Consider the following 72,089-nt stretch of genomic DNA (forward strand, 5'->3'; position numbering starts at 1 on the left):
GTGGTGGCGAACGGACCCGGGACCTGGGAGATCGTGGTCGGGACGGGGAATACCCTGCTGTTTGTGACACGTTGTCAGAGGAGAATTTTCTGTCTTCCAAACCCTGGAATTCATTCTACCCGAATGGGTTCCATGCTTTTAATCATCTGCTCTTGTGAGTTTTAAATTGTTTGTTTTACTTTTAAAAACGTTATTTGCGCCATGTTTGGCTCTTTTGAGTTTCCTTAGGAATCTGCTCAGAAGAATAAAGAATAAAGGATAGATTTTATTGTGATATGCGCTTTTATTACAATCCCATGTGAGTGCAATATCTAAAATAAAATCATGCCAAATATATGATACAGGATTGCACTATGTCTTCTTTCTCTTGAGTTTTTTCAGACTCCTGCGATTTTATATACTAAAAGACTGTTGTATGGACATTATCATATTTGGTGTAAGTGAATTATAGGTTTCGCCAGTGGGTGTTATAACACTTTTCTTGTCAAATGTTCTAAAACTTTTGTTTGGAGAAGGTCTTCCCTATATCACCCTGGGCAGAAATCTCTTGCCGTGTGGGTATCAGTTATAATTGTCTTTAGGAAAGAGAGTCTCTAGACATCCCACCATAACCTAAATTTGACTCCGCCCAACAACTATCTCATCCAATCAAAACATACGCTAAAGAAAGCATTTCTCTTCTTAAAAGCTTAACCCCTCACTGCCAATTGTGCCGAATGACATGCTCTTATGCCCAGACTGGTAAGTTTATGCCGTCCGGGCACAATATAGTGTAAATTCCTTATTGAGTGCATAACAGGGACGTGCAGTCAGGGAAGGCAGGGGAGGCAGTGCCTCCCCTGTCATTAATGATTAACATAATAAAATAATATAATAATATGTGTCATAAGAATATGCTTTATATCATCCTATTCATTTTTACACCATCCTTTATTTTTTTTAATTGATTTTTTAGGCACTGGGAGCAGTGACGCCGGCTATCAATGTTCAGGTCCCAGAAAGAGGAGGCGGGCAGGGGGCGGGGCCAAGCAGCAGTCTGAAAAAGCCCATTAAAAAAACCTGTATAGGCGGCACCTATAGCAGTGCCTCAGTGACAGGGAGTGCTTTCTGCCTATATTATAGTACGCCCCTATCACTGGGGCAGGTATGATTGGTGTCAGCGCAGCAGAAGCAATCCAGCTGCACATTTCACTTCCTCCCCGCCTTCTCCACACTGCAGGTGCAAGAACCTCCGCACCGAACCCCCCTTTCCCTCCCCGGCGGCTGCACAGACCGACACACAGGCTGCCCCCTCCCCTGCGGGTGCATGATGGAACTTCGCAAGAACCTCCTTCACCACCCAGATCTCCGCACCCCAGCCCCCCTCCACGCATGTTGGGCGTAGACGGCTCACAACCCCGTGGGCGCCATGCCCGGAGTCTGAAGGTAAGTGGTAGCCCCAGCGCAGAGACTGGGCACACGGGAGAAAGCCAGAGGCGGGAGGGCAGTAGCCGGGGGGAATGCAGGATGCCGGGCGCCACCTGTCTGGAAGTTTGATCCCGGCTGCTGCTGAGTGAGAGCTGGGGAGCAGTGGGGATATGTGTAAGGTACATTATCTGTATATGGGCGTTAATCATGTGGGGCATATGTGCAAGGGGCATTATGTGTATATGGAGGTTGAGCTCAGTGGCATAACTACCACAGGTACAGGATATGCAGCTGCTATGGCACCCTTGATGTTTGTAGGATCTGCCGCTCCCCCGCACCAAGTCTATTATTGATATTGATATCGTCTTTGGAAAGATCACTAAATCTTATCTCCAGATCACTTACGAGTAGAAGATAGAGTATATATAAAGCACACATTGCAAAAGAACATCCCCAGGGGAAAATACTAGATATTGTAATGTACCAGGTTTGCTGTTGCCTCTGAAGCTCAGTGACTGCTGCTGGTAGGGAATGCTTGTCACTGATACCAGGGAAATTCCATATAATGCAGTGAGAAAACAGCTTTCTCTGAATAAAATTAGCAATACAGTACATGCTGCTACACCTTGCTAAATAAATATAAGCAGACGTGACAACTAGCATGCCACATCCACTATAGCCCTTTATGTTATTAATATAAGCTGAGGGCTATGAATACCTAATAACAGCCATAGATGAACCGACGTGAGTGATACAGTAATCATTTGCGAGCCTCCACCTTGTGTAATGTGTATAACTACTGCCATCTAGTGTTCAGTACTAGGCTAGTGCAGGATATTAATTGTTTTTGCAATAAGTTACAGTATAACATGTGCAGAACAAAAAAAAAACACACAAAATAGGGTAACATGAAAGCAAAAGTGGGCCGCAATAAAACACCAACCAATCAGCTCCTGTCATTTTCTAAACACAGTTTGCAACATGCCTACCCTCTCATTTCAGTCATAAATCTCCTTCTGTCCGGCATTGACATCCTAATGGCCAGAATTCTTCAGATTCTGCCAAGGGTGCCACAAAGGAGTTTCTTTGCAATGACAGTGATTTGCTGCAGCTGCTGAGGGGTCTCTGCTGATAAGCCTCATTATACTCCCTTGTGGGAACCCCCCTCCAGGAGAATGGGCAGCAGAACATGATCACACAGGGTCTTTCTTATCTGTACTGGTGGGCACTGACACATAGCGTGCGGTGAAGGCATGACATTACATACGCCATACCAGAAAAGGAAGCCGCTGGGACAGGCTTTTCTGTTGGAATTACTGTGCAGAGATGTTGTGGAGGTGGAACTTGTTCCCCCTACCATTACAGGTGGTGGAACTTATTCCCCCCCCCCCCCCACACACACACACACACTTTTACTACTTTGTAATAAGTTTCAAGGAATGTGTTGTAATTGTACGTTTCTCTTTCAGCACCATCTCCAACGTGCGGTAGTGATCTTCTTGAGGAGGAGGAGGCGGAGGAGACAGTGCCACTTGCCACCAGTGGCAGCCATGTGCAGCAGCAGCCAACGGCCACATAGGATGCGGACAGGTGGTTGCAGCTGCTTAACAGCATTCACCAGGAGGGAGAGTTAGCATCAGAGTGGCTGATTAGGACCGAGGAGGTCATGCAAGGCATTGTCGGCACCCAGCAGGAAATAGCTGGCAGCCAGCAGGTCATGGCTGATCAAGCCCTTCGCCAAAATGACCTGCTGGCAGGTATCAAAGACCTCCTCCTCCGCCATAATGGCCTTGTGGCGGAGCTAATTTCCACCAATAGGGCCCTATTATCAGCCGTTTCTGGTGCTTTCCCAACACCAGCACTCCCTGCTGGCAGAAGGGGAACACCATCCCCCCCTTCCACAGCAGCTGCTCCACCCGACCCACCATCACAACGTGGCCGTACACGAAGAGCTGCCCTTATGTCATCCCAAATCTTTTATTTTGCTGTGTGTGTCAGCTTCATGTGTGCAATCCAATCCTGTGCAGAGGGTACCCACATTTGTGGTGCCTTGGGTTGGAATGTTTTGGTTGGTTCCCCTGTTGCCCTCTTTCTGCTACCATTACTGGCTGCTGTTCTCGAAGTGTTGGTCCTTTACTTTTCTTGTGAAGCCACCTGATGTGTTCCTAATGATTCTGCTGTGGCTATGTATGAAATGTCTTCAATTGTGTACATTCTTTATATCATTTTAATTTATTATTATGTTCCCTTTATTTTTTGGCATTTGCCAAATAACATGCTAAAAAGGTCTTATGTTTGTTTAAAATGTAATAAAACATTTTTTGGTACTTGTGAGTTATCCGGACGCCCGATTTCAAAATCGGGTCGGATCGGGCACATCGCATCGCATGCGACCATCGGATGCGATGCGATGCGATGCGATGACCCGATTTTTCCATAGGAATCAATGTTAAAATGGACTGAGTCCATTTTAACATGGAATTCAATGGGAAAAAGGGGTCCTTTTCATACCCCTACTATCCAAGTGGGCATGGAGTTGGATATAAACCTGTGGCGAGCGTAGCGAGCCACCGAGCCCGAAGCGTGGCGAGCGTAGCGAGCCCCGCGAGGGGACACGGAATACCGTCCCCTCGCGGGGCTCGCTTCGCTCGCCACGCTTCGGGCTCGGTGGCTCGCTACGCTCGCCACAGGTTTATATCCAACTCCATGCCCACTTGGATAGTAGGGGTATGAAAAGGACCCCTTTTTCCATAGGAATCATTTTAACATTGATTCCTATGGAAAAATCGGGTCATCGCATCCGATGGTCGCATGCGATGCGATGCGATATCGCATCGCATCGTATCTGATTGTATGCCTTAACTTAAGGCATACAATCAAAAAATCGGGCGTCCAGATAACTCACAAGTACCCATTTTTTACCCCCAAATGTGTGCTGTTATCGCTGAATGTAAAAGTGACATGTACATTTATATTAGTGTTACACATTTCTGTTCATTGCTTGCAGTGTAAATGTGTGTAAAATAGCAACAATGCAGTCGTGTATGCAGCATATATTTATTTGGGCCATTTAGGCTGCAATGCTTCCAATTGAACCTATGAAAAGAGTGTAATTAATCACTAATGAGTAGAGGAGTGGATTGTATTGCATTCAGCTGAGAGTGGTTCAGGTGCGGGCATACTAATTGGGCGAACCGAATGCCTAGCGCATGAACAAGTGGTCTCCGCAAAGTGAAACTTGCTTATGAAGACCGCATATTTCATGCGTGTTGGTTCGTTTGCAGTCGGTATCCTGTCCAAATGCACGCCTACCAGAGTTCGTGCACTCCCTCTAGTACGCCCACATTTACACCCAGTTTTGCCCACTTTGAAACCATGCCCTTGTGTAGGGCCGAATGACGCCCATATTACGCCCATATTTCCCGAGTAAATTCGGTCCACATTTCTGGACGGTATTAGTGAGAACGAGTACGGAGAGCATGCGTGACACATGTGCATTGCGTTGCCTACGCATGCGCAGATGGCTAAAAAGTGCCCTCCGAAAGAATTCGAAACGGACCGCACCAACCAGAATAAGGCCCAAAGTTCTGCCAAAGGGTCCCCAATGTCCACAGCATCCACAGTGGCCATCGGATTCCTCTTCAGCAGCATCCCCGGGTGGTAAATGGCATTTACCTGTTCACTAGACATACTTCCTAGCGAACATGTCTGAATAAGGCGAAATGTCACAGCCAGTGTGATGGGTCACCTGCACCGGGCTGGTTACCATGGCCTCCTGCCTGCGCACCACCTCCTGACTGCACACCACCCGCTGCCTGCATACCACCTCCTGTCTGCATACCACCTCCTGTCTGCATACTACCTCCAGTCTGCATACCACCTCCAGTCTGCATACCACCTCCAGTCTGCATACCACCTCCTGTCTGCATACCACCTCCTGTCTGCATACCACCTCCTGTCTGCATACCACCTCCTGTCTGCATACCACCTCCTGTCTGCATACCACCTCCAGTCTGCATACCACCTCCAGTCTGCATACCACCTCCTGTCTGCATACCACCTCCTGTCTGCGTACCACCTCCTGCCTGCATACCACCCCCTGCCTGCATACCACCCCCTGCCTGCATACCGCCTCCTGCCTGCATACCACCTCCTGTCTCCATACCGCCTCCAGTCTGCATACCACCTCCTGCCTACATACCTCCTCCTGCCTGCATACCACCTCCTGCCTGCATACCACCTCCTGCCTGCATACCACCTCCTGTCTACACACCACCTCCTGCCTGCATACCACCTCCTTCCTGCATACCGCCTCCTGCCTGCATACCACCCCCTGCCTGCATACCACCCCCTGCCTGCATACCGCCTCCTGCCTGCATACCGCCTTCTGCCTGCATACCACCCCCTGCCTGCATACCACCTCCTGCCTGCATACCGCCTTCTGCCTGCATACCACCTCCTGCCTGCATACCGCCTCCTGTCTGCATACCACCTCCTGCCTGCATACCACCTCCTGTCTACACACCACCTCCTGCCTGCATACCACCTCCTTCCTGCATACCGCCTCCTGCCTGCATACCACCTCCTGCCTGCATACCACCTCCTGCCTGCACACCACCCCCTGCCTGCATACCACCTCCTGCCTGCATACCGCCTTCTGCCTGCATACCACCTCCTGCCTGCATACCGCCTCCTGCCTGCATACCACCTCCTGTCTACACACCACCTCCTGCCTGCACACCACCTCCTGCCTGCATACCACCTCCTGTCTACACACCACCTCCTGCCTGCATACCACCTCCTGCCTGCACACCGCCCCCTGCCTGCATACCACTGTAAGGACTTACTGATTTGTATAGGGTGAAGTAGGGTTGTGCAGACGGTTACTTTCTTCTGAACCAGTTCACAGTTTTTAAACAATTTATTGAAGTTAGAACAAGTATATCAATTCACAAATACAATGGCATTGGCATACATACATAAACAACTACAAAGCAGATTTTATTAGACTGGAACTGCAGCCGATGTCTCCTATTCCAACTCTCCTTTCCTAAGAGATTCTGAGGTATAACACAATTATGCAACCCTACCTTTTGACGCTAAAACCAATAAGTATGTTATTAACTTTTATAAAACAACTGCATGCAATTACACAGTGAATACCTTTTATAATGACAATTATGCTATTATTGTTATTATTGCGCAATAATATGAACACCCAGGTACAGTAAGTGCACTAGTCTCTGTCTATATGCCAAGGGAAATTAAGCGCTTTCTATACTTTCTGCTAGTTGTTGCAGAGTTAATCAGTACTTGAGCTAGCCGAATCCTTTACAAGATCAATGTCTCCACTGAATAACAAATGTAAAGGCCCCCATACATTAGGCCGACTTGTCCTAGGGACAAGTCGGACCCAATTTACCTGCGAGCCGCCCGGCAGCTCCCCGGGAGGCTCACATACAATTTGGCACTTGATGTGCCATTTTTTACATGGGATAAATCGCATGCGATTTATCCCATGTAAAAAAATAACCCGGGGAGCTGCAGGGCGGTGAGGAGTAGTGGGGGCGGGCAGCGGCGGCCAGCGGTGGTGGGGGCGGGCGGCGGGTGCGGTGAGCGCTGCTGACCTGGCCGGGCAGTGTACTTACACATAGCAGCAGCGGGGACGGGACGCGTAGTGGCGGCTATTAGATTTTTAAAATATTTGTCAAATGACCGGCCGCTCTCTCTGATTGGCCGGAGAGCTCTCAGCCAATCAGAGAGAGGCCGGTCATTTGACAAGTATTTTAAAAATATAATAGCCGCCACTGCGCTGCCCGTCCCCGCTGCTGCTATGTATGAATGGGCAGCCTGTGATTGGCCGCCCATTCATTGTATGGGCTTTTTTTTTTAATTCCGTACTGACAGCTCCCGCCGGCTCCCCCTGCCCGGCTCTATGCCGCCTGTGTCCCCCGCAGTGCCCCCAGCCCCCCCTGCTCCCTCTACCGCCGCGCCGCGCCGCCCCACTAGGTCCCAAGTCGGGTGGTCGGACGTGCAGCAGGTCCGACCACCCGACGCAGATCCGATGCGCACGGGACCGCGCATCGGATCTGAGGGGACATCAAAACTAGCCGATTTTGGTCCGATTTCGGCCAGATCCGACTGATCTGGCTGAAATCTGACCAAAATCGGCTAGTGTATGGGGGCCTTAAGTCTGGCTCCTCTGAAGTAAAGTTTAGAAACAATGAATTTGTAATCCAAGGGATAGTTGGTAATGACAAATTAACTTGTTTAGCTGTAATTATTGTATCCAATGAGGTAATTCTTTCTTTCTAAGATCTGTTCTTATGCTGGATACTCTCTAGCTGCTATGAACTGGTTGCACAAACTGACACTTCACAACCTGTTTTGCTGCACTGTACTGGCAGAATGTGTAACAATTAATCTCTTCTATACTGTAAACTATTTCTATGCTGGAATCACTGCATTCCTGAGGTGTCTTTTACTGAAAGCAAAGTCTAAAGGTGACCATTCCTTACTTCATATACTGTAAGGCGTCTACTGCATTATTGAGATGAACCTTTTCTTTCAACTTAAACCTTGATTACCCCTAGCAGTAAATCACACGGACACATGACCTGAAATAACTCACACGGACATGTGACCTGAAATAACGACATGGACAACCACTGCATAAGTTTAAAAGGTAAAGGGTATTTATTGTGGTATGACCCTATTGAAAGGGATGGCCTAGAGAGCGCTTGGAGACCAGCCAGTCATAAAACGTTAGCAATGGCGACGACTACAACGCCCCAACTTGTAACCAGGGCGAGGAACCGCCCCCATTGAATTCAAAGCCAGCCTGCGCTGTGACTGTCTTGCCGCCCCTCCTAGGGCATGATGAGGACAGTTCTAAAAGTGTCCTGCGTCCCCCCCTCGGGGGCAGAACTCACCAGCCTTCCTGGCAGAGGGTGGCAATACCTCACAGTGACCACCTGTACTTCAAACTGGACTGCTGATCGAGAGCGCCCTCCCGCCACAGCTGGGTTCAAAAATTGCCACTTAAAGACAATTACTGTAGAACCCAAGCCCGCCAAACCAATCAATACTAAGTCAACCAGAGTAACACAAACCTAATCCCCTATCTGCAACAACTGAACAAGTCCTGAAGTAGAACGGCCATGCCTGATTCTGACAAATGGACACCATCACTTCTGTAGAAGGATGGGGTCTCCAGTGCTAAAGAGGGGTGTCTAACCGCTGTGCCTCCCATGGACGTGTCCACCTTGGAGACCGCAAAGTTAACCTTGCGTCAGATCCTTTCTAAGGACTTAGGGTTCCAGCAGCCTCTCCAGTTGAAACGAGGCACTATGTCGGACCAAATTATCAGCAATCCAGGCCAAAGGCCAACCAGAGTCTTAAAATCAGCCTCGATCCTCAAAATAAGGCCTATGCTGGTTCCCTGCCTAAGTCGTTACCCCCTGGGTGGACCACCAAAAACATCCGGGCGACCCCAACGACGCTCTTTGTCTGACAACAATGGTAAAAGACCATTCCACCGGAGACCCCTGACATCGAACCAATGTACTGCCTTCGCCCCTAGCTCTGCCCGGGCCCTGACAGCTAAATGATGATTGGATGCCCAACAAATGAATGAATGCCCGACGAACCAGACAGTGGCATGAGTCGTTGAAGGGGAGGGGGGGGGAGGGCTGAAAAAGAAAACCCTAACCAGTTAGCATTCAAACTTAAACTGTACAATGCACAATGTAGGGTTAGACATATAATGCACAACATAAATTAGTACACTAGAATCCAAGTGAAGGGGAAAACCTTAAAAAACCTCCGGTGGACTTGAGGGGGGGAAGCCAATTGTAATCAGCCCACTATCGGAGGAAAAAGTAAAATATTCCCTTCACACCCTCGATTCCGTAACGCTGCCGTTACAGAACCGAGTGTAAACATCGTTTTTGGATCCAGCGCCAAAGGCGCGTTCTAAACCTTATCTAAACGAATATAAGATTTATAAGCGGAGGACTTCCAGCGGCCGAGTTCTTGTATGGCATTCACTGGAAGACCCTCCGCTGCTGCGTTGGTGGCCGCACCAATACAGAACGAATGCGTCCCGCAATCAGCGACCTCCAAACCCAACGCAGCCACACAACGCTTAAACACAGCAGTGCACGGTAAGCGCGTCACGGCCATGTATCAGCATGTGCGAGGAACTGGGCCGGAGCGGCAGGCCTCAAAGGCAGATATGCCGTGGTCAGCCGCACGGTGCAGCTCCCCTTTCCAGCTGGGACTTAAGGGAGACCCAGCGACCTCTGCCCAACTGGCCGCAACCAGCTCGCTGACCCTAAAGTCCCTAAAGAACGCAAAAGAGAACGCCATCCAAAAGAGTGACGTCTCTTCCGCGCTCTCCGCTACACTCTGAACACAGGCTACAATTTCCACCGCGTCTACAGCTCGATGGACTTGCGGGAATCCGCTGTCATGGTCTGCACTCTCGCCCACCAATCACAGCCCCTGCTAGCGCAAAGGCTTTGGTGGTGTCCCGTTCTCCGCGTAACTTAGCATGGAATATATCTCGGCTAATGCCGCAGCCGTGGCAGATGGACAGGCCCGCGCCATAATGCCCACGCCCGAAAACAGCAACGGTCATCGACCGACTTCCGCTGTTCCCCGAGGACTCCTAAAAAGGCCGCCCAGTCCTGCAGCGTGGCTGCATATGCCCTACTGGTGGAGGGGGCCAGGGATGGCAAGGTAATCCACCCATGTCTGCTCTACGATCTGCCCTACCGGACATGGATAAGTGAGCCCAAGGGGCGCAGCGATCGGCACCAACTCGCGAAACTTCGCAAAGTAGAACCGCGACAGGGCATCGGCGATGCCATGGTCGACCCCTGTAACGTGCTGCTCCATGAAATGTATGTTGCCCTGCAAGAAGCGTAATACCAAATGTCTGAGCAGTGTCAGGGGTGAAAAAAGGTGCCCTGGTTGTTAGTTGTGTGCACCCCTCCTAGGTTATATCACCATAACCTCCCGTCTGGCTTGCCCACATTCGAGCCCGCCATCCCACCGCTACAGCGATGGGAAAAACTCTAATAGCAGCAAAATGGCCGTGAAACCCCTCCCAATCCATGATTGAGGCCATGGGGGTGTGCGCCATACGCCCTGAAAAAATGCCCCGAAACCCGAGGACCCCGGGGCCTGCTTAAATAACTGAAACCTGGCCATAGGCGAAGGCTCTGTGGTCTAAAGAAGCTCCCCATTAAAGTCCACCAGAAATGGAGACCAGGCGACCAGGTCGTAGCGTATCACCCGGGACAGCCCAACCATGTAAGGGGAGCCTTAGTCCCCGCTGTAGCCCCTACCCGCTTGTGGCAAAACACCGCCCCTGGGGGCGGCCCAGCACTCAAAGTTAAGGGACCCCCAGTAATGACTGGACCTGCCTTAGATTGTCCTTCTTTTTGGCCCGGCAGCCCCGGATAAGGACCTGAAACTTGCAGGCTCGGTCAGCCAGCAGGCTACAGCCGCCGGCCGCAATACCAATCTCTATGCATGGCCAGATATGCCGCATGTTGGGCCCTCGGTCCTGGCGTAGGCCACCGATCCCCTAAGTTAGGGTGTCGCGGAAGGAGGCAGAAAGCGGACTCCATGCCCAACTTGGCCCTGAGTGCACAGTGCCCAACTTATGGACTAGCCAGTGTATTATATCAAACAGCTGATAACGCACTTGCCCGCCTACTCAGTAATAGCATCTTTAATGGATGCCCAGCGAGGGCAAGCGGGTGCTGGATTAACCGGTATTTAACAAGAGCCTTCTTGGGTACTACTCCCAAGGGCGAAAAACACATGTTGAGCAATGGTTCGGCAGTGGTAACTGGCCCCCCAATTCCAGGATCCGCGGCGAAAACGGCATTTGACGCCTCTATCGCCCTTTGAATCCTTGAAGGCAAAGTCACTGGCCTTGTACCCTACTTGACAGGGGAAAAATGGCTTCTTGGGATGGTACTCAGAAGTAGCGTGGCCTTTACCCATGGCCTGCAATCATATCCTGACGCGCTTAAGGCCCACGGGCGTAACCCGTGTGTCGGCGTGGATCAGACGAAATTTCTCATCCTAATCCCTCAGAGCCGTACCCTTGTAAGCGAGAAAAACCCGTGCCCAAGGAAAATGCAGAGATCATTACTGCCTGCTTATGCGGCCCCTCCCCCGGGACCGGATGGCTGCCGTCCCGGCCGGAGAGGAGGGGACCTTGCGGCATTTAAGCCGACGTGATCCCTGGCCGCGTCGCGGCCTGCCCGCCTCCCACCGCCACGAGTCACGGAGCCAGCTCCGGACCAGGCGGGGGGTGTGGGGACAATGAATGATGAGCAGGCTGCCCTCCCCCGCTGCCGCGCGCTGCGGCGATGGACAGGGGGCGAGCAGCATAGCGGCCTGCCCGCCTCCACGAGTCACGGAGCCGCAGGGAGGGAGCCGGCTCCGTACCGGCGACGGAGCAGGCGGGGGGGGGGGGGGGTGGGGAAGATGCTCGCTGAGCCGGCAGCCCTCCCCCCACCGCCGCGTGCTGCGGCGATGGCAGGGGGTGAGAAGCATAGCGGCCCGCCCGCCTCCCGCCACCACGAGTCACGGAGCAGGCGGGAGGTGTGGGGAAATGTTAGCTGAGGCGGCGGCCCTCCCCCGCTGCGGCGATGACGCCATGGACAGGGCTCTGGCGTGAAGGGAAAAAACAGTAGGCAAGTGGCTTTGGGGAGTGGGGAAACTATGGGAAGGAGTAAGGGTAATGAGCGAAATGGAGGCAAGTAATTAGCCACTTAGCTGCTGTAGATCCCTGACCGGAGAAAATCCAGACTCAAGAGGAAGATGGATCACCTGACTACCTCCACCTAAGCTACCACCCCTTCTGCACCTGATTGGCTACCCCATCTACACTGCACCTCTATGGGTAAGTGACACTCTGATTTCTATCTTTGTCATACCATCCCAAACTGCACCGACTCTTATATTCCCTCATGCCTAGGCAGTCCTCGCTCTCTCTACTGTCTGCAATACCGTGCTGAATACTAAGTCCTTGTTCCAGCTGTCTGTATTAGGAAGGATATTTTAATTGCAGGATGCTAATGATTGACTGAAGAATGCACTGCTCCCTCACTCTCCTCTCTCCCAGTCAACTGGCTGAGTGTTAACACGGGCTACACAGACTTAATTAGCAATTTCCTCCACAGACTGCAGATTTAGGGCGGTATTCAATGAGAATACCTGCGAGGTGCAGCGAATCCTTTTTAGGATTCGCTGCACATTCGCCACGTTCCGGAGCCGGCGGGCTCCGGTATTCAACGTGTCAGGGGCTCGCTGCCCCTGACTGGCGAATATGAGCTCCTGCGGCGTATGCCGCAGGGAGCCTGAGGACGGTGGCAGGCAGAGAGATGGAAGTCTCTCTGCCTAGCCCAGAACGTTTGTGGGGGTTAGGTGGGCTCCCCGGGTGCCAGGCAGCACAGGCTGCCCCCCGGGGGTGCCAGCAGGGGACCTATATTCACTATACCCGATCGTAACGATCGGGTGCAGTGAATATATGAATATGTAATGAGCGGCTCGGCTCCGGCGCCCCCTGCTGGCTGCTGTGTAAAAAAAAAAAAAATTTTAATTAAATATATATTCATGTGCTTACAGCACATGAATAAGAGTAGCATGCCCTCCTCAGAATAAAATTCCTGATTTTTTTACACCAAATGTAAAAAATAAAACACTTTATTTTAAAAGTTCACATTCCACTTCTCCATAAAAAGATAGCGATTGCTACTCGGTGAATCATGGCGAAAAAAACCTTCAAATGTATTCGCCATGTGGTCATTGAATAGGGTGATTCACCGTTTTAGTCAAAAATTCGCCAAACAGCACAAATTCGCCATAAAAACATGGCGAATCAGGCTCATTGAATACCGCCCTTAGTATGCACTGTATCAGGCTCAGAGGGATACAAGGAGTTAACTTGGCTGCACCAGCTTGGATACGTTGACCTCTGGCTGCCCTGGGCTACACTGAGAATGTGTTTCTCTATCTATATATTGAGGTGGGGAAGACAGGCTGTCACTTAGTTAACCTAGCTGCCGTGGGGCTGGTTGTCACTCACCACTCCCCCTTGCCGTCACTAGGATGCAGCTCTCTGCCCGACCTCCATCTAGTTGCCGCCCTCCGGATAACTCAGCCTCCTCCGGGTGTCAGTCTGCCGCAGATGCCGCCCAGGACTGTCTCTCAGGTCCTGCGTCACCACCCAGCCTGCGTCTTCACTGTTCGCCGCTGGTAAGCCTCAACCTGCGATGTGGTGCTGCGCTGTCAGTTACCTCAGCGCGCATCCGACAGCTCCCGTCCTCCGTCACCTCAGCCTTCCCTCAGCACTCTCGCTCTGCCTCCTGTGCCCCCTTATATCTCCTCTCTTTGAGCGGGCTCACAACGGGGCTCGCGCTGAGCGCAAGCACCCCCAGCTTTATTATTCCATGACACCCCAGTGTCAGCAATTCGGGAAAAGAGGGTCCCCCTCCAGAGCAGGGAAAATAGTACAATCCATCAGTCTCTGCCATAGAGCAGACTGTCCAGCACAGTCCACTTCTCCTGCTTTGAGGGGTGTTCTTGAGGGGAAATTTCTTCACTGGAGAAATTATTACTTATAGATCCCTTTTCTATGAAAAGTGTCCTGAACATACATTTATTGTAGGTTATATTAACCCATTGCTGTATTCCCTCTGTGAGGGAAGCTAATATATGCAGTCTCTTCCAAGGGAATAAATATACAGCAACCAATATTTGGTGATGAAGTCCAACATATTACATTAATACATTTATAAGGTCAGAGGATGTCACACCACCTCCTGCCAGCATACCACCCCCTGCCTGCATACCACCTCCTGCCTGCACACCACCCCCTGCCTGCATACCACCTCCTGCCTGCACACCACCCCCTGCCTGCATACCACCTCCTGCCTGCACACCACCCCCTGCCTGCATACCACCTCCTGCCTGCACACCACCCCCTGCCTGCATACCACCTCCTGCCTGCACACCACCCCCTGCTTGCATACCACCTCCTGCCTGCACACCACCCCCTGCCTGCATACCACCTCCTGCCTGCACACCACCCCCTGCCTGCATACCACCTCCTGCCTGCACACCACCCCCTGCCTGCATACCACCTCCTGCCTGCATACCACCCCCTGCCTGCATGCCACATCCTTCATGCATTTGCTATCACAATAACTGCAATAAGATCCCGGTTCTAGATGAACATCGTGACATCTGCACATACCCGTGACTGGTTTTGCCTGTTAATAATGTGATCGCAGGACCAATTCTGCACATGCACAAAGCGGTTCCTGGGCATGCGCAATTCCCAACTGTCGGGAAGCTGTGGGTTGGATCGCTTATGTGGTCCAACCTGAATTATCCCCAGAATCCTTTAAATAGCAACGATGAAACATTTCTATTTAGAATAGTTTTAATTATTCTACCAAAAAACTTTAATAACTCCAGCAGCTAATTAGATGGCAGATCCCTGGAAAGAGCACCGTGGGTTCATATCTAACAAAACTTTGTGTGTTGCTTCTAAGGCTGCTGATTGAAACATATAATTAATGCTGTTGTTTAAATAACTGATGCGAAAAGAAAAGAGATAAGCGCTCGGGATATAACAAAGACCCACAGTCCTAGGCTTAGCCTCACAGAGAAACATGATGATATATTTCTTCTAAAGAAGCATCTCAGAGTGTAGCATTCAGGAAAGAAATTACATACTGACCCCAGTGGTGGCTGCAGAGGAGGGGCTGCAGCACAATTCAAAATTCGAATGGGGGAGCGGCTCCAACTGCCAGTGAGTCAGTTTGTAATGTCAGTGGGTAGCAGTGGGTGTGGCTCCCCTATTTGAATTTTGAATTGTGCTGCAGCCCCTCCCGTTCATAAACTCAGTTAAACCTATTTATGGGCTAAATGGTTAAGTAATGGTGACAGTTTCTCCCCTGATTTATTTTATTTTAGAGTACGTAGGTGTGGCCCCCCCAACCATTTTTAAAGAAACTGTTTTTATTGCAGGATCCAATGTCAGGATCCGTAGAGGCCCCGTAACGTCGGTACACCAGTCCTCAGACTCCCGCAGTATTTTTACAGTTGCGACATATATCCATATATATATATATATATATATATATATAGATATGTATATATATCCTTCCAATACTGTCGGCACTTAAGAGGTAAACTTCAACTGGCTCCGGTGCCACCATCCAAGTCCCTTATGCAAGAGACAACAAACAGCACTCGGGGACGTACAACTTTGCAAAAAGTAACTTTAGTTGCAGATATGGGTAACGTTTCGGGGCACAAACCCCGTCCTCAGACCCTTCCTACAGCAATGTGATCCCAAACACAAAAAAAAAAAAAAAAAACTGTGAGGAAAAGAATCACACAATATTTCAAATACTGTATAGAGAATATCTGAAAACATCAAAATACAAATATCGGTACTTGTGTACAATCACGGCTCCCACGATATCCATCGCATAAGAAAAAATCGCATCGCATGCGATTTGATCGCATGCGATTTGATCGCATGTGATCGCATGCGATTTTTAACAGAAATGCATCCAAATGCATTGAAATTAGTATCAAACATGTTCAATGGCCCCCAAATGTCATTTTTCAGGCTGTACCACCCCCACTATCAACGCGAAGCCGAAGCGTGGCGAGCACAGCGAGCCCGCGAGAGGCGGCGGTACGCGTCCTACGACCTTTTCATACCCCCACTATCCACGTCGGCGTGGAGTTGAGAATAGAAAGTGTGGCAAGCGCAGCAAGCCACCGAGCCTGAAGCGTGGCGAGTGCAGCGAGCCCCGCGAGGGGACACGGATACCTTCACAGGTATACGCATCCCCTCGCGGGCTTCACAGGTGTCCGCGTCCGCTCGCCACGCGTCGGGCTCGGTGGCTCGCTGCGCTAGCCACACTTTCTATTCTCAACTCCACGCCGACGTGGATAGGACTCCACGCCGCCGTGGATAGGGGGGGTATGAAAAGGTTGTAGGACGCGTACCGCCGCCTCTCGCGGGCTCGCTGCGCTCGCCACGCTTCGGGTTCGCGTTGACAGTGGGGGTGGTACAGACTGAAAATTGACATTTGGGGGCCATTGAACATGTTTGATACTAATTTCAATGCATTTGGGTGCATTTCTGTTAAAAATCGCATGCGATCACATGCGATTTCTAAAAAATGCTAAAAACTGCAAAAATCGCATCCCATCGCATGCAATCGCATGCCACTACATATGGCATGCGATGGCATGCAAAGGGAGCCGTGAAAGTACACAAGTACCCAAATATCATATCAGACTAAGCTGTTCCAAGTGAACTTTTCGTTCAAACCTCTGGGATGAATGGTCCCTAGAATGACCGCATCCCTAAATGGGTTGGGATCATTTGGTCTATTGCATTATGGTAGAAAGTCATTAGGTCGAATCCATTAGGTCGACATGCTAAAAGGTCGACATGATTCTAGGTCGACATGGGAAAAGGTCGACATGATTCTAGGTCGAAAGGTCATTAGTTCGACAGGTCATTAGTTCGACAAGGTCATTAGTTCGACATTGTCTATGTCGACATTCACAAGGTCGACATGGGGTTTTTCACTGTTTTTTTAACTGAATGTCAACACAGTCGACATGGACACAGTTTAAAGTGCACTGCATCCCCTCGCATCGCTCGCTGCGCTCGCTATGCGTCGGGCACGGTGCCTCGCTACGCTCGGCACACTATTTTATTCTCCCACCACGCCCTAGTGGATGGTAGGGCATGAAATACCGCCTGTCGGCACATGTTGGCTCAAAAAACAGTGAAAAACTCCATGTCGACCTTGTGAATGTCTACATAGACAATGTCGAACTAATGACCTGTCGAACTAATGACCTGTCGAACTAATGACCTTTCGAACTAAAATCATGTCAACCTTTTCCCATGTCGACCTAGAGTCATGTCGACCTTTTAGCATGTCGACCTAATGGATTCGACCTAATGACTTTCTACCATAATGCAGTAGACCAAATGACCGCATCCCTAAATATCCACTTAGACTCCAACAGCAATATTTGTTTAGCCCTTTTGCCTCCCCGCGTGGACTCTGCAATATGGTCAATCATAAAGTAATTAAGGGAACTGATGGGATGGCGCGCCTCCGGCTGATCTACTTCCCCGCCCCCAATGGACTGATTGATAGCAGACAGGTGGAGCTGCATTCTTTCTTAATATGACCTTGTGGTCTGCCCAACGTAATAAAGATTACACGGAAAGACAATCACATAGATGACATGTGTCAATTTACAACTTAAGACATGTCGAATATCAAAGATCTGTCCGGAATGTGGATGTTTGACGGAACGACAAGTAACAATGTGTTTGCAAGTGGCACATGTTACACAACTATATCATCCGGGAGGTCTAGCGATACCCATACCGGTAATGTTGGTTCTCATAAACCGATCCTTCAGGTTATACCCCTTTCACAGCAGCCACCAAGCAATTACCCGGCATTTTTAAGTGCCAGGTAATTTTGCCGTGTACAGCCGACACATATGAACCCCGCCCTCAGGAACTGATTGGCCCACTGGCCAGTCAGTCAAAGAAAAGGGATGCGCATTGGTCAGTGAAACATCAATGGTCATCTATTGCATAGCTGACTACCATCAGCTACCCCATTCACACCACTTGCAAATTACCGGGTTAAAGCTTTTCAACCCGGTAATTTGCCGCAAAACCCGGGTTTTTTGGTGGTGTGAAAGGGTCAACACGGGTCTTAAATCCCGGCACTCCAACCTTGGTCAGGAGCAGGGTCGGAGTGCCGGGATTTCAGACCCGTGTTGACTCTTTCACACCACCAAAAAACCTGGGTTTCCCGGCAAATTTACTGGGTTGAAAAGCTTTAACCCGGTAATTTGCGGGTGGTGTGAATGGGGTATAAGACCCTCTTTCGAAGGCCACTAATGGACTAAGATTTCTTAACCCAGGTAAGTCAGTGTCAGTTTTAATGATAGGCCAAAGGGCATTGGTTGCATGCCTAATCACAGGACTAGTGGTAGGAAAAGTTCTAGTCCATGCTAAAACCATCTTAGAATCTCTCGTTTTAGGGACAAATAGTTGAGACCTGGAAAGACCTAATACTTGCTGTTTTTGTTCTTGCAAGATCCGCATCATCTGTGATGGCTGGTTGCCATGAGAAAAGTGTTGCAGTCTACATCTTTAAAATACACATCGGTATTAATCCTGCCCGCATCGATAGTAATGGCAACATCTAGAAAATGTGTGGCACTGGCGCTCCAGGTGGCTGTGTATCTAATCGTGGATTCAACAGAATTAATACGATTGATCAGCCTTTCAAACGATTGATCAGCCTCTCCAAGGGCGAGATGTATCAAAATGAAAATGCAGTAAACCCCCGTTTTATCGCATTTTCATATGTACTATTACTCGGCCGCACCGATTTCGTCCTTTGGGTGGCGATACCCTGTAAAAGCCTATGGGCTTCTTTTCGCCACCCACCGCAACCCCGCCACCTTGCCGACCCCCCTTTCCCCCTCCCTTGGGCTTACCTTCTTGCAGGTCCTCCTGGACCCCGGAAGGTAAGCCCTTCCTCCCCCTAGCAACGCAGCCGGACGTCCTTCCGGCTGCAGGGGGGAGGAGGAGGCGCTGGGGACAGCCTGCTTAGCTGTCCACTGAGTGAAGGCAGCAGGAGGCGGCAACGAGGAGACGGAGACCCCCCACACACCACAGTACCAGCAGCGTAACTATAGCACCGCAGCCACCGCGGGGGGGGGGGGGGGGGGGCGATTTGCATGTGGGGGCGCTGGAGGCTGCGGTGCTATAGTTAAACCCCCCCCAATCCCCCGCAGACTTACCTATCGCGCTGGTCCCGGCACAAACACAGAGTAAAGGCAGTATAAACTTGGTCAATGGGTAACTTCAGGGGATATATATATATATATATATATATATATATATATATACACACACATACATACATACATACATACATACATACATACCACATGAAAAGCCTGTGTTTGTCCCTCTGCACCTTACTATGTAGGAGACCTCACAGTCCCAGTGCTGCCTCTGATTAAAAACCCTCCCATGACTAGGCTGCTGCTGCTGTTATCCATGGGCCTGAGAAGCATGTAATGAGCTCCACCAATCAGAGCTCAGCACAAACGTCTCAGCCTCTGCCCTCTGGTGCAAAGTACCATGGGACTTAGTCAACTCCCAGTAATGCACTGCACACTTGGCTCTCGTGCTCAGCACCATTAATCATTGTCACATTGGCAGATCGGTGAAGCTGCAGCACTACCCCACTCCCATGCACAGAACATTTAGCTAAAAAAATACATGCCAACCACAGGGGGCCCCTAGCTAGAGGGGGGCCCAGGGGCACTGACCCCTTGTGCCCCCATTATAATCCGGCCCTGGTGCATCAGCGATATGTCTGTGACCGGCATTATATCGCATTGGTTGTGCAGCACAGATGATGGCTGATATATCTTAAGATATATCTATGCATTGGGCAATACGCCAGACGACCGTATACATGCACCAGTGCCGGCAGTGATTGACAGCTCACTGGGCGGGCGCATGCGAATGCCTCCACCCAGTTGTAACGTCAGTCCCGACAGATTGGGCAGCGTGAACTCACTGCCTGATCCATTCGTAGATATATCTTTTAGTGTGTACCCAGCCTTAGAGCCGAAATGCAGATTACAGACCTTGTGACAGGTCGTGCTGATATTTTACAATCACACTCCTGTAACTGGCAGATCCTATTTTCCCAGCAACAATTTATCGCATCTCCCATAAATACGGGGATCATTTCTGTCACAATGGAGTCTCCACAAATTTTTAGAAAGTTTTATTTTATTCATCTTGTCCAATCACATCAGTGTTTTCCTGGGTGACTCTCCCTCCATTTACTTGCATCATTTTCCCTGAGTACTTTTTCCATGTTCACTGAGGTAAAAACAATAGTCCTAAGACCCCGGCATCCGTGGTTATACCAGGGCAGATTTCATTGGCTGCTTCCCAGTTACCTGTACAAGGTGTTCTCCCACTGCTGCTGTGTGTATGGTCCGGTCATCACTCACACACACACACACACACACACACACACACTCACAGTGCTCTGTAGGCTCCAGGAGACGGCAGCACGGATCATGCTGGATTCTATCTGTCCTGCAACTCTTGCCTGACAGACTCACCGACTCCACTACCAGCATGCAGGGACAAGAGAAAGCGTACCTGGTGGGCGACAGGGCGACCCGAATGTACTCACTGACCAGCGGCAGGTAATGTGGGCTTATGTTTCTTCTATTACAGATAATTAAAGGAATCTGATATATAGAGGAAAATTTACTAACCACAATACGCCACTATTTGGAATACGAATGAGTCGTTTTCATATTCTTAAGGTGCCCATCCACGGTCCGTTTATCGGATCCGTTTTGTACTTAAATAGCACGCATCGCATGCGTTGTGCATACAATGCAACGCGATTAAAAGCACACACTTTTTGTACTGTACGATGAGATGTTGCGGGAGCGCGTATCTCAAAGTACAAAACGGACCCGCCGCATCGGAACGTGTATGGGCACCTTTAGGAAATTTTGGCCATAGTAACAAGGACAACTGGCTTTTGGTTAGACCAAGTTCTGATTGCCAAATTTAGTAAATATATTAGTATAATTATTCTTTATTTATATGGTGCCACAAGGGATCCGCAGCGCCCAGTTACAGAGTAAATAAACCAATAAGCAAAACAGTGACTAACAATAGAGGACAAGTACAGATGTGTGTATATATTATAATATTGTGCTTATATGTACATAAGCTGACTACAGTGCATTATATGCATAGTACATAAACATTGGCAGTGCACACAAAAGAAGGGACTACTACAGAAGACCCAGGGGCAGGGGTGTATGTACTAAGGCTTGGGGAGGGAGATAAAGTGGACAGAGATAATTGGGGGAAATTCGTAGTCGTATTGATGTGCTATCAATATGAATACGAATTGTCGTATTTTCAGGATAGTAAGGGGGAAATTTACTAAAGGAAATTTGTAAAAAAATAGGTGTATTTGTATTTAGAAATACACTTATTTTTGACATTAACTATCCCGAAAATACGGCAATTGGTATTCGTATTGGTGTCACTGGATGTCAGCTTTCCCCCTCTTTCCGTACCAAGGTGCCACCTATCTATGTCACCAGAGAGTGACTTAGATTTGCAAACACCTTAGAAAATGGAATGATTTCGTGCACACATGCAAGCTGCAAATGGATGTTAATACAAAATAATCCATTTGCATACGTGCAGGTGAAATTGGCGCGCGGCTAGCGTGCGGGTGTATGGGCGGCTTTTATTTGACTCGCAAAGCTGCGAATTTGGGTTATGAGGGCATCTCTGGGTTACCCGGGTTACCTGTTTCCGCTGTCCCTGGACCCGGGAACATCTCAGGTCCAACCTACTGTAGGTAATTATCCTGGTTAGATTGGCAGCACGGCGCACGCTGTTTTGCTGAATCTCAACAGAAGCGCTTCCGCATAGCCCGGCGGATAGCGCTCGTTATTTCTTATTGACTGCAGGGACCCCCGCTGCCACCGCCGCCAGCTTTTACGCACATATACGCCGCAGGACAGGTACCCGGGCGGCAAGGGGGGGCGAAATACCGCCCTCCAGTGGTCCAGGGGCAAAAATCCCGGGTTATTTTTGTTAGTGGAAAAGGGGTGTTATACTGTATGTACTTGTTGTAAAGGGTATTGGATTGTTCTACAAAGTAAAATACTTGTTACAAGATTGGTGTAAAATGTGGCAATTTGCTGTTCTTTAAATGCACACAGTCATCTTTATAGGGATTCATGATGAATTAGGACGATGCAATATTAGGTTGGCAAAGAGAGTACAGGTGTAATATGTAGGTATAATGGGGCGTGGGGACAGGGCAGCCGAGAGGGGGGGGCAGCGGGTACTAATTACCCGGGCCCGGCATTCCTTTCGGCTGCCCTGCGAGGGGAAGCTGGTCTGTGATATTGTGATTCTAGGACAGAGACAGATCCTGACGTATTGAGCCACGCTAATCGGAATTGGATAGACAGAAACAGACAAGCATTAGGTCGACTGAAGGTCGACATGGGTTAGGTCGACACAAGCATTAGGTTGACAGTCAAAAGGTCGACATGGGGTTTTTCCTTTTTTTTTGTCCCGAATTTCGATACAGTCGACATGGACACTGAAACATAGCACCGCGTCCCCTCGCTGCACTCGCCATGCTTCAGGCAGGTGCCTCGCTACACTTGGCTCACTATTTTATACTCCCACCACACCCTGTTGGCACATGTCGGCTCCAAACAAAAAGGGCGAAAAACCCCATGTCGACCTTTTGACTGTTTGACCTTCCCCCTGTCAACCTAATGCTTGTGTAGTCCTAATGACCCGTTGACCTAACCCATGTCGACCTTCAGTCATGTCGCCCCATCATGCATGTCGACCTAATGCTTGTTGACCTAGTTACTGGAGACCTAGTGACCGTATCCCATGCTAATCCCCCACCTTGTTATTTACACCATCTGAGCCATAGTTACCTACCCTCCTGCTTTCTGCAGGAGACTCCCTGAAATAGCAGCAATCTCCCTCTCTCCCTCATTAGTCTAGCAATCTCCCTCATGTCACCTAGCACACATTACACTGTTACATCATAGTTACCTCCCCTCCTGCATTCTGCAGGAGACTCCCTGAAATAGCAGCAATCTCCCTCTCTCCCTCATTAGTCTAGCAATCTCCCTCATGTCACCTAGCCCACATTACACTGTTGGGGAAAAAAGGAAAGAGAGACAGATACATTTAATCATCAGCACCATTTCCCAGCACTTTACCAAGTATAGTAGCTCTTACTAACCACTTTGGGGCTCATCTACATTTGGATATAAGTCATTTTAAAAGATTCCTCTCAGATGCAGCAGTACCCACCCACGCTTCTAGGTGCCACGTTCACAATCTCTTTTCACAGTCTCTCCATATATGGAACTAGACACGCCCTATGGGTGGAGCATGACATGCCCCCTCAATGGGACACAATGCAAAATTCTACTACCAACTATAATCTCCCTGAAACTAGTTTTCAAAAGTAGGCAAGTATGCTCTGAGCTGTTTATCCAAAGAACTGTGAGAGCCAAAGTAGAGGCAGCTCATAGACCTTGTGACTGGTGATATGTGTGTGTTGTTCAGTGATGTACACAGGTGATAAAGGGGAGACACCAGAACAAAGACGTATGTGAGCGCACACAGGCAGATAGACAAACAGGAGCTTACTGCGGGGCAGAGACTGTACAGCTGTACTCACAGTAATGCTAGTAGGTGGCGGAGGCTGAGAGACCGGACAGTCATGTACGCAGGGTCACCGAGAGGCAGGGGGGGTAGGTACATTTTACCTGGGCCCAGGCCTGCCAGGGGGGCCCGGGTCCGGCGGACACACACTTAAAAAAAAATATTTATTGGGCTGTGGGTGCGCCGGGATGACAAGGACCCGAACGCCCATGTGTCCGGCCACCCGCCCACCCATGTGTCCGGCCACCCGCCTGTCAGCTGCGGCTGCCCCTGCCTTCCCCTGTCTGTCCTTCCCCTGCACACAGAGAGACAGACGCTAGAAGTCATAGTTCACCTCTAGCATCTGACAGGAGGCACAGCTCTGCACTTCCTGGTAACGCTGCCAGGCTGTGCTCCCTGTCAGAGACGCTGGAAGTGAAAAATGACTTCTAGCGTCTGTCTCTCTGTGCGCAGGGGAAGGCAGGGTAAGGCAGGGGCAGCAGCAGCTGATGGGCGGGTGGCCGGACACATGGGCACATATTAACCCCTTGGCAACGAGCTAGAACCCCTGGCAATGGAAATCCCCCTTGGCAACAAGCATTAACCCCTGGCAAAAAATATTAACCCCTTGGCAACATCCAATAACCCCTTGCAGCGGATATTAACCCCTTGGCAATGAGCAAGAACCCCTGGCAATGGACATTAACCCCCCTTGGCAATGAGCATTAACCCCTGGGAACAAATATAAACCCGTTGGCAACGAGCAAGAACCCCTGGCAACGCACATTAACCCCCCCTTGACAACGAGCAAGAACCCCTGGCAACGGACATTAACCCCCCTTGGCAACGGACATTAACCACCTTGGCAATGGACATTAACCCCCTTGGCAACGGACATTAACCCCCTTGGCAACAAGCAGGTAATTTATAATTAATTAGAAGCCTTACTGTGGGGGGCAATGTGGTGTGGCATAGTCAGTGTGTATCGACTTTTGTGTGACATCCCATTTTTTTTGGACGGTCCTGCGGGAATTAGACACTGCATGCGTCTAATGAGGCAGGCAGGCAGGGAGGCTGAGGGCATGGCCAGCAGTTCACACAGCACTGGCCATGCCCTCACAGCGACAAACGGCGCCCAAAAATTTTGCCTCTGACACGCAAATATATTCCTTTCTCCGCTGCCAAAGTTGGGAGGTATGCATTAGGTGTGAGGGGCATTGCAATGTGTGGCATAATGTGTCAGGGGCATTACAGTGTGCAGCATAGTATCATAGGCATTGTGGGGAGCTGCCTGCATCATGTTTCAGAGAAATGGCGGTGTGTGGCATAATGTATCGCTCGCTCAGACACTGCCCAGCTGTTACCGACCCGGCGTGCGGCCTGCGCTGCGTGTCTCGATCATAGGTCACGCTGCGCAGGCCACAGCACTGACCACCAGCGCCATAACCTGCTTGCCGCTGGGCCTCCCACATCCTCCCACATCATACCCAACGCCGGAACCTGCTCGCCGCCGGGCCTCCCACATACTCCCACATCATACCCTAAGCCGGAACCTGCTCGCCGCCGGGCCTCCCACATCATACCCTACGCCGGAACCTGCTCGCCGCCGGGCCTCCCACGTCGCACATGTCTACCCGACGCCTGCCTCTGCACTGCGGCCGCCTGCCCCCCTCCGCAGCTCAGAAAAACTAAGTCAGTGTGGGGGCACATGGGGCAATTTTCTTTTAGTGATGCCAATCCCGGGATTGAGCATTTTTCAATCCCAGTGATATTGGTGTACCGGCCCCAAGATTTCTGTTGCCATCCCTTACATAGAAATGACCTTCTAGACCTAATTTGTCTCTGTCCCTGCGTCCCCACCATCTCTGTCCCCACCCTCTGGCCCTTCGTCACCACCGTCTCTGTCCCCACCATCTGGCCCTTCGTCACCACCGTCTCTGTCCCTGCATCCCGCCATCCTGCTCTATGCACCTTTGTCTCCGCCATCTCTCTCCCTGCATCTCCACCATTCATCTCACTCTCCCTGAATTTTGCCACAATCTGTGTGGCATAATGTGAATTTTGGCACAATCCATGTTAAATAATTTGAATTTTGTGTCATTCCATGTGGCATAATGTGAATTTTACGACATTCCATGTGAATTTTGGCTCATTCTGTGTAGCATAATGTGTAAGGGGCAAGTATAAGGAGTCTACTATGGTGTTGCATAAAGGGTATATGGTGTGGTACACACCCCTATATCCTTTTAATGGCCACACCTCTTTTCTGTAGCTCGCCACTCCAGGGGGGCCCCGTGACACTGTTGTACCGGGGCCCAGGATTTCTCTTGGCAGCCCTGCATGTACGTACAGCGGTAATGCGGCATAACCAAGCTAATGGAGTATTTAAACTATGATGATAGATCAGACAATCTAGGAATGTTTAATCTGGAAAGGAGAGGATTAAGAGAAGACATGCTTAACCCTTTTAGTGCCAGCGTTGCTGTGGGAGATATCTGCTAAAATTGCCAGGGTCAGAGTCGAGGAATAAGAATAGCTTTAGTTATTGCCGGCAAATCACACCTCCCAACTTTTTAACCCATTTCTGCCGCTGTGGGGGCATTGCCCAGCAGCTGCGGAGCTGCTGGCTATGCCCCAGCCCCTCTGGCTACAGGAATAGATGCTGTGCGCATAGACGCTGTGTGCGGGACACTGCAGGCTGTGGGAGGGACGCGGGAACGTCCCAAAAAACTGTTGCGCTCCTGCAATAAGCAGTACAGTTGGGAGGTATGGGCAAATGATCTGAAGTCAATTAACTGAGGCTGTGGAGGACTCTAGGACATGTGGGCATGTGTTCGGACAAGGGACAGATGCTCTAAGCTTCAAAATTGATAAAATGGAGATAAACAACCAACCAATCAGCTCCTGCCTGACATTTTTCAAACACAGTCTGTGACATGACAGGTAGGAGCTGATTGGTTGGTTGTTTATCACTCTCCATTTTATCACTTTTAAAGATTAGTGCATCTGACCCTAAAGGTGCCCATACACTAGTAAGATTTATCGGTACTGGTTTCCTAGCACGGCGCCCCCAATGTCCATCGTACACCAGCACATCGCATCACATGCCATATAGCCGCATACGATGCATGTGATGCATTTTTTAATTGTACAAGCACCCTGATGGGTGCTTACAATGTTAAATGCACCCCCACGCCACCCCCACTATCAACGCAAAGGCGAAGCGCAAACCCGAAGCGTGGCAAGCGCAGCGAGCCCGCGAGGGGCGGTGGTACGCGACCTCCGACCTTTTCATACCCCAACTATGCACGTCGGTGTGGAGTTCATCTTAGACAGTGTGGCGAGCGCAGCGAGCCATCGAGCTCGAAGCGTGGCGAGCGGACGCGTATTACTTCACATGTATTCCACGTCCCCTCGCGGGGCTCGCCATGCTTCGGGCTCGGTGGCTCGCTGTGCTCGCCACACTATCTGAAATCAACTCCACGCCGACGTGGATAGTGGGGGTATGAAAAGGTCAGAGGACGCATACCGCCGCCGCTCGCCACGCTTCGGGTTGGCGTTGATCCTGGGGGTGGCGTTGACTATGGGGGGCCAATTAACATTGTAAGGACCCATCAGGGTGCTTGTACAATAAAAAAATCATATACGATCGCATCGTATGCCATGCGATATTTTATTGTACAATTTCGCGTCGCATCGTATCACATACCATCGTATACCTTATTTAGTATAATGATATATGATGTGATGGGCGCCGTGCTAGGAAACAAGTACCGATTTATCTTCAGATCTGGCTGGTGGAACAAAAACATGGATATGGATGAATGACAGTTTGTCAGTTTTCCAGCATTTTTAAGCAAATGGTCAACTGTCATTTGCTCTCATCCATAACCATGTTTTTGTTCCAACCAGCCAGATCTGAAGATAAGTCTGCATGTGTATGGCCACCTTTATTAGAAGGAAATACTTTTTTTACGGTCAGGGCAGTAAGGGTATGGAATAATGTTGAACAAACATTTATTGCATAAAAACATTAAGGGGAACAACCCATAACCACTATTTAGTCAATTGTTAGTTCTAATAGGGGATGGCAAAACTAGGTCAAAGGGTAACTGGACGGACGTAAGTCTTTTTTCAACCTCATCTATTATGTACTGTGATATCGCAGCAGCATCTGGAGCTATGTTCTACACATCCACATAGTACTGTGGCCATTGCGATCACAAGCCATTTCAGAGCTGGCAGCCGTTGACGATGGACTGTGTGTATTCCCATCACTAATATGAACACACTCCTGGGATTTTACAGTCCCAGATATATTGGAACACAAAGTATATTCATGTATCACCAGGTATAAAATAAACAAAAACATCAAATGTAACAAATTGCCAACATAAAAGTACATATCTCCTATATATTTGGCTACATCTGTCACTCAAAGTGGGTGTCTGTGTCTATAACGCTCTGTTCCTGGACTTTCCTCTTAATGTGTGATTGCCTTCATCTGTGCTGAACACCTTTCTGAGAAATTAACCTGTTTAAAACAGGTGCTGGCAATCATACATTAAGGGGAAGTCTAGAAACAGAGCATTGTGTCCCTCCTGGAGAGGGTCATGTTGGGAGGTATGTGACAGAGAACCAGCCCAGTGAGCCCACAGACAGTGCCAGACACCCACTGCCTTCCCATGTTGCCCAGCACTGCTACTCCACAGCCACCAGGTGAGCGCCCCCCTCCCGCGATTTGCGGCAAAACCTCCCCCCCGCGCCAGCCCCCCCCCTCCCATGATTCGCGGCAAAAACACCCGCTCCCCCGCGACCCCCCCTACCGCGATTCCCAGCAAAAACACCCCCGCGACCCCCCCTCCCGCGATTCGCTGCAAAAAGAACCCCCCCACGACCCCTCCCGCAATTCGCGGCATAACCACCACCCCGCGACCCCCCCCTCCCGCGAATCGCGGCAAACCCTCCCCCGTGACACACACCCCCCCCCCCCCGATTCGCGGAAAAACACCCCCCCCGCGACCTCCCTCCCGCGATTCGCGGCAAAAAGAACCCCCCCACGACCCCCCCTTGCACGATTGGCGGCACCCCCCCTGCGACCCCCCTCCCGCGATTCGCGGCACCCCCCCCCCGCAATTCGCAGCAGCCCCAGGATTAAATGGCACATGCAAAACACTGACATGGCTATGGTCGACAATGAAAAAGGTTGACATGAGTTTTTGAAGATTTATTTTTAATTTTTTTAATTTTTTCATATTCATTGTCATGTGTCGACATGGACACCAATGAAGTGGCACACTTATGTCAACATTTACATGTGTTGACGTTTCTGTGTTGATTTTTTCTTGTGGCGATTCGCGTCACACCCCCCCGCAACCCCCCCTCCCGCGATTCGCGGCACCCCCCGTGACCCCCCACCTCCCTCAATTCGCGGCAACCCCCCACCGGAACCCCGCCCTCCCGCGATTCGCGGCACCCACCCCGCGACCCCCCCTCCCGCAATTCGCGGCACCCCCCCGTGATTTGCGGCAGCTCCAGAATTAAATTGCACATGGAAAACACTGACATGGCTATGGTCGACAATGAAAAAGGTTGACATGAGTTTTTGAAGTTTTTTTGTCATTTTTTGAATATTTTCATATTTATTCTCATGTGTCGACATGGACACCAATGAAGTGCCACACTTATGTCAACATTTACATGTGTTGACCTTTCTGTGTTGATTTTTTTCTTGTGGTGATTCGCGTCACACCCCCCGCAACCCCCCCTCCGGCGATTCGCGACACCCCGGCACCCCCCCGCGACCCCCCCCTCCCGCAATTCGTGGCAACCCCCCACCGGAACCCCCATGAACCTCGCTCTCCCGCGATTCGCGGCACCCACCCCCCGCAACCCCCCCCCTCCCGCAAATCGCGGCACCCCCCGCGATTCGCGGCAGCCCCAGGATTAAATGGCACATGCAAAACACTGGCACGGCTATGGTCGACAATGAAAAAGGTTGACATGAGTTTTTGAAGATTTATTTCATTTTTTAAATGTTTTCATATTCATTGTCATGTGTCAACATGGACACCAATGAAGTGGCACACTTATGTCAACATTTACATGTGTTGACCTTTCTGTGTTGATTTTTTCTTGTGGCGATTCGCGTCACACCCCCCCGCAACCCCCCCTCCCGCGATTCACGGCACCCCCCGTGACCCCCCCACCTCCCGCAATTCGCGGCAACCCCCCACCGGAACCCCTGTGAACCCCGCCCTCCCGCGATTCGCGGCACCCAACCCCGCGACCCCCGCCACCCGCAATTCGCGGCACCCCCCGTGATTCGCGGCAGCTCCAGAATTAAATTGCACATGGAAAACACTGACATGGCTATGGTCGACAATGAAAAAGGTTGACATGAGTTTTTGAAGTTTTTTTTTTCATTTTTTGAATATTTTCATATTCATTCTCATGTGTCGACATGGACACCAATGAAGTACCACACTTATGTCAACATTGACATGTGTTGACCTTTCTGTGTTGATTTTTTCTTGTGGCGATTTGCGTCACACCCCCCCACCCCCCCCCCACAACCCCCACTCCCGCGATTCACGGCACACACACACACACCTCCTCCGCGATTCTCGGCACCCCACCCCGTGACCCCCCCTCCCGTGATTCACAGCACACCCCCGCGACCCCCCCTCCCATGATTTGCCGCAACCCCCGCCCCGTAACCCCCCCCTCCCGCGATTCGCGGCACCCACCCCCGCAACCCCCCCTCCCGCAATTCGCGGCACCCCCCCGCGATTCTCGGCAGCTCCAGAATTAAATTGCACATGGAAAACACTGACATGGCTATGGTCGACAATGAAAAAGGTTGACATGAGTTTTTGAAGTTTTTTTTTTCATTTTTTGAATGTTTTCATATTCATTCTCATGTGTCGACATGGACACCAATGAAGTGCCACACTTATGTCAACATTTACATGTGTTGACCTTTCTGTGTTGATTTTTTCTTGTGGCGATTCACGTCACACACACCCCACCCCCCCGCAACCCCCACTCCCGCGATTCACGGCACACACACACCCCACCGCGATTCTCGGCACCCCACCCCGTGACCCCCCCTCCCGTGATTCACGGCACACCCCCCGCGACCCCCCCTACCATGATTCGCCGCAACCCCCGCCCCCGTAACCCCCCTCCCGCGATTTTCGGCAACCCACCCCGCGACCCCCCTCCCGCGATTCTCTGCATCCACCCCCCCACAACCCCCCCTCCTGCAATTCGCGGCACCCTCCGCGACCCCCCCTCCCGCGATTCGCGGACACCTAAGTTGCAATACAGGCATCTTTCATACAATTCTAACCATATTTCTCATATACAAACGTTCACAAATTAAGGGGGCGCAGCCCCTTACGACGGTGTGAAGAGCGCCCGTAGGGCGCGATGAATCACCTAGTTGCAATATATACACCGACTGGAAGCTGCCTAGGGCGCTTGCCACTAGAGGGCGCCCCTTTACTTTGATGAACATGTAATTTAAATATTTTAAAAGAAATCCCCTGCAGTGCACTCTCTTTTATATTTTTAAATATTGCTGCCTGGGCAGTAGTGGCACCAAGCAGGAGACCCGGCCAGTGGGTCCGCCGAGTACGAGACCCAGCCAATGGGTCCGTCAAGTGGGAGAGCCGGGAAGAGAGACCACCGAGCGGGAGACCCGGCCAGTGGCGTCGCCGAGCGGGAGACCCGGCCAGTGGGTCCATCGAGCATGAGACCCGGCTAGTGACTGCGCCAAGCAGGAGACCTGGTGGCTGGAGCCGCTGACCAGTAGACCGGGCGCCAGTGAAAGGAAGAGTGGGTTCCGCTGAGTGCGCTGGTGGGGGGAGGGGGCACAACGTTTTTTATGTTCAACTCAGAACCTTTTCAAACTCCCCCCCCCCCCACCAGCTCAGCACACAGCACACAGCGCAGAGCAGCATGTGCTGAGCTGGGGAGAGAGGTTGAGCTGTGGCAGCATCCTGTCATCTCTCTCCCCACTGCCCGGCTCCCTGCAACGGGGAACCTGGGCCCAGGGCCGGTGCAAGGCACCGGAGCGCCCCAGGCGAGGGGGGGATCTGGCGCCCCGGTGCCCACCCGCTACACACGGGGGGGTCCGCACTGTCTGAGGGGTACCTCCCCAGCAACTTACAGAGCCCCGTCGGGTGCCGTCGTCGGGCCAGGAGAGAGGGATCCGCCCGTTGTACCGCCCAGCCGGAGTGAAGTGCTGCCGCTTCCGTCCATCATCATCTCAGCCAATCAGCGTGCGGCCAGTGTTTTCAAACCCAGAAGCGCTTCCCGCGCCGCCACCTGGCGGATGATGATGGACGGCAGCGGGTAGCACTCCGGCTGGGCGGTACAACGGGCGGCTCCCTCTCTGCTGGCTCTCTCTCCTCTCCGGGCGGCTCCCTCTCTCCTGGTCCTGGACGATGGCACATGACGGGGCTCTGTAAGTTGCTGGGGACGGTGGGGGCGCCGCAGGTAGCCCTCAGACCGCGTGGACCCCTCCTGCTGCATATAACCCACATCGCCGGATAGCGCAGCGAGGACCATTCTGACGGACCCCCTGCTGCATAAACAGTAGCGGGGTGGGGGAGTTCACCTCCGCTCACCTCCGCTCACCTCCATCTGGGGTGGGGGTGGGGGGAGGCTGCTCCAAACTTCCGCCCTCCAGTGGCCTGGGCCCCTCTGGCAGATTACAGACTTCATGGGGATGAATCTGCTTAAATCCAGTTTAAATGGCTAAACAATCAAAGGCAATCATTGTCCATTCTGGTGATGGATGATTATGTTCCGCCTAACGGTTGAGGCACCGGAGGTAAGAGGTGTCTGTCTGTACAGGTCGGCTGGCGCTGTTTTGGGGTAAAACACTTACATTAGAGCTAACTGCAGCTGGTTGGACTAATCACAGCAGTTGCAAAAACATCCAATGAGATGCTAACAGGGAAAAATCATCTGGAGTCTGCAGGCTTGCGGTGGCCAATGAGATCAGGTCTACATAGTATGATGCTTCTTATTGGTGAGTGCATATTTGCAGGGACTGAGCAGTGTCTTTTTGTCTGTTAGCTGTTTCTACTGTGATTGGATGGAGCTTCTGCGTCTACTGGTGGTGCAGCCAATCACAGCTGACACAACTTATTGCTTAAAAGGAGAATAAGGCTGTGGGGGAGAGAGAGTATTCATTAAACAAAAGAGAAACCATTACTGCCTCACAGCGCTGAGGTCATGGTTCAATTCCCACTATGGCCCTAACTGCGCGGAGTTTGTATATTCTCCGCGTACTTGCGTGGGTTTCCTCCGGGTACTCCGGTTTCCTCCCACAATCCAAAAATATACTGATAGGCTAATTGGCTCCCAACAAAATGAACCCTAGAATGTCTGTGTGTGCGTGTACATGTGGTAGCGACTATAGAGTGTAAGCTCCACTGGGGCAGGGACATATGTGAATGTTCAACTATTCTCTGTACAGCGCTGCGGAATATGTGTGCGCTATATAAGAAACTGTTAATAATAATAATAATAATAATAGGGGCATATTTAATAATAAGTGATATATTATATAACTAGGTGATTCATCGCGCCCTACGGGCGCTCTTCACACCGTCGTAAGGGGCTGCGCCCCCTTAATTTGTGAACGTTTGTATATGAGAAATATGGTTAGAATTGTATGAAAGATGCCCTGTATTGCAACTTAGGTGTCCGCGAATCGTGGGAGGGGGGGTGCGGAGGGTGCCGCGAATTGCAGGAGGGGGGGTCGCGGGGGGTGCCGCGAATTGCAGGAGGGGGGGTTGTGGGGGGGTGGATGCTGCGAATCGCGGGAGGGGAGGGATTGCAGAGAATCGCGGGAGGGGGGTCGCGGGGTGGGTTGCCGCAAATTGCGGGAGGGGGGTTACGGGGGCGGGGGTTGCGGCAAATTATGGTAGGGGGGGTCGCGGGGGTGTGCCGTGAATCACGGGAGGGGGGGTCACGGGGTGGGGTGCCGAGAATCGCGGGGGGGTGTGTGTGTGCCGTGAATCGCGGGAGTGGGGGTTGCGGGGGGGTGGGGGGATGTGACGCGAATCGCCACAAGAAAAAATCAACACAGAAAGGTCAACACATGTAAATGTTGACATAAGTGTGGCACTTCATTGGTGTCCATGTCGACACATGGAGAATGAATATGAAAACATTCAAAAAATGGAAAAAAAAAACTTCAAAAACTTATGTCAACCTTTTTCATTGTCGACCATAGCCATGTCAGTGTTTTCCATGTGCAATTTAATTCTGGAGCTGCCGCGAATCGCGGGGGGGTGCCGCGAATTGCGGGAGGGGGGGTCGCGTGGGTGGGTGCCGTGAATCGCGGGAGGGGGGGTTACGGGGCGGGGGTTGCGGCGAATCATGGGAGGGGGGGTCGCGGGGGTGTGCCGTGAATCACGGGAGGGGGGGTCACGGGGTGGGGTGCCGAGAATCGCGGGGGAGGTGTGTGTGTGTTTGCCGTGAATCGCGGGAGTGGGGGTTGTGGGGGGGGTGGGGGGGGTGACGCAAATCGCCACAAGAAAAAATCAACACAGAAAGGTCAACACATGTAAATGTTGACATAAGTGTGGCACTTCATTGGTGTCCATGTCGACACATGAGAATGAATATGAAAATATTCAAAAAATGAAAAAAAAAAACTTCAAAAACTCATGTCAACCTTTTTCATTGTCGACCATAGCCGTGTCAGTGTTTTCCATGTGCAATTTAATTCTGGAGCTGCCGCGAATCACGGGGGGTGCCGCGAATTGCGGGAGGGGGGGGTCGCGGGGTTGGGTGCCGCGAATCGCGGGAGGGCGGGGTTCACAGGGGTTCCGGTGGGGGGTTGCCACGAATTGCGGGAGGTGGGGGGTCACGGGGGTGCCGCGAATCGCGGGAGGGGGGGTTGCGGGGGGGTGTGACGCGAATCGCCACAAGAAAAAATCAACACAGAAAGGTCAACACATGTAAATGTTGACATAAGTGTGCCACTTCATTGGTGTCCATGTTGACACATGACAATGAATATGAAAACATTCAAAAAATGAAATAAATCTTCAAAAACTCATGTCAACCTTTTTCATTGTCGACCATAGCCGTGCCAGTGTTTTGCATGTGCCATTTAATCCTGGGGCTGCTGCGAATCGCGGGGGGTGCCGCGATTTGCGGGAGGGGGGTTGCGGGGGGTGGGTGCCGCGAATCGCGGGAGAGCGGGGTTCATGGGGGTTCCGGTGGGGGGTTGCCGCGAATTGCGGGAGGGGGGGGTCGCGGGGGGGTGCCGGGGTGCCGCGAATCGCCGGAGGGGGGGTTGCGGGGGGTGTGACGCGAATCGCCACAAGAAAAAAATCAACACAGAAAGGTCAACACATGTAAATGTTGACATAAGTGTGGCACTTCATTGGTGTCCATGTCGACACATGAGAATGAATATGAAAATATTCAAAAAATGACAAAAAAACTTCAAAAACTCATGTCAACCTTTTTCATTGTCGACCATAGCCATGTCAGTGTTTTCCATGTGCAATTTAATTCTGGAGCTGCCGCGAATCACGGGGGGGTGCCGCGAATTGCGGGAGGGGGGGTCGCGGGGGTGGGTGCCGCGAATCGCGGGAGGGCGGGTTCACAGGGGTTCCGGTGGGGGGTTGCCGCGAATTGCGGGAGGTGAGGGGTCACGGGGGGTGCCGTGAATCGCGTGAAGGGGGGTTGCGGGGGGTGTGACGCGAATCGCCACAAGAAAAAATCAACACAGAAAGGTCAACACATGTAAATGTTGACATAAGTGTGCCACTTCATTGGTGTCCATGTCGACACATGACAATGAATATGAAAAAATTAAAAAAAATAAATCTTCAAAAACTCATGTCATCCTTTTTCATTGTCGACCATAGCCATGTCAGTGTTTTGCATGTGCCATTTAATCCTGGGGCTGCTGCGAATTGCGGGGGGGGGGTGCCGCGAATCACGGGAGGGGGGTCGCAGGGGGGGTGCCGCCAATCGTGCAAGGGGGGGTCGCGGGGGGGTTCTTTTTGCCGTGAATCGCGGGAGGGAGGTCGCGGGGGAGGGTTTGCCGCGATTCGCGGGAGGGGGGGGTCGCGGGGTGGTGGTTATGCCGCGAATTGCGGGAGGGGTCATGGGGGGGTTCTTTTTGCAGCGAATCGCGGGAGGGGGGGTCGCGGGGGTGTTTTTGCTGCGAATCGCGGTAGGGGGGGTCGCGGGGGAGCGGGTGTTTTTGCCGCGAATCGCGGGAGGGCGCGCGGGGGGGGGGAGGTTTTGCCGCAAATCGTGGGAGGGGGGCGCTCACCTGGTGGCTGTGGAGTAGCAGTGCTGGGCAACATGGGTAGGCAGTGGGTGTCTGGAACTGTCTGTGGGCTCACTGGGCTGGTTCTCTGTCACATACCTCCCAACATGACCCTCTCCAGGAGGGACACAATGCTCTGTTTCTAGACTTCCCCTTAATGTATGATTGCCATCACCTGTTTTAAACAGGTTAATTTCTCAGAAAGGTGTTCAGCACAGATGAAGGCAATCACACATTAAGAGGAAAGTCCAGGAACAGAGCGTTATAGACACAGACACCCACTTTGAGTGACAGATGTAGCCAAATATATAGGAGATATATTAAATGTTGTTCCAAGTTGAAACACCAGCTTCTCACTGTCAATTTGGTGTTTGGAAATTAACAGTTAGAAGCTGATTAGTTAGAGCAGCATTTAAGATTAGTAACAAGTTATAATTACAACACGAATGCCCATAACTAGGAGAATAATGAGTATATTATTTTTCACACCCTTTTTTAAATAAATGATAATTGATAAGAAGAATTTGATGGGTTGCTATGGGAAACATCTCTCACTTGTAAAAACTCACACTTTACTAAATCTACCCATTAGGCTCCAATCCTCTTTTTTGTGAACTCAAAGAGAAAAATGTCTCTGATACTTTTTACTGTTTCTAATAAGGTCAATGCGCTGTCACTAACATTGGGCTTCAGCCCTTTTTCTGGTTCACTCCCAAAGGCAAATTCCTTCTCAAATAGACAAAACCATGTGCACTGCAGGGGGGCAGATGTAACTTGTGCAGAGAGAATTAGATTTGGGTGAGTTATTTTGTTTCTGTGCAGGGTAAATACTGGCTGCTTTATTTTAAACTGCAATATAGATCCACACTTGGAAGTAAAACCCCACCCAAATCTAAGTCTCTCTGCACATGTTACATCTGCCCCACCTGCAGTGCACATTGTTTTGTCGGTACTTGTTTCCTAGCACGGCGCCCATCGCATCGCATACCATAAGCTTTACAATGGCATGCGATGCGATGTTACGCGATGGCAGCCGATGTTATACAATTTTAAATCGTATACCATCACATTGTATGCCATATACAATGGTATACGATTTAAAATTGTATAAGCACCCGAATGGGTGTTTTCAATGTTAAATGTGCCCCCTATAAGATTATTAATTGTATAAGCACCGTAATGGGTGCTTACAATGTTAAAAGCACCCCCACGCCACCCCCACTATCAACGCCAACACGAAGCGTGGCGAGCGCAGCGAGCCTGCGAGGGGCGGCGGTACGCGTCCTCCGACCTTTTCATACCCCCACTATTCAGGTCGGCGTGGAGTTGATTTTAGATAGTGTGTTGAGCGCAGAGAGCCACCGAGCCCGAAGCGTGGCAAGGAGAAGTGGAATACATGTAACGTAATACGCGTCCCCTCACGGGGCTCGCAGTGCTCGCCACGCTTCGGGCTCGCCACACTATATAACATCAACTCCATGCCGATGTGAATAGTGGGGGTATGAAAAGGTCAGAGGACGCGTAACGCTGCGCTCGCCACGCTTTGGGTTGCCGTTGATAGTGGGGGTGCATTTAACATTGTATCATATAGGGGGGCCATTTACCATTGAAAAAAACCATTAGGGTGCTTAGACAAATTAAAATCACATCGCATTGCATGTGGGCATATGACATGCGATGCGATACAATGCATAGGATGCCATACGACTGAATATCGTGGGTGCCGTGCTAGGAGACAAGTACCGTTTTGTTCATTTGAGTAGAAATTTGCCGTTGAGAGTGAACCAGAATAAGGGCCTTGGTTCAGACCTGATTGCACAGCTGGGAATTGACAATCTGGGTGAATATTGATATACTGCGCATGTGTATGGCCCATAGCAGACTTGGGCGTGGTTGTCGCACAATAAATACCTGCTACTTTTTATCGCTGGACGTAAGCAAATTGATTGACAGGAAGCCAGCGTTTGGGGGTGGTAACCAGACGTTTTCTGGGAGTGTCAGAGGCGTGCCCAGATGTTTGGAGGGAGGGTCTGTGACATCAGCTCCACCCCCGATCAGCCTGATTGTAACCTAGACATTAAGTCCTGGGCTACTCACAGCCTGCACACACCGGGGAATCATTCGATGGTCAGCAGTTTACGAATGGATTTGCAGGCAAATCCTCAATCCAGCTATTTCTCTTTATTCACAGTCCACGCTAAGCCATTTGCAGCCTTGTACATGGTGGGATTTCACTCTGGCTGGACGGTGTATGCGTGGTCACTGGGCTATGGAAATTGGGCCGATTGTCCTCTACTGAATGTCATGGCGGATTCGGTATGAAATCCCGACGGTCAAAATCCCAACATTTAAAATCTCGACAGGGTCAAAATACCGGCATATAGAATGTACAGGTGAAAAAGTCAACATGACTTTCCATCAACAGGTTGCGAGGTCGACATGGGTTGTTTCACTGTTTTTTTACCCGAATGTCGACACAGTTGACATGGACACAGTTGTAAGTGAACCGCAGCTCTCTTCGCTCGCTATGCTTCGGGCACGGTGCCTCGCTGCGCTCGGCACACTATTTTATACTCCCACCACGCCCCAGTGGATGGTAGGGCATGAAATACCGCCTGTCGGCACATGTCGGGTCACAAAACAGTCAAAAAAACCATGTCGACCTTGCGACCTTTCGACGGAAAGTCATGTTGAGTGTTTCACCTGTAGATTCTATATGTCGGTATTTTGACCTTGTCGGAATTTTAAATGTCGGGATATTGTCCTTGTCGGGATTTTAAATGTCGGGATTTTGACCCTGTCGGGATTTTGACTTTCGGGATTTTGACTGCATCCCGTCACGGCTAGTAAATATAGTTTTTATATAAAATCCTGACATGTTTATTGCAAGTTATTTTTTATCTCTGACTTTGAAACATGGCCGTCCCTAAGCAGCATAATCTTATTAATAGTCTCATTAAGTCCTACTTTAGCGGGAACGTATCATGCAGCCCTGCCCAGCGACGCAATATAATATATTTACACCATCATTACAGCTTTCCTTACAGCCGTAATGGAAGGGAAATGTGTTTGTGCCTTTTCATTTGCTGTAACACAATAGTAGACATTACTCTTTCTTCCATATCTGTATCTCTTAACGAGCGAGTCCGCCGCACTGTAGAGAAGTACTGGGGTTTTAATTATTGAGGCTGATTGCCTCTTCATTGTTTCCTGATTGTGATTTATACGCCGTCCTCTTGTGTATAAGAAGAGTCTCTTTGGAAAGTTGCCCAGGTATTGCAGTATCAAAGGAGACCAATTCCATTGTTCTAGACGCCTTTTGTCAAATTAATATTCTTAATCCCATCCATTAAGTGCTTTGGAGAGTTATTAGGAGGGTCATAGGAATGGCTATAATAAAACAACACAAGACAGTTTAGTAGAACACGTTATGAAGTGTCTGGGGGCAAAGTTCATTAATATAATGTGTTTTTGTTATCAGGAAGAGCGTTGATCCGTTTTGGTTATGAATAATGATGAATAGAATGAGGCTTTGGTGGGAAATTAAATATCCTCCGCTGTAAGGAATGTGGAATTCAAAAGTACTTTAAAAGGCATTAGCCATTGTAGCTGTAGTTACAGTAATTAGACGGAGCGATGGGCGTTATTCACCCACATCCAAAAGCCATTTCTGGGGTCAGGAAGGAGCTGGGTAAGTTTTCTCCCAAATTCTTAGATGGTCATTCGTGATAGGTGGTTTAGATTAAGAAAGGACTTTGGTTCTCCGGATATGTCACTGGCAGACGTACAGGGAAGGCTTCTCTGGCAGTCCCATCATTTATATTAACCAGTGGTTGGAGCAGAACTGTGCTCAGTGTCAGTGGTGCTTCCATACAATGTGATACATCAGTCTCTGATATAGTTAGATCTTTAAAGTATCCTGACTCTTCTTCAGCATCTCAGTGCAACAAGGCAGATGTGAAATCCAACTTTGACAGTCCGCACTCGGAGGTGCCAAAGAGTTGTCAGTTCTGATCTTGCCCTGACACATCTGCTTCCTCACTTATTCATTGTCAGCTTGTGTAAATTGACCTGTGCTGCCTCTTTAATGCTATTCAAAGGTTATGGCCTACAAGCACAATGATGGCAGCATTCCCACCCTCTGAGCTCTCTGTGCCCCATACAGCTGCACACCGCTCCACCTGGAAATCGGGGGTGAACCCTTGCAATAATACCACTGCCAGAGAGGCACAGAAATCAGAGGGAAGCATTTTCACTTACTGTGTATACCACAATGGTGATACCCTGGTGCCAACCAGAAACACATGGAATAGTGTATAGGTATTGCCACTGGAAGGGTTGTCATCAGCCCATAGTGGTCAGCGGGCCTGTTTTGGTGTTGGATGCAAGTGGGCTTGTGGATACATCTTGGGTTTGGATCTTGAACATGTGCTGTAGAAAGAAATTGTCAACTGTTATTCTGTGGATCAGGCCTACACACACTGATGGAGTGGGGAAGTACGAACAGATTGATTGGACCACTTCTGGGCGGTAACTAGAAATCCTCTTTCCGATGATGGTGTCAGTGTTGAACCCCCATTTTAAATCCCAGGAGATTTTCGATCCCAGGAACTTGAAGGAGGCCACCAACGGCACCACCCTGCCGGAGATCTCGAGCTGTGAAATTACAGTTGGTTTACTTCTAAAGTCCACAACCATTTCTACAATTTTGCGTGGGTTCGATGAGGTAATTTCTGGTGCACCACACTGCCAGCTGGTCCACTTCCTGTTTGTAGGTGGACTCTCTCTGTAGGTGGACTCTTTCTGTAGGTGGACTCTTTCCCTTCCTGCTTTAGCTGATCTTTAGATTCTGATTCTGATATCTCTACCGCCAAGGCTCCCCTTGAGTGAGGTTTTAGTGAGTGAGGTGTCTGTGAGTAAGGGAACGTATCTCCACAATAGCCTGTACCTGCTTCCCTAATTCTGCAGTCTGATCCAGATGCTACCTACATAAATAATGTCGGAGCCGGAGTGTAGTGGTGCATGTGACAGCGGGGGATAAGACATAGAACACAATTACATTAGCTGCTGGAGATAAGGAGACCCATTGTAAAGCCCAAACCTAGATAATATTAATCTGCTGCAGGTTCTCATTACTCCCACACCTCTGTGCTTAGCCACCGGTGCAGGATGCTTCGGCCTGTCGCTTGTATATTATGTGGATAAATAAAGAGATGTCATTTAGGAGGGAGCTGTTGTATCGTTGTGGCTGCGCCGTGTGCCAGATTGTTACGGGATTCATTTCCTTTGCAGAGATTTTAAGATATTGGGAACTAAATAGGTTTTCGGTATCAGATCGCCCTTTATTTGACGTTGTATTTCTTACCAATTAGCTCTATATTTCTCTGTGCGTTTTACTCTATAAGAGGAAGGCTGACAGTTTGATATTCCACTTATTCACCTAGCGGAAAGCATCCTGGCGGAATATCATACATACATTCCGCCTAACAACCCCCTGCCCGCCGCGCAGCAGTAGTCAGAGCGGGGACCTGGACTAGCAGTGAATATTAATGAGTGGGTCCCTGCTCCATCGCTGCTGGGGATAGCGGTGCTGATAACAGCATATGTAATGAGCGGGGCACCGCTCGTAGTGAATATTAATGAGCGGGTCCCCACTCATTACTTATACGGCTGTCAGCGCCGCTATCCCCAGCAGCACTGGAGCAGGGACCCGGCTCGTACTGAATATTAATAAGCAGATCCCCACTCATTACTTATGCAGCTGTCAGCGCCACTATCCCCAGCTGCCACTAACTACCGAGGGTGCAAAGGGTGCAGCTGCTATGGGACCTAACGGGGCACAACATGTAGTGGGGGCTCTGCCTGGCAAAGCTTATACTGTTGGCTCTGCCTGTCATAATAGGGCTCTGTCTGGCATAACATGTAACAGGGGCTATGCCTTACGCAATGTAACGGGGTCTATGCCTTATGCAACGTGACTCTGCCTGGAATAATGTGTAAAAGGGGCTCTACCTGGCATAATTTATATAGGGGGCTCTACCTTGTGTAATGTGTATAAGTGGCAAGACTGTGTGGCGTAATCTAAATAATGGAAACTTGTGTCTGCTGTGCTGTGTAACATGAAAACTTATATTTTTAATGTGCGGCTATGGCATTGTAGTGACAATGGTGGCGGGGGGCCCGCTGGAGCAGGGACCCAGCTCACAGTGAATATTAATGAGCGGGTCCCTGCTCATTATTTATGCGTCAGTCCCCGCCCATTAATATTCACTGCGAGTCCAGTCCCCACTCATTAGCTGTCAGCACTGCTGTGCCCTGGAGCCCTCCCCAGCGCCCGTGGAGGCCACCGAGCACCCTCCTTACCAGCAGTTACATACAAAAAGAAGTAATATTTAAATAAATGAATATTTATATATATATATCCAGGGAGTATCCACACCTATAATGTTGTGTATTGTCAGGCACTCACCTAATAACAAGTCCAAAAAAAATCCAAATAATGATTTTTTATTTTTCAATTTTTCAATCCTTTTCAGTCAGTCAGGTAGGTTTTCGGTCCCACATGGACCTTTTTCAAGGAGCTTTATCAGCAAAGGTAATCGCTATCAACGAAGTTGAAGAGGACAAACCCCATGGTGACTGGAGCAGCTGCTCCAGTCACCATGGGGTGACCTATAACCACCTGTGGTAAAACCTACCTGACTGACTGAAAAGGATTGAAAAATTTAAAAATAAAAAATCATTATTTGGATTTTTTTGGACTTGCTATCAGGCGAGTGCCTGACAATACACAACCTTATAGGTCCCTGGACTATAATTGGACACACATTCATGACGTGTATCCTTTGTCTGGCACCCCGTGTCACTAAAATTCAGTGTGAGTGCGGTCTACACACGGAACTATATTTATATAAAGAGTGGGACGGATCCCAATAAGGGCACTCACCAGAATTTCACGTAAAGACAACTTCTTTATTGGTAATCCATTACCAGATTTGGTTTTTATGTAGATCTACGTTTCGGCCACTAGAGGGTCTTTTTCAAGACACCACAGCATTGACATCCACACAGCTCAGAGGTCATGAGTGCTGGCTGTGAGTGCATAATCTACAAAGATATATATATATATATATATATATATATATATATATATATATATATATATATATATATATATATATATAGCAGCACTTTGATTGACTTTGACTTTGGCACCATTAATGTGGTGGGTGGGGGTGCCCAAAGGGTAGCAGCGCACCGCACACCACGCTTGCTGCCCTCCTGACGAATACCGCCAGCTGTCTTGGCTGCTGCCACCCATGGCTCCCTCCAGTACTCCCCCCTACTTCTGCACTGGTGGCGGAAAGAGGGCATGCTGCTGGCCCCCTCTCCTACCACTTCCGCTGCGCCAGGATCCACTGTGCCGGGAAACGGGAGATGGGGCTCGTAGGCAGGGCCGGTGCAAGGCTTCTCAGCACCCTAGGCAAAATTTCAAGCTACTCCCCCCCCCCCAACCCTCCCCCCTCATTTTTTTTAGATCATGTGGTCATCCAATCCCCATGACCCCGCCCCCCCCCCCGGAAGGTGGCCAAGTCCCCTGCTTTTCCTCTGCACCCTCCCCTTTGCCACCCACAACAGAGTACAAGGAGGAGGGGGCAGCAATGTAGGAAGTATGACTCAAGGGAAAGTATGGAGGTGAGGACTTAGAAGTTCCACAGCCGCCACCTGCATTAAGTACAACATGGATCCTCATAGACATCCTTAATTTTTTGATTTGCAGACTTGGTGGCGCCCCCCAGATCCTGGTACCCTAGGCAGCTGCCTAAAGTTGCCTAGTGGTAGAGCCGGCCCTGCTCGTAGGGGAAGCTGATCCGCAAGGGTGCAGAGTCTCTGTCCACCTGCAGACGGAGACCCTGCCCCCCTCCAGAAATGGTGGCCTCTGTAAAGAAGACGTATGCTAGTGGTAATCCTTCACCTTTAGCGTCTGATAGGGGAGTGCAGAGCACCCAGTGCTATCCGTACATGCGGATTACGGGAGTGTTGTGACCCTGCAACGCCTACCAATGTGCTAGTAAGGGGCGGGCACCTAACGTCAGCGGGTGTCAGCTGCCCTCTCCCAGATCAGAGACATCATAGAGGTGTCTCTGATCTGCGTGCGCTGGAGAAATCATTTGATGGTCACCGGGGGGGGAACCTCACTGCGGGCGGTGTTTGGTCCACACGCAATACTGCGAAATTTGCAGCATTGCGTATGGACCAGAATAAGGTCCAATATCAGGGTCACACATTGACAAATGGTCAACTTTGTGAACATATAAAAAAGCTCACAGGAATTTTTGACTTTTTTGGGCGCTAATGTTGACACTTGATCACCTGATCCACATGCCTGGGCCGGGTCTGTAGAGTGGCCAGAGTCCTGCTCCCCACTCCTCATTGCAGGGAGAGAGAGAGAACGCACTGCCGATGCAGCAGACTCTCTCTCCATCCCAGAACAGGCTGCTCAGTGCTGTATGCTTTCAGCAAAACTCTTTTCCTCCTCATTTGCCTTGTGATGGCTAAATGGCTTTCTGCTTCACATGCTCTGTGTACCTTTGTAGCAGGTGCTTTGTTTTATTGATTGCTTCAATTTTAGCACGGCCATGTTTTTCTTTCTGTTTATATACCAGACTCACACAGAAATATTATCTCTATTAATAGCGCAAAGGAGAATATTTTTTGGAAGACAGTGAACGATCTCCGGCCAATACTGCACCATTAATAATTACACATCAGGGATTCAGGGATCACAGAACAATTCTGACAGTACTGCAGCTTTTACCGATGCTGGCAAATACTAAATGTAAGTCAGGGCCGGATGATTAAGTCTTGTGGGGGGCCTAGGGCACTGAATACATGGGCGGTCTGCCCCCACTCCCCTGATCCGCCAATATCTTGTACCTCACATGTCATCCTTTAGAAAGAAATACAAATCCCATTTGGGACGAGGGGGGGGGAGTCCCAAATTGGGGGGGGGGGGGGGGGAATGGTCATCACAGGCACTACTTGCCTCAGACTGGTTACACCCGCTTGTGGAACCCGGGTGAGGAAAAGCTCCAGGGGAGGGGAAGGAGCATGCACAGCACAACAAAAAGGCACAACACAGATTATACTCACCGGATGTCTACCGGTTCCCTGATTCACCGAGGATCCTGGTACCGGCACCTGGAATTACAATTAGCCTCCTGCCTTCTAGGGCAGGGCAATCTGGATTCAAAAGATACCACGGCCTAGCGTCGAGCAACCTGGCGCCTAACGCTCGCGAAACCTGCTACCTAACACCGGATCCTTAGATGCCACGGCCTAGCACCCACGCAACCTGCGGCCACAACGCCTGATCTGTAACAAACACACTCTCGAAAAGGAACACGTTTGCATGGGTTAACATACAGTGAAATGCCCAGAAAGAAATCCACAGTACAAACACAGTATTATGCAAGCAAGGCACAAAACACTAGGGAGGCCTTACATCCCTCTGGCTGCTCCCTGCGGCCCATTTGACTAGGCCTAAAGCCTGGAGGCCCTAGACCTAGGGCCCACAGGTCAGGAGAGCCCAACTCACCATGACCCTGACTACTGCCGACTACTGCCCTCACAGGCCGGAAGGGTCTGAACCTGCTGCACTGGCCTTATGCCAGAAGCCTTGTTGCCCTGTATTGGGACCAAGGGGTCCAGGTCTGTCGCCCACGGGCCAGGAGAGCCTAACTGTAACTGGCCCCGGGCCGAGAGGGTCGAACTGATGTCCCCACAGTCCAAGAGGGCCAGAACATGCACCGCCGGGGGAGGGGCGGAGGGCAGCGTGACGGGCGCTGATTGGCTGGCCGAGGCTGCCTCCTATTGGTTGCACCTTCGGGAGCTGGGATTGGCTCCGGATGGGCACCATCAGCAGCGGGGGCATGCTGCGGGCACCGTTCTTCCTGCTCCGGTGCTGGGACCGGAGAAGTCGTCCCAGCACCAGGGTATATTTCTACACAGCATCCAAACAATCACATCGATATAGAAGCTCGCTCTCAATAGGCCCAGGCACAAAAGTAACTGTACTGCAGGTATTTTAATGGCAGCTCAGACTACACTGACAACCATGACTTTGAAATAACCTATATATAAGGGTTGGCATTTAAATCCCACCCCCCTCCCCCCCTCCCCTGGAGCCTACTTCTGACCGCCACAGCCTCTACTCTACTGCACCTGCGGTCCAATTCTAACCATCCCACTGGGTCTAATTTTGACCCTAACCCCAATACTTACTGTTACGATCCTTCGGGATTTGCCGACACCCCGCTGTAGTTAATCTGACTTTCAGGAACCATGGGAGGCTCCAGAGGTTCGGCTACAGCACAGTTCCAAATTCAAATAGGGAAGTCCCACCAACTGCTATTCCAATCTGACTCACTGGCAGTGGGTGTGGCTCCCCTGTTTGAATTTTGAACTGTGCCCCTCTGGAGCCACCATTGGCAGGGACCCAGACCACATACCGTATTATCAGTATTCTGCAGTTACAATTGTTGCCATTGTTCCCAGATGATCATTTTTATTTTATTCCAGAGAAGAACAAGAGAACTATAACAAGGAGAAGCATAAAGACGAAAACCGCAATCAAACGATAAATCCCTATCACTGTCACAACAACAACACCAAGGCGTATGACGCCAGGCAGAAAGAAAAGAAGGTGGCTGTAAAGAAACTGTACATTGCAGCAGCCATTTGCCTGACGTTTATTGCGTCAGAAATTGCAGGTGAGTTACTTGCGCACCTTTATAATCCACAAATTCTTCCAACTTTTTAAAAATTGTATATGAAATGGTCCACGACAGACAGTATATCTGGTTCCTGCTAGCATCAGTTTATTCTGTGTACCTTACTTCAAGCGGGATACGGTCATTAGGTCGACACCATTAGGTCCACATGCAGAATAGTCTACATGTCATTAGGTTAACACAAGCATAAGGTCGACATGGGCAAGGTCGACAATCAAAAGGTTGACATGGTGTTTTTCACAGTTTTTTGAGCCGACATGTGCCCACAGGTGGTATTTCATGCCCAACCATCCACTAGGGTGAGGTGGCAGAATAAAATAGTGTGCTGAGTGTAGCGAGGCACCGTGCCTGAAGCATGGCGAGCGCAGTGAGCCATGTGAGGGGACGCGGTGCAACATGAATGTCGACTGTGTTGACATTCATGTATAAAAACAAAACAGTGAAAACCCCATGTCGACTTTTTGACTGGCGACCTTGCCCATGTCAACATAATGCTTGTGTCGACCTAATGACATGTCGACCTACACCCATGTTGACCTAGACCCATGTCGACCTTTCTGCTGTAGACCTAATGATCCATACCACTTCAAGCTGACAGTTGCTGTCAGCACTCGTCAACACCTATGCAAACCTTCCTACCTATATATAAACATGAGGATTGTGTTCATATTTTGTTCAAAGCATTTTAGCTTGCAGCCCAACATCAGGAGATCCCCAAATTTTGCAGTTCCCTGCAATAGGATTCAGAGTGTGCTCCACAAACCCTTGAGAAAGGCACAGTGGCGAAACGCGCGTTGGTTCACTGGGCTCGTCTCACTATAATGCTGGGTACAAAGTGAGTGATATATCTGGGATTCGTGCAAAGGGACGATTTATCACATGCTCGTTGGCAGCATTGGACCCCCGATATGTCTGTGAACGATGGTTTTCACAGATATGTTGGATCGGCCCGTCAGCACGGCCAATATCTGCACTTATATCGGCACATCTGGATGTGTCTGCTGTCAGACTTCCAACTGCCCATACACAGGGTCCACCACAGATCAGACTCTGAGAAGGGCAAAGTCTCACAAGATTTTTTGAGGATGTGGGACCTCTTTACAATATGGTTCTGTTAAATAACCTTGTTTGACTTTTCTCATTTGCAGACTAAGGGATAAGGTGAAAGTGCTGAGTCAGACAGTGATAAGCTCTGTACTAGCCGTAGACATGACAGATGTTAAAATATTTCCTGCAACGTTAGATTGGTAATTAGTTGCTTCAACCAACTCAGTGCCCAACAACAATATTGTAGAGAAAGGTAAAATATTAACTTTCAGTGCAATAAACGATGAACTTGACCCTTATGTGGCTGATTATCTTCAGGTAAATTGGATGGGAAATGTTGTGTAAAAGAAATATCCTGCATCGGAAGTCAACAATTATACCCACCAATGGCTAATAATGACTTCTTTCTCCATAGGTATTGGTGCATAATCCATGATTCCCAGTCATTCTTAAGGCAATAGGGTCAACGCAAGTTTTGATCAGATTTTGTCCACTTCAGTGTGTGACCACGATTGGAAATGTAGATTTCTCGCCACGCTTTGTGCAGGGTGCCTCGCTCCCGTTGCACACGGAACGGGTTACTATTCCCAATCAATGTCATGTGGATGGTAGATGAACCAAAACTTGAAAAAAAGAGAAACATAAAATAATAAAAACCTGTGCCGAACATATGTATGTTGACTATTGTCGTGTCAACGTTTTGGCCACGTCGACCATATGAGATTGACCTATTGACTAACGAGACACTATTGCCTGGAGTTTGGAACCCTTGTGGTGTCTTATAGAAATGAAAGATGATCATTATAAAATGTACAGGGGTGTGAGAAGCCTCGGTGGTGTCACTATGGGACAGATGTATCAAGCTTCAAAAAGTGATACAATGGAGAGTGATATACAACCAGCCAACCAGCTCCCAACTGTCATATAACAGGCTGGGTTTGAAAAATGACAGGTAGGAGCTGATTGGCTGGTTGTTTATCAATCTTCAATTTATCAGTTTTTGAAGCTTGATACATCTGGGCCTATGTATAGTGTGTATTAAAATTATAAACTTGTAATTTTGGGTCTGTACTGCACAAGGATACACAAAACATTTATTTATATGGCGTCACACGGGTTCTGCAGCGTCTAACAATACATAAAGGAGCAAAAAAAAACAACTGGAAAATAATAACGAATTACATTATAAGGCAATATAGGACAAGTACATGGTAAATAAAGATAAGGGGATAGGACACTGATGCAGTTATCATGGTGGCAGAGATATATTGTAAGACTAGCACATGAGAAGAGAGGGCCTTGCTCGTGAGAGCTTACATTCTAAAAGGGAGGGGCAGACAGACTGGGGTGACAAAGAAGAGGCAGACAGGAGCATAAACAGAAGGTTAGGATGAGAGATAACTGGGTGTAATGAAGAAGGGATCTTAAGAGCCCATTAAATGTGTTGTAGGGAGGTAGCGAGTCTGACAGGGAGGGGAAGAGAGTTCCAGAGGTAAAGGTTTGATGTCATATTGCCTGTGTAGCGTGTTGCTTTCCATTTGACATATCTGCTCTATCTGTGTCATTTACTGCAGGGGGTTACATTGCCGGAAGTCTGGCGGTTGTGGCAGATGCCGCCCACCTTTCTGTCGATCTCTCCAGTTTCCTGATCAGCATTTGCTCGTTGTGGCTCTCATCCAAACCAGCGACCAAGAGGCTGACCTACGGCTGGTACAGAGCAGGTGACACAATCCACAGTAATACAGCAACTGATAATAAGAAAAGGTACTTGTGTAGTTTCACGGCGCCAGTGTTTGTTTATTAATCCAGACAGCTGTGTTTAATGTTTCTTTGAAAATTGGCAGCTTGCCAGAGTCTGTGATTACTTTAAATGTGAAACTTGGCTGCTTTCCTACACTGTAGTAGGCTAGCGCGCGCTCACTCTGTGCTTAATCTGTGTAACTGTACTAAGGTACATTATCGGTGAAATAGCGTTTTTTTGCGCTGCAGTAGCGTCACAGTCACAAACAGCGGCTGTAGTCGCAAACTGCATCTAGTTGGCCGCAGTCAGAATTTTAGTCCCAGTCACAGTTGCGTCCCAATCACAAACACACTTTCAACGCCACCCCGAAGCGTGGCGAGCGCAGTGAGCCCCGCGAGGGAACGCGGTAAGCATCCAACCGACCTTTTCATATTCCCACTATCCACGCCAGCGTTGAGCTGACTTTATATAGTGTGGCGAGCGCAGCGAGCCACCGAGCCTGTAGTGTGGCAAGCACAGCGAGCCCCGCAGAACACAAGTGAAGTAATCCACGTCCCCTCGCCATGCTTCGGGCTCGGTGGCTCGCTGCGCTTGCCACACTATCTAGAATCAACTCCATGCCGATGTGGATAGTGGGGGTATGAAAAGGTCGGTCGGATGCGTACCGTGTCCCCTCGTGGGGCTCGTTGCGCTTGCTACGCTTCAGGGTGGTGTGGAAAGTGTGTTTGTGACTGGGACGCAACTGTGACTGGGACTCAAATTCTGACTGCGGCCAACTAGACGCAGTTTGCGACTACAGCCGCTGTTTGTGACTGTGACGCTACTGCAGTGCAAAAAAACCCGCTATTTCACCGATAATGTAGCTTAGTACAGTTACATAGATTAAGCACAGAGTGAGCGCGCGCTAGCCTACTACAGTGTAGGAGCCTGGAAACCAGCCAAGTTTCACATTTAAAGTAAACACTGACTCAGGACGTGGACTCTGGCATGCTGCCAATTTTCAAAGAAACTGTAAACACAGCTGTATAAACACCGGCGCCATAAAACTACACAAGTACCTAAAAAAAAAAAAATACTTCCGCATAGCCCTAACCCTTACTATAATACATATTTATTATTTGATGCCTGTAGAAGTACTTAATGTTGTAGGATAAAATAGAAGCCTCATTTTGGGCCTAATTCAGACCTGTTCGCCAGGCTGTGTACACTTGTGGTCAGCGCCGCCTCCCGCCGAGCGCCCACCACACCCCTGCCACCCGCATCCCCTCGCATGTGGCCAAAGGAGCAAGAAACCATTGGATTGTTGCCGACCATTGAATGATTTCTCTTCCATTCAGCGGAAAAAAAAATCAGTCAGAACCGACATTTATTACCATCGGAGATGGCCGAAAAGGGGGCGGGTGCTGACGTCATGTGACATCAGCCTCCTGCGTTCCCAAGGGAACACCTAGCGTTTTCATGGGGAAGTCCATAAACTCTGAGCATTCGCCAGTCCCCTGACTGCCCTCTCCCCTCCCTCAACAAAGCGAGTGCCTCAGGTGTCTACACATGCGCATAATCATGTGAGCCTCCAACATCAGAAACGGAGGCCCCGTCCGATCAAATGTGAATCAGGCCTTTTGTGGATTGATAGAACAGTATGGCCCGATGGCACCCTCATTTGCATAGACCACACCCTCATTTGCATAGGCCATGCCTCCCTGTTGCGCGAGTGTCCCTCTTCTGCAGATTAAGAAGTTGGGAGGTATGTCACAGGGAAAACGGAGCACTGACCATTTTCCTGGTGATCTGCATGTGCACTGTGGAAAAAGCACTAACAATATGGCCGCCACACCATGTTTCTGAAGACCTGTCCACACGTAGTAGACTCTAGCACAGTGCCAGAATCTACTCACTGCCACATCAAGCTGCCGCTCAGATCAGCACACAGCATTATTATATATATATAGGGGATTACAGGACAGCTCTGCAGGAACATTTGTGTACAAAAGTGGCTACAAAACTCTATTCTTATATTTTCAGAAATTGTTGGAGCGTTACTGTCTATGATCACCATATGGATCGTGACCGCAGTGCTGGTGTTTTTGGCTTGTAAGAGGATCCTGCACCCGGATTACACCATTGATGGGACTGTTATGCTCATCACATCTGCCTGTGCGTTAGCAGCTAACATAGTGTGAGTATTGCCGCTGTGTTACACACTTATGTGGTCAAAACCAACCTCCGTTACATAGCGACATTGCTTGGTGTGATGTGCCGCACATCACACCTAGCGATAACACTAGTGACCGCCGCTTGTGTGATGAAGTAGCGATGTGTCACTCTGACCTTCACTGACATCACTCAACGTGTACCCAAGTCAGAGTTGTCTACTTTTTGGGAACGTGGTACACTTATAAGGTGTCCATGTCGACACAGACACCAAAAAAAGTGTGAAAAACTTGCATTGACCTTGTGGATGTCGACCATAAGCTTGTATTGACCTTTTAACAATGTGGACCTATGGTATATAGACCATTTTCAGGTGTCGATCTAGTCACTGTCGACTATTAGTGGTCGACCTAGTGACTGTTGACATAGACATTGTTGACTATACCATAACCAACTCAAAGTTAGCCCTAACTAATTAGATGCATAGGCAAGATTTGGTTGGTGCCCCCTAGCACCATCGCTATTTCTGCCACTGACCAATTGCTCTTTATTCCCCACACTGCAAAGTGGTGTAATGCTCCTTATTTACATTACACCACATTGTATTGCTCCTCATTCACACTGCACCACATAGTAGTGTTCTTTATACATGTTCCACTTCCACTATACAGTATTGCACCTTAAACACATAATGCCAAACAGTAATTGTGACCCTTATACAAATAATGCCACACAATAATGTCCCTTACATATAGTACCACACATCAGTAATGCCCTTATGTACTCATAATGCCATTCAGTATTGCCACAATCCAGCCCTTACAACCCAATACCCACGTCCCTCCCTTGCAGAGCACTCTCACCTGGCCTAAACTCTGCAGACATTGAAGATTGGACTGGCTGCATTAAATCTGTCCAGGCTTCAATGTCTATGTCAACAGCAACGCCTGCTAATAACTGTTTCTCCCCATTGCAGCTTGGCGTTGGTCCTACACAGCACAGGACACGGACACAGTCACTCAGGGGCCCAGCCACACACAGGGCCTGATCACAAACCTCAGGCAAATGCAAGTGTGCGCGCAGCCTTCATCCACGTCATCGGAGACTTGTTCCAGAGCATCAGCGTTCTGATCAGTGCGCTCGTCATCTACTTCAAGGTCATCTCGTTACAGGGAAACTTGCTGTGCTAGAGTATTATGTGTTCCATGGGGGGATTATCACAGTGGAAACTATCAAAGGAGAACAGACATTAGCATGATTGCTCTGACGTACTGCTAGCGCACATAGAGATCCAGATACACGTTTGTATATTGCATAAAAGCATGTGTGGGCTACATGCGAAAGCAGTCAGTACTTACCCTGCATGCAGATACAATAAATGTAGGGAGGCAAACCCAGTGACTTCACAGCGATTATCGGTGGTCTGAGCATGTATCTAATGTCATTACCGTCGGTGGTCCCAGTTAGGTTTTATACAGCGATTGAGCATTCAAGGGAGGTAACGGGGGAGGGGTGGCGTGGCGCAGACGGTCAGGGCGATCCCAAACGCACTCAGAATGGTTCAGTTCCACCACATAATAAGCAATAATTGGTTGACAGGTGCCAGATGACAACATGACAGTCGAAATTCCGATGGTCACTACACCTACATTGGAATCCCGATGGTTTAAATGCCCGACAGTGGGGATCCCGACTTATGGGGATTTTCTCCCTCGTGGGGTCCATGACTCCTATAGAGGCAGAATAGGACCTGTGGCGTGAACAGCGTGCCACCGAGCTCATAGGGGCTTCATTGCGTTTGCCTACCTGACGGGGTATCGGCAGAATTCCGACTATCACACCCTTGGCTGCCGCGTCTTTGTACTACTACTTTGTACTAGCGAGCAGGCACCACCGCGCCGAGCGCATGTCCCCCCCCTGCCGCCGAGTGAATCCCTGTGACACAATGCGAGCAGATGTGTCCGCTTACACATTCTCTCGCATGCGGCAAAACATTCCATGGTCGCTCAGCCATAAAGAAGCGGCCGTGCAATTCGTTTGTCGTTTGAAGAACGGTGCCAGGTGCCGCTCCCGTTAACACCGCAGAATGGGGCAGATGTATTAAGCCTTAACAAGAGATAAATGCACGGGTGATAGCGAGAGATAAACGTCCAGCCAATCACATCCTTACTTACTTTTTTCAAACACAGCCTGTAACATTGCAGTTAGCAGGTGATTGGCTGGACGTTTATCTCTCCTTATCGCCCTTGGATTTATCTCTTGTTAAAGCTTAATACATATGTCAGTTATGCTGCAGCTGTCTGGGGCCTGTGAGCGATATCGCTACACGCGTTTCGCGTATGCACTGACCCCATAACATCGTATTTGTATGTACTCCATCAGTTTTGCTTACTACTATAATGATTGACAACTACTACAGATTTGTATAAAAAGCATAAAGGATAATAATAATAATAATAATAATAATAATAATAATAATAATAATAATAATAATATATTGTGGACTAACATCTCACTGATATTTTTTGTATTTCAGCCACAGTACAAGATAGCCGATCCAATTTGCACATTTATATTTTCCATCTTCGTTCTGGCCACCACAATTACAATCCTACGGGATATTTTCATTGTACTAATGGAAGGTGAGAAAGCAGTAAAAGTCATTGCTATCACAATTTATATACTGTATGTGTGTATTTACGGGGTGATCCGGCATGAATCTCTAACCTCGTTACAAATGACTGTAAGCAGAAAGACGCAGCAAAGACAGAAACAAAAAAAGCCCCGTGCAAATTTGCGAATCCATCTCAGATCTCTTTGGATTCACAGATCATCTCCATCTGAGCTAATGTGAGTAAGTGGTCAGTGCTGAGGCCAGAGACCTTCCCCAAAACTCCTGGGCACGCCTGCATCTTTGCGTAGCTCCCAACTGTCCCAATTTTCGCAGGAACATCACGTTTTTTGGGGATGTTACAGCGTCTTACCAAGGACCGGCAGTGTCCCGCAGCGGGGGGCAGTTGGGGGAGGGCGTGACCTCGTGGAGTGTCGCAAGTATAGGTCATGCGCCTTTCTGCTAGCCCACGCCCAAAACATTTTCAGCGCACGTGAGCATCCCTCCTCCAAGTTGGGAGGTATGATTTTTGTAAACACACCCAGGAAACGCCATGTTTCCACCCAGAAATGCCAGCTTCCTGTCAATCAAACTGTGACTACTATGCGGTCGGAAATGTTGTTGCTAAATTGCGTATGCGCCATCGTTCGATAATGAAAATTCTCTAAATAGCCATCCATGCTTAATTAGGCCACTAAAAAAAAACATTTGACTAGGTGGCCATCAATAAAATGTTGCCTATTAATACAATTTCATTTCTGAATGAATGACACCCCTGCCATGATGAGTTTGATGGAGTCCTGATGGTTCAGGGATAAATGGTAAAGAATATCTAAAAAAAAAAAAATACATAAAAACATGAAAAATTTGTGTCGACCATTGTTAGTGGTTGACCTAGTGATTGTTGACGTACTATACCATAACCAACCCAAAGCTGGCCCTAACTAATTTGATTAAGGCAAGATGTAGTCCCTAGTACCATCGCTAGTTCTGACACTGACCAGTTGCTCTTTATTCACATTACAGCACACGGGATTGCTACCTTATTCACCTTTACCACATTGTATTGCTCCTTATTCACACTGCACCACATAGTAGTATCCTTTATACATGTTACCCTACACAATATTGCAGTATTGCGCCTGATTTTCTACTGTAGTATTGTCGACCCAGACATTGTTGACCTGCCGCTGGACGCCGTCCTGATGCGCCCTCTTTTGGATTCCAAAATGCCCATTTTGAACCTGCTTTGACACTGTGCTGATTCTAACGTTTTGTCCATTACGTTCATTTATGCTGCTGTCGTTACTAATAGACACTGATTCTAATCCACAGGGGTCCCCCGCGGGATTAATTACAGCGTTGTGAAGCAGTCTATTCTTGCAGTGAATGGGGTGAAGTCATTACACAGCCTTCATCTCTTGGCCTTAACAATGAACCAAGTCATCCTCTCCGTTCATGTAGCCACAGGTCAGTAAATGCGTGTGCATCGGGAACAAACGTTCATTTGTTGCACAATAGAGTTTTTTTCTCTGTTTTATCTTCTCTCCTAGTGCAGCGATACCTGTCATTACATCCTACTGCAGCTTTCAGCACATTGTGTTTCCATGATACTGCGCTTTGGGATAGTTCTATCAGAAAGCACAATGGCTGGGACTCTGGCTGACCTGTCTGCCACGGAGAAATGTCTCTTGCTAGCAAGACATCGTTCATATGGACTGTAGAGGCATCTGGAGTATCAAACTGTAACTGTGCAATATATAACAAAGTGACAATGGAAAAGTAAACTTTACTAGGGTGTCCGAAACAAAGAAGCCTCCAACGTAACCTGAGGCCTGTTTTAAAAGCTCCACCCAAATTTAACTCTCCCAAATCTAATCACACGCATAACTGAGAAGCTGAAGCAGGACAGAGGCAGAGAGACCAGCAGACACTGCTGCTTCCCTTGGCTCCGACGCATCCCAGGCTGCCCCAGCACGCCCATCCGCCCGCCCATCCTGTGCACAGTAGCCAATAGCCGGCTCTGTGTACAGTTAATTGATTCAGTGGGGGGATTTGTCATCTCTGCCATGGTCTCAATCGCGCTGTGGCTGACTCGCCTCTAGTGCTCAGCCAGTGGGCAGCGGCAGGCAGCAGCATATCAGTGCGTCGAGCGGGTGCCGGCGCCCACACAGACCCTGCTGCTGCTTGCTCCCCCAAGCGGCTGCTGGGGCTGCCCTACAGTAGTTACGCCACTGCCCGTACACACGGTTCGATGGTCTATTTTTCTATTAAATTTTGCTTGTATAAGCAAAATCGAATCAAAATCAAATGCATTCTATTTTGATTTGATCCCGATGCGCAGCCCCGCTCTTTCTGCACATGTTACATCTACCCCACCTGCAGTGCAGCATGGTTTTGCCCATTTTGAGATCAAATTTCTCCTGTGAAGAGGTCTGAATTAGGACCATTAGGAAGACGCATGCAGTGTGCCATTCTCATGGCATTCTGGGGTGCAATTTTGGGATTGATGATAATAGGCAGAAAATAAACTTTTCCTTTTTTCTTTTCTTCAAGACGCCTCAGAGGATTTTAAGAGAATTACAAAGGAAGTCACACGGAAGATATTTGATAGTTTTCCCTTTCACTCGGTCACCGTTCAAGTGGAATCTGCGGAAGATCAGAGTCTGGACTGTATGTTTTGTAACGAGCCAAAATAATTACTGTATGACTCTGCTAAACCAATCCACTGAGCTCCGTGGCTGAGGGAAGTGGATGCATCCAATTAAAACCTCCCGTGGATCCATCGGGATGGCCCAAGGGTCAAGGTCTGACTGGTTCTGTGTTTTCAATGCCCATGTGCTCTGCCTAACACACCAAGGTCCGGATCAACACCAGCTGCCCCAGTCTTCACCACCACATGGTAGAGTGTTCTACAGCCCCGCACAGCTGACCTCCAATTGGCGGGACCCTTCAACAACTGCATAACTAAAAGGACACATCTTCGAGGCCCTTAGGGAGGTCCCACATACAGCACATAATGGCCAGTTCATTGGCTACAAAGTTTTGTGAAAATCTCCGTCTCCAAACGCCTCCTACCCAGTGGTTGTTGGTTTCTGAAGACCCAGTAACGACTTGCTACATGATGGTGAAGAATGGATATTATGTCGATCATCTCCACTCTAATTGGGACAGCATACAAATATTTTACTCAAATGTTCTTCAAGGACATTTTAAAAGTAGTTTTAAAATGCCCCCAAGTAAAGAAACCTTTACTGAGATGATGGACTGCTACAGTATGTGGTATATAGGTTTTCAGTGAAACGGAATCAGTGGGGGATGCCAACGTTCATGCAAGTGAGCAATTATTGGAAGATTGCCCAAGAGCAATGCCGGCATCTCTGTCCCCGTGGTCAGTTTTCGCAATCCTAGATTCATGGTAACATAGTAGTTGAAGTTCAAAAAAGACTTTCATCCATCGATTTTAACCTGTTGTCCTTGGTGAGAGAACCCCGAAATGGATTATTTACTTGACATTCTATTAAGTTAAGTAGTGGTTATGGGTTACACCCTCAATGTTTTTTTTTTTTTTTTTCGTTTTTTTTTTCAACATTACATCTTTATTTCAAATTTTCACAGTTATAACAATTGGGTAAAGAAAAAAAATGAGGTACTTGTTTCCTAGAACGGCCACAATCGGGGGTAATCGTGTACCTTAACTTAAGGTACACGATTACCCCCGATGGACCCGATTTCCTTTGAAATCAGGTTCATTTTGCCGGCAAAGGAAAAATAGGGTCCATCGCATCGGTCAGGTGCATTAACATGGCACGCGACCGACGCGATGTACCCGATTTTGCCATAGGGTTCAATGTTAAAATATTGAACGTCACCCCACGATTGACGGTAACCCGAAGCGTGGCGAGCGTAGCGAGCCCGCGATGGGTGGCGGTACGCGTCCTCCGACCTTTTCATACCCCCTACTATCCACGTCGGCGTGGAGCTGAGAATATAAAGTGTGGCGAGCGCAGCGAGCCCGAAGCGTGGCGAGCCCCGCGAGGGGACGTGTATACCTGTGAAGTTATATGCGTCCCCTCGCAGGGAACGCTGCACTTGCCACGCTTCGGGCTTGGTGGCTCGCTACGCTCGCCACACTTTATATTCTCAGCTCCACGCCGACGTGGATAGTAGGGGTATGAAAAGGTCGGAGGACGCGTACCGCCGCCCCTCGCAGGCTCGCTACGCTCGCCACGCTTCGGGTTGGCGTCAATCGTGGGGTGCCATTGAGGGGGTTAAAATTGGGGTCTGAGGAGAATTTTACATTGAATCCAATGTAAAATAGGGTCCCAGGGACCATCGCGTCGGTCGCATCGCATGCGATTTGGTCGCATGCGATGCGATCGATGCAATGCGACCGACCCGATCAACATCGGTGTGGCCGTTCTAGGAAACAAGTACCAAAAATGATAACAAAGGAATGTTCCTCCTTTGTGCGTTGCTGCTGCATATGTGTGCGGAGATGCTGGGGACTTTGCGATGGCGCTGTTAGGCGTTTATATTAATATCTGGGGGGCTGTTTGTGTTTCACTTGCCTGCTCTAGCAAGTCCGTAGGTTGAAAAATGCAGCTGTGTAGAATTTATTTATACTATTCGGAGTCAGAAGATGCATCCGGCCCAAAAAATCCATCTTCACCAGGTATCTATCTTCATGAGACACGTCTTCAACTAACTACTTATACCGAGCGCCGTGTGCATAGTTTGGCAGATGTAGTATAATGAGCAAAACTACAGCCAATAAATATTAATCTGTGCAGACTCAGCTTTCCAAGGTCCAATTTCACTGCCTGGTTCTTGAATACACCACAGTTAGTTTAGATTTTTGCAAAGATGTTACCAGTTCTCTGCATGAAATAAAATGGCCAAATTCAGCAGTTCTTCTTTTTGGATCCCTGGAGGACTTCTGCGGAGAATCAGTGTTAGACGGGGAGTGATGAGAGGTTTGTCATCTCAGTGCAGGAATACAAGCAGCATTAGCTATTTATGTTTCCCCAGCGCAGGGTATATTTCTGCCTTGGCTCAGAAAGGAATCAGCAGTAACTTTTCATATTTACATAGTTTATACAGCCGGTTGCAAATCACAGCAGCGCTTTGAGTCATTGGGCCTCATTAAGACCCCATCGTACAGCAGCAAATTTGCAGCGGCCAACAATCAGGAAGGAAGGAAAAAGTAGCAGAATTTCATCGCTGGAAGGCGTCGTACATTGCATCCCAGGCACATGCGCAGTTTATTGATAATCAGCCGAGGTGCAAATATGCACAGCGGCTATCGCATCTGATTGGGGCCCACAAAGATATAACCAAAAAGAGAAATGCAACGGGAAAGCAGATACTTACAGGGCCGGTGAAAGTTATACGGTTGTTTGGTCGAGACTATTAAGGCCAACCACGAAGGTCGACAGGCCTTAGGTCAAAACATGAAAAAAGGTCAACATGCCTAGATCGACAGAGTCAAAAGTCGACAAAAGCATTGTGACCACAGGCGGTATTTCAAGACCTACCATTCACTAGAGCAGCAAGCCATGCAAGAGGACATGGTACACTTTTTCGGTGCCCATGTAGACTGTCGACATTAGTGCCAAAAAACATAAAAAAACCATGTCTACCCTTTGACTGTTGACCGTCCCAATGCCGACATAATGCTTGTGTTGACCTTGTTGACTGTAGGCATGTTGTGTCAAACTAAGGTCTGTTGACATTCAGTGGTCGACTCAATGTACGTCGAATTTGGTCTACTCAATGACCCATACCCCGCTGAAAGGTTTCTCAGCACCCTAGGCAGATCTTCAGCTTATTGTCCCACCATCAACACCAACTTCCCAGGACCTCAGGGAGGCAGAGTCTTACAAAATGTCCCAACTGCCGTCTGCATTGAGCATAACTGTGACTCAATAGCGCCCGTTGGGTCCCTAAGCACAAACTTTTTGGCAGGGGGGAGCAAAATGTATAGTTACGCCACCGGTGCCCAGTTTGGATACATGATAAAACTGTAAGGAAGTGTCAAGAAGTGATGTTACCAAAGTTTTGTCCTGCATCATGTAACATAATAAAATACTGATACAAATATCAAATACAAGTATTCATTCAATTCAATGCAAGCAACTTTTTAACCAAAGTGGAATATTCGCAAGTGAATTTGTCAAAATAGGTGTGAAAATTGCCAATCAAACATTTGTATTCATCATTATGACCTGTAATGTCACCTTATACAGGAAATAGAATCTTTTTTTACACAACACTTTTTATTTGAATTTATATAACAAATGTGAGCGACGCCGGCCTTTTTATTGGATGCTTTGCACATCTCTCACCGAGACCTTGGCACTCAAAGGGTTAATACAGGAACATGTGTTAAGGAATAGACGGCAGAGACCTGATACTATATAGCAGCGTCAATAATGATTTATAGGAGGAGGAGAGTGGGGTACGTGGGGGGTGGCGTATCATTTCCTATCACTTCCAGGTTAGACATCCTAATTAGGATTATAAAACGGTAATAAACTAATGGTATTTAAACTTTAAATATTACCTAGTGATATATAAATATCAGAAGAAGTATTAATGTCTAAGTATATAACATGATTCCTCTCTGGACCACAATGATAGATTTATAATTAGCTAATTAGATGTCTAACGCGGTCGTGATTTATAGAGGTTTAACCCACTATGGATATTTAATGGTTTCTTTTATGTGTATTTTTTTGCTTTTTATGTTTATGATTTTATTATTGTGTTGATGCAATAGGTTAGGTCTGTCTCCAATAATTTTTTATCGGTTATTATATATCTTAGCAAGTGACACAATTACTTATGCAAATTCATTACCAGGGGTTTCTGGGTATATATAAGTGCCCAGCTCACTAGCAGTTACCTTGACAAAGCTGCCGTTTGAACCAGCGAAATGTGTTGGTTCTGGATTGGATCTGGATCTATGCTGACCCAAAACCTTTTGGAAACTTACCTGCTTAATCATCTGACCACTGAATCCCACTACTGGCTGTCCTTGGTCGACCAAACCAACTGGAAACCATTGTCGTACATCTGGGGAGGTTTAGATTGGTCCATCTCCCATTCTTGGACCGATCCCTCTGGTGACATCCAGGACCATTTGATTCCACTGTCTGGGAATCCTTGGCATACAAATTTACCTGGAGAACAATGTGTACGTCTGGGGAGGTTACAGATTGGTCCTTTTCCACCTATTGGACCGATCCCTCCAGCGTGGACCGTCCAGGACTTCTATGGCCGAGTGGACTGGACATTCCTGGGGTTTCCATCGATTGGTACGGTGCAGGTTATTTGATATTTGGGGTTTTACAAATTCAGCAGGTGATCCTGATCCATTATTACTTGTTTTTAATGTTTTAAATATCTTGTTTATTAAAAATTGTCTTATCAATTGAATCACTTGCTATTGTGTATTAGTCTGCTTTCTTTTTCTCTTTTTTTTGCTATCTAACAGGGCTTTTGACCACTCCCCATCAAGCAGCAGCTCTAAGAGGGCAACGTCATACTTGCCGACTTTGGCATACTCCTTTCCGGGAGAAGCCCGGAGAGGAGTGAAAGGGGGCTGGTAGAGGCTTCGTTTTGGGGGCGGGGCACGGGTGATGTCATCAAGCCCCGCCCCCATGACGGACTGCGGGTCCGTGGGTGGAGGGGCTAAAAATGACGCAAAATGCCGAAAATTGCGTCATTTAGCCCCACCCCCTCCCCGCGGACCCGCGAAAGTCATAGTTTTTAGACCGCGGGGAGAGGGGAAGCCGTGGCTGTAGGGAAAAGCGGGAGACTTGCCCCCCTTCCCGGGGGACCGGGAGGGGGACCCGATTTGCGGGACCCTCCCGGCCATTCCGGGAGGGTAGGCAAGTATGGGCAACGTATGATTTAGCGCTCACTAATTAACTTCTGTTAATTCCTTTCTGGACCAACAACACTGCACAGTATATTATCTTCATGGATCAGGTCAGAATTGTTCCATTTGTGGATCTAGCGGTCCCGCGCGTAATTAGGAAATTCTCTGTTCTCTTAATGACCACTACGCAAAGGGAATAGAAACACAGAGCATATGCTACATCATTATAAAGAGCTCCAAAAGGACGTGGTCTGGAAATACTGTATCGCTCGGCACAAAAACGTATTAAGGCAGTTATGCAACCCGGCGTTCTGTCAACAATGGTTTCTGTTTAGCCAGCAGCAAAGCTGTCAGCGCTGGAAATATACACTGCTTGCCTCTGCCACTCTGCGCCCTGGAGTTCTGTCTACAGAGCTACATCGTGCTGGGACCCGGGGCTGTCTCTAGGGTACAGGCTTGTCTTACAGGGAGTCACACATTACAAAGGTCAACGTTCCAGTCCTTGGCAGGGATCATTTATCGAGACATCCTGGAGGCCCAGTTTACACGACTCTTAATCATGGTTATGGTATATTAGATCTACAATGTCTATGTCTGCAGTCATATGGCTGGCCACTAATGGTCAACAGTCAACAGGGTCCAAAGGTCGACAGTCAAAAGTTTGACAGGGTCCAAAGGTCAACCTTTTCACTGTCGAACTCTAGATGCCTTTTCAAGGGTAATCTGCATAAGCTGGGATTGGACCGTCCAGGCATTGCCTAATAGACACCTCATAGCGAGTTATTTTATAAATACCATTTATACCCGGATGTAAAGCAAATCTGTTCGACTTAATGCAACTTGTTTGCTCACCCACATTGGCACATCACCCCCTGCACTTCAGGGAACTTGCTGAGAGTAACAGGCAGAGCGATAAGGAAGCGAAATTACCTGCAGAAAGAAACACACTCAGACACGCTAAACCATGCAAAGTGTGCCAATGCACACAGCACTGTTTGGCGGGCACTGTTGGTAGCACTTGTTAATTATGTTTTACCTACTTTCACTTGTAGCTTCCCTCTTTGAGGCCTGGTATCTCCGGCCTCCCCCCCCCCCCCCCCCCCTAACTATACTGCATTTGTGAACTTAACTTGAGAGCTCTTTGTTATTACATATCAAGATGCTGACATACCTGGGATTCAAACCCATTGCTTGTGGCATTGCAGTCAGACACTATTTATGAGCTATCTGAATGGACATCTTCTTATCCAATGCTTATAGTTTAATTCTAACGACATGTAGTTGTAATGATAAACATAACTAAATATGCACAAACAGAAAGAGTATTTGCAAGATAAACATTCTCAATATTCGTAAGTCAGAAAGAAACAACTTCATGCAAAAATGTAATTTATTTTAATTTAAGTTTTCCTAAAATGTGATAAAGAAACAATATATATTCACTCAATTATGTCATTAAAATTATGTATATACTATATATTACATTGAACTGAATAAAAAAAAATACATTTTAAAAAGCTAATACCTAGGAAAGCGTTTTCTTTTTTTCTTTATTTTTTGTGTAAAATATGGCTTCACATTAATGTTGTGTTACCTAAATGTATTAAAGGGCTTTTTTTTTTTTAAAGCAAAAAAACTCCTCCAAGCTCTTTAGTTCAAATTATTTTAGTAATCGGATTACATTTCCTATTCTATTAATGGGAAATGTAATCAGTTAAAATTTACTAATGTTAAATAGTTAAAAAATGCCTGAGGGAGATTTGTGACAATAACTCAATTTTCAGATGACGTTATACAGGCTTCAGGGCATCAGGAAGCATAGGAGAGATCTGGGGCAGCAGGTAGCACAAGGAGAGATACAGGGCAGCAGGCAGCACAGGGAGAGATCCGGGGTATCAGTCAGCACAGTGGGATATTGTGGGCAACAGGCAGCATAGAGAAAGATTCAGGGAATCAGGCAGCATAGAGGGAGATCCAGGGCACCAGGGAGGAGATCTGGGGAATTAGGCAGCACAGGGGGAGATACAGGGCAGCAAGCAGCACAGAAAGATATCTGAGGCATCACGCAGCACAGGGGGAGATACGGGGTAGCAGGAAGTACAGGGAAAGATCCATGGCAACAAGCAGCACAGGGAGAGATTATGGGCAACAGGCAGCACAGGGAGAGATTATGGGCAACAGGCAGTAAAGGGAAAGATTCATGGCATCAGGCAGCAAAGTGGGAGATCCAGGACATCAGGGGGAGATCTGGGGCAGCACTAGGGGAGATCCAGATCAGCAGGCAGCACAGGCACAGATCTAGGGCAGCAACCAGCACAAGGAGAGATCTGGAGCAGCAGCCAGCACAGGGAGAAATCTGGGGCAGCAGGCAGCACAGGAAGAGATTGGGGCAGCAGACAACACAGGGAGAGATCCAGGGCAGCAGGCAGCACAGGGAGAGATCCGGGGCAGCAGACAGCACAGGGAGAGATCCGGGGCAGCAGGCAGCACAGGGAGAGATCCGGGGCAGCAGGCAGCACAGGGAGAGATCCGGGGAAGCAGACAGCGCAGGAAGAGATCCGGGGCAGCAGACAGCACAAGTAGAGATTCAGGGAAGCAGACAGCACAGGTAGAGATCCAGGACAGCAGGCAGCATAGTGGAAGATCTGGGGCAGCAGTCAACTTAGGGGGGATAAAGTAGAGTAGGCAGCATAGGGGGAGATTCGGGAGAGCAGGCAGCATAGGGGGAGATTCAGGAGAGCCTGTAAATAAATCAAATCCATCTGGTCCAAGGAGAAAACATGAGCTGAAACCTGGATTGCAGAGGGGTTAATGGAGTGTTCTAACTTGGTGAAGTGGTTCTATCACCTTGCCCCCATTGGCGGATTCAGGGGGGGGGCACCTGGGCACGTGCCCCCCCTGTCATTTTATCCTGGATCCGCCCCTGCTTGCTCCTAACCTTCTTAACTTGGCAGATGGGAGATGATGGCGTTGCCCTAAACTTCTCAGATTATAAATGTGGCGCTTGGCCTGGACAGCCTGCGGTGTAAATGGGTGACCCAGGACATGTGACCAGGATCACGCTAAGTCTATGGGGGTATCCAGGGCCGGATCAAGCCTTCGGGGGCCTGAGTAACTTTAGACAGGGGGGCCTCCTTCCACTTGTCATTACTGGCTGCAAACTGCACAGGAGAGTATTACACTGTCAAAACACAAAGTAAAGGCAGTATAAACTTGGTCAATGGGTAAATGCAGGGGGGGGGGGATTACACATGGAAAGCCTGTGTTTGTCAGGCTCAGCGCTGCCTCTGATTAAAAACCCTCCCATGACGAGGTCACTGCTGCTGCTGTCCTACATGGGTCTGAGAAGCATGTGATGAGCTCCACCAATCAGAGCTTAGCACAAGCCTCTCAGCCTCTGACCTCTTTTGCAGTCTCATGGGACTTAGTCAACTCCCAGTAATGCACTGCACACTTGTGCAGTCAGTGTGCCTTGGCTCCTGATGCTCAGCACCATTAATCATTGTCACATTGGCAGATAGGTGAAGCTGCAGCACTACCCCACTCCCATGCACAAAACCTTTAGCTAATTTTTTTTTTTTAATACATGCCGACCACAGGGCATGATAGAGTGGGGCCAGGGGTACTGACCCCCCTAAGCCCCGCTCTTAATCCAGCCCTTGTGGTATCTCCAAGCACTGGCAGAGGGAAGAACCGTCACTAACCCTTGTCCAGCCTGTGGTGTGAATGGGGTGTCCTGCCACTGTGACTTGGCATGAAACTGTTCAATTACCTGGCTAGGACCCCAGTTATTTTGGGGACAAGGGGTATAATAAATACCCCTGTCTATATGACACTTGAATACATTGTTAAACTGTCATATACTGTATATACTGATATGAGAGCGGAAGTCACTTATTAGTATCCGCTGACAGATGAGACTGATTCATTTCCACAGTGTTATCTGTAATCTGTCTCTCTGGCAGCTGCTTGGTGTCTCAGTAACACACGTGGAATTCAGTGATGCAGCAATGTCAGGTAGATACAGCAGGTGAGTGTAGGGTTCTGTAACGGAACACATGGGCTGCTGTACACATTTACAGCATAAGGTACATGATGCCTCACTGAGCATTCGCCTTACACTGATCGCTCACTGGCACCACAGCATTGTCCGTGTTCAAATGAGCATTGAAACATTGTGCAAGGAACTGATAACCAGATGCCTGTGACCCCAGATCCCATTCACTAATACTTATTCCACGCTGTATTATGTTTACCATTCTTAGTAGTTGATAGCATGGAACAATCAGGGAGCTTTTAATTCAGTGGGTGATTGAGCTTAAGTACTGTACCATTAGGTCGACATGAGTCTAGGTCGACATGCAGGAAGATCGACATGAGTGTAAGTCGACATGGGTTAGGTCATTAGGTTGACATTGTCATTAGGTCAACATGGGTTAGGTCGACAGTCAAATAGTCGACATGGGGTGTTTCACAATTTTTTGTCCCGAATGTCGACCCAGTCGACATGGACACTGAAACGTAGCACCGCGTCCACTTGCACGGTTCACTACGCTCGCAATGTGTCGGGCACGGTGCATCGCTGCGCTCGGCACACTATTTTATTCTCCCACCACACCCTAGTGGATGGTAGGGCATGAAATACCCCATGTTGACTGCTGACCTAACCCATGTTGACCTACTGTAATGATCTTGTCGACCTTCCTGCATGTCCACCTAGACACATGTTGACCTAAATGCACCTAAGGACATGCTGGTGACGCAATGACCGTATCCCAGCTACGATTAGTGCTTTCGCTCAGCTTGCAGAGTACAAGATGGACAGTAATGTACCCAGAGCCGTGTGACCAACATGCACAGACTGTTTTCCGTTGGTGTAAGCTGTATATAAAAATGCTAAATCTCTTCCATTGTTAAGTAGATTAATTTTTTTTTTCTTTTCAAATGTCGCTTCGCTGTCACTATCATCAACTCGCAGTTTCTCCCAGTAATGTTCCTTGCCATAAATGAATCGGTTATTTACTCAATTATGTGGCATAAAAGCGCCGTCTGCGTTTGGGAGGGGGAGTTGCTGCTTCCTTGCTGTCATATTCATGTCAGCGCTCCACTCTCATTAATGGACCCATTTTGCTAAGTAAAAAAAAGCAATGTTTTGCTCAGTCAACACCTAAATGATCTCATGTGTGATGATTCCAGGAAGATTTGTGCCACATCACAGGGACCAATTTAGGAGGAGATGAAAACCCGAATGCGGCACAAAGAAAAATATATAATTAGAATTTAAGGAGGGGGGGCTAGGAAACGTTTAAGGGCCACCACAGATGAATACAGAGTTCTGCACACAATCAGGGAATGGAGAAGAAAAATAGAAAGGAAAATAATTAACAGAGCCTACAGGACATTAAACACACAGGCAGATACATAGATAACGACTATTCTCCCTATCCCTGCATTGTCGTACAAAGGATCGCGGAAATACCGCGCAGTCCCTGATTTAAGTGATGATGGCTGAGAACGGAAACATCACATGAGAATAACTGCAAAACCTCTAAAGCAAAAAGAAAAAAGAAAAAGAGAAAACGGACTTACAAGAGGCAAAACAGACAACAGATAATAGTCGGGGAAGGCGGAGGAACTGTCTAGTAATTACCTAGGGACAGGGTCATTAGGTTGACACAAGCATTACGTCAGGATTGGAAAGGTGGACAGCCAAAAAAGTCGACATAGATTTTTCACAGGTTTTTGTCCCGAATGTCGACACAGTCAGCGCACCGCATCCCCTCGCCATACTTCTGGCACGGCGTCGTGCTGCACTCAGTACACACTATCCTGCTCCCTAGTGGATGGTAGGACATGAAATACCGCCTGTCGGCACATGTCGGCTCAGAAAAAATGAAAAACCCTTGTCAACCTTTTGACTGTCGACCTAATGCTTGTGTCGACCTAATGCTTGTGTCGACCTAAAGACATCAATGGGGAAATAGATAGCGCTAGCAAATACCACCACCTTTAAGAGATTAGATCGACATAGGATCAAATATTTCTCAATCAAATGCAAATTCAATTGTTTTTTTTTATTATTTAAAATGCATAAGAATTTCTGACATCCGTTTGTTTGCAGTTCACTTGAACCATCAAACGGATGTCAGAAATTCTTTTGCGTGCACCCATTGCGAACAAACTGTGCAGGTGGAGGCCAGGGGGATGGTGGGGGGGGGGGGGGGTAAATGGGTGTGGTCCGGCAGGCTGGCTCATTAGCATAGAATGATGTGGGTGTTTACCCCTGGCCTGCTAATGGATGTTTATGTTGTTAAGGCCATTTGCAGGCCGTGCAAACGACCCTGGGGTGAGAGGGGGGAGCGTTCAGACCGGCATTGGGCAGGCAGCGTCTAGGGGGCTCGCAAGTTGCGAGTCAACCAGAATAAGGGCCTGTGTGTACAGGCGATCTGAAGGAAGATCACTCATACAATCCCTGCACCCCGGCGGTGATTGACAGCCCAACACGACTGGTGCAGTTATTTATACTATAAAAGTTGCATTTTCCATATAAAATGTCATTGAATTCAAATATTTCCACACCCGATTACAACTGAAATATTGATTAAAAATTAACTCCTTCACATTAGTTTAAATGGAAATGGAAATGTAATTTATCTAATGCGAATAGATGCTACAACAGCCACTACTGTAACAAGAACAGAGATAGATAGCTAGGTATCTGTAAAGGGCGCCGGTAAGGGGCGTGCTTTGTCAAGCTGCAACCTGGAAAAAGGGTTGTCACACCCTTACAACGAAAAAAGCAAAATGGGGTGGTTGCGCTATACAGTGCTACTCAATCATACATGGATTAGAACATGGATATTTATTTTGATTAAAAAATTCAAAATATAATATTATCAGTGCACATTTTAGGCCTATGGCTTTAAGTAAAAAAAAAAAAAAAAGAGAATTAATAATAAAATAATATATACAATGTAGGTATACAAGAAATTAGTGCTGCGGCATTCTGTATGTGGGGGATAATAGTCCCAAAAAGGTCACCTCAGTTCAGCTGTGTCCTGTCCACTTTTGAGTCCAAAAGGAAAATGCTCCCTGGTGATGGGTGAACAGTGGAATGGGATGGATGTACCACTGTGTTACCTCCGTTGTTATTTTATGTCGGAGTCACCCCAAAGATGGTTGTGGATGTGGGGTCCTGGTTCAGCAGTATTACAGAGGTGGCGTTCCTCCACAAAGGTGGTATTGCCCTTTACCAAGAGGCCATTTGGTACACCCATCCAGCTGCTTTTCTACATTTACCATCCTCCTCAGTTTGTGCCTGCAAGCAGTGCTTCCAAAACCGAATTTCCCATTGGGACCACATACACCCTCTGGAGTGCGGGACCCTAGGACGGGCAATACCACCTTTGTGGAGGAACGCCACCTCTGTAATACTGCCGAACCAGGACCCCACATCCACAACCATCTCTGGGGTGACTCCGACATAAAATAACAACAGAGGTAACACACTGGTACATCCGTCCCATTCCACTGTTCACCCATCACCAGGGAGCATTTTCCTTTTGTGCCCAAAAGAGGACAGGACACAGCTGAACTGAGGTGACCTTTTTGGGACTGTTATCCCCTACATACAGAATGCCGCAGCACTAATTTCTTGTATACCTACATTGTATATATTATTTTATTATTAATTCTCTCTTTTTTTTTTTTCTTAAAGCCATAGGCTTAAAATGTGCACTGATAATATTATCTTTTGAATATTTTTAATCAAAATAAATATCCATGTTTTTAATCCATGTATGATTGAGTAGCACTGTATAGCGCAACCACCCCATTTTGCTTTTTACTACTGTAACAAGATCAATAAGCCATTGAGAAGTGGACTTACAGCACAGAGAGACTTTATCGTCATAATTGCATATCAGTGCACCAGCCCAGAGGGGTAACTTCCTGAGACATTGGATGCACTTTTGGCTGGGCTCCAGCTGTCAGAGGGGCATGAAAATGAAAGACCATGGGGGCTGCTTAACTAGGACAGATTTATCTCCACTCCTCTAGAGGGAGCCACTGATATTTTGGAAGGGTATTTACTAGAAAATGTTTTGAGGAAATGAGGCAGAAACAGACAGCAGTCCCCAGATTAGTTGGGACCGCTGACCAGCATGCGGAGGGGTTGGACATGTCACGTGGGAGTCAAGATGCTGCAGGTGGAGGGGGTGGGATGACAATGGGCAGGTAGTGCGGCATTAACATAATTTACATTATAAAGGTGCATTACCTGGGACTGGACGCAGCTCTCAGCTCCTGGTATGTGGGGCATAATACAGTGTCAGCGGCATTACTGTGTGGGGCGTAAGGTAGTCTTTCAGGGCCACGCCCCTTATTTTTAAGCGGATGCGGCTTCAGTGAGTGGGAGACATATATTCCTTGTTTGGTCAGTAGTAAACTTGCTGTTCTAACCCCACCAGAGCCTGGATGACAGACTGTGATTCTTGTGCTAAGCGTGGAACAGGCAACTACCTGCAAGCTGGTTCCACATAACAAGTGTAGGGGTAGCTTGGTAACTCTTTCTAATGCTATCTGGGTGCATGACATGAGGCCTGATTCAGACCTGATCGCAGGGCTGCAAATCCGGGTGGCGGCCAATTATCGATACATACGTATCATACGGTTCGTAGCACACCTGTGCAAGGCCGTCCTGTGATGAAATACTGCATCTCATTGTATACGCGCAACGTTTCCAAGGTGATTGACAGGAAGTAGGTGTCTGGGGGTGGAAACCGGACGTTTATTGGTTGTGCTAAGAAAAACGGTAGGTGTGACTAGGAAAACACTGGGAGTGTCCATGAAAACGGGAGGTGTGTCTGAATGTTTGATTGGAGGGTGTGTGATTTCAGCTCCAGGCCGGATACGCCATTTTACCATCGCACCGCCAAGTAAGTTTCGGGCTACTCTGACCCAGCGATGACTGGTGCCCAGTGTAACAGTCATTCAATGGTGAGCCTGTTACGATGGGTTTTGGACATATTCGCACCAGTATGAATGGATGTGCACCAGTACACATCCATTATTTGCACAGCGAGCACATTCGTTCGCAAGGCGGAAGTTCACTCTAGCGGGGCAGCGTCGTAACTGAAACCGCGTGAATCAGGTCTGAATCGCGCTACCATTATAATTTGCTGTAGAAATAGTCCACCACTCCCTCCCTAGTTTTTTCGCGCCAGTTTTCTGTACACAGCGCTCAGAGGCACCATCATAAACATCTATTACCTCAGCTCGGAAAATATGGTACTTGTGTATTATCACGGCGCCCAAGGCATCGCATTGCATACCTTAATTAGTGGTATGCGATGGTATGCGATGCGATATTCGGGTGAAAAGACCCGCAATGTACAATAAAATATCGCATAGCATCGCATGCCAGCAAAATGGCATGCGATTCGATTTTTTATTGTACAAGCACCCTGATGGGTGCTTACTATGTTAAATGCCCCCCCATTGTCAACGCCACCCCCACTATCAACGCCAACCCGAAGTAGGGCGAGCACAGCGAGCCCGCGAGGGGCGGCGGTACGCGTCCTCCGACCTTTTCATACCTCCACTATCCACGTCGGCGTGGAGTTGATGTTAGATAGTGTGGCAAGTGCAGCGAGCCACCGAGCCCAAAGCTTGGTGAGCGCAGCGAGCCCCGCGAGGGGACCAGAATACATGTAAAGTAATCCGCATCCCCTTGCGGGGCTCGCTGAGCTCGCCACGCTTCCGGCTCGCCACACTATCT

At 48.7% G+C, this 72,089-nt stretch overlaps 1 protein-coding gene across 2 annotated transcripts; it reads left to right on the top strand.

The window, feature by feature from the left end:
• The first annotated feature begins 19,583 nt into the window (after positions 1–19,583).
• On the top strand, positions 19,584–58,305 carry SLC30A8 (solute carrier family 30 member 8). 2 transcript variants are annotated; one of them, XM_083186184.1, is made up of 8 exons: positions 19,584–20,751; positions 46,665–46,855; positions 49,498–49,644; positions 51,687–51,840; positions 52,792–52,972; positions 54,352–54,457; positions 55,762–55,896; positions 56,983–58,305. In XM_083186184.1, exons 1-8 carry the CDS (start codon positions 20,531–20,533, stop codon positions 57,123–57,125), a joined length of 1,278 nt encoding a protein of 425 aa, XP_083042310.1. In that variant the 5' UTR covers positions 19,584–20,530; the 3' UTR covers positions 57,126–58,305. The 2 variants fall into 2 exon arrangements, with proteins under 2 accessions (XP_083042310.1, XP_083042311.1); XM_083186185.1 differs by having other exon boundaries at positions 55,980–57,122.
• The last annotated feature ends 13,784 nt before the right edge of the window (positions 58,306–72,089 follow it).

Source organism: Crinia signifera, chromosome 5 (genome assembly GCF_055691185.1).
Source record: "Crinia signifera chromosome 5, ASM5569118v1, whole genome shotgun sequence".
Classification (NCBI taxonomy): domain Eukaryota; kingdom Metazoa; phylum Chordata; class Amphibia; order Anura; family Myobatrachidae; genus Crinia; species Crinia signifera.

Coding starts and splice junctions, on each gene's coding strand:
- SLC30A8 (XM_083186184.1), top strand. CDS start 20,531: ATGGTCCGGTCATCACTCACACACACACACACACACACACACACACAC. Junction 46,856..49,497: donor TATTGCGTCAGAAATTGCAG/GTGAGTTACTTG, acceptor CATTTACTGCAG/GGGGTTACATTGCCGGAAGT. Junction 49,645..51,686: donor CTACGGCTGGTACAGAGCAG/GTGACACAATCC, acceptor TTATATTTTCAG/AAATTGTTGGAGCGTTACTG.